At 44.6% G+C, this 72,089-nt stretch overlaps 3 protein-coding genes across 4 annotated transcripts; 1 reads left to right on the top strand and 2 right to left on the bottom strand.

The window, feature by feature from the left end:
• The first annotated feature begins 2,181 nt into the window (after positions 1 to 2,181).
• On the top strand, positions 2,182 to 21,690 carry SHE (Src homology 2 domain containing E). Its single transcript, XM_077260586.1, has 6 exons — positions 2,182 to 3,067; positions 3,406 to 3,532; positions 18,195 to 18,488; positions 19,893 to 20,043; positions 20,128 to 20,247; positions 21,280 to 21,690. The coding sequence occupies exons 1-6, from the start codon at positions 2,642 to 2,644 to the stop codon at positions 21,461 to 21,463; spliced, it is 1,302 nt and encodes a 433-aa protein (XP_077116701.1). The 5' UTR covers positions 2,182 to 2,641; the 3' UTR covers positions 21,464 to 21,690.
• A 296-nt stretch (positions 21,691 to 21,986) lies between these two features.
• On the bottom strand, positions 21,987 to 57,361 carry IL6R (interleukin 6 receptor). 2 transcript variants are annotated; one of them, XM_077260587.1, is made up of 10 exons: positions 57,164 to 57,322; positions 42,862 to 43,095; positions 41,299 to 41,422; positions 30,532 to 30,707; positions 29,413 to 29,573; positions 27,563 to 27,701; positions 24,575 to 24,594; positions 24,438 to 24,498; positions 24,182 to 24,287; positions 21,987 to 24,018 (listed from the first exon to the last, which is right to left on the bottom strand). In XM_077260587.1, exons 1-10 carry the CDS (start codon positions 57,255 to 57,257, stop codon positions 23,853 to 23,855), a joined length of 1,281 nt encoding a protein of 426 aa, XP_077116702.1. In that variant the 5' UTR covers positions 57,258 to 57,322; the 3' UTR covers positions 21,987 to 23,852. The 2 variants fall into 2 exon arrangements, with proteins under 2 accessions (XP_077116702.1, XP_077116703.1); XM_077260588.1 differs by having other exon boundaries at positions 22,932 to 24,018; positions 30,616 to 30,707; positions 57,164 to 57,361.
• Positions 57,362 to 59,081: 1,720 nt separating this feature from the next.
• Positions 59,082 to 66,982, bottom strand: AQP10 (aquaporin 10). The gene is made up of 6 exons (XM_077260589.1): positions 66,566 to 66,982; positions 62,688 to 62,814; positions 62,475 to 62,612; positions 60,677 to 60,795; positions 59,922 to 60,139; positions 59,082 to 59,831 (listed from the first exon to the last, which is right to left on the bottom strand). The coding sequence occupies exons 1-6, from the start codon at positions 66,674 to 66,676 to the stop codon at positions 59,621 to 59,623; spliced, it is 924 nt and encodes a 307-aa protein (XP_077116704.1). The 5' UTR covers positions 66,677 to 66,982; the 3' UTR covers positions 59,082 to 59,620.
• Between the last annotated feature and the right edge of the window lie 5,107 nt (positions 66,983 to 72,089).

The raw sequence follows: 72,089 nt of genomic DNA on the forward strand, positions 1-72,089 counted from the left end.
TTCTAGCTGCAAACGTCTGGTTTGTAATGCAATATCTTCATAGGTGTATAGAGGCCCATTTCCAACAACCATCACTCCAGTGTTCTTATGGTTCTTTGTGTTTGCTAACTGTGTAAGAAGGCTAATGGATGGTTAGAATACCCTTGAAAACCCATGTGCAAGTATGTTAGCACAGCTGAAAACAGTTTGGCTGATTAGAGAACCTATAAACCTGACCTTCCTTTGAGCTAGTTGAGATTCTGGAGCATTACATTTGGTGGTTCCATTAAACTCTCAAAATGCCCAGAAAAAAAGAACTTTCATGTGAAACTCAACAGTCTATTCTTGTTCTTAGAAATGAAGGCTATTCCATGTGAAAAATTGCCAAGAAACTAAAGATTTCCTACAATGGTGTGTACTACTCCCTTCAGAGGAGAGCACAAACAGGCTCTAACCAGAGTAGAAAGAGAAGTGGGAGTCCCCGCTGCACAACTGATCAACAAGACAAGTACATTAGAGTCTGTAGTTTGAGAAATCGATGCCTCACAGGTCCTCAACTGGCAGCTTTATTAAATAGCACACACAAAACGCCAGTGTCAATGTCTACAGTGAAGAGGCGACTCCGGGATGCTGGCCTTCAGGGCAGAGTGGCAAAGAAAAAGCCATATCTGAGACTGGCTAATAAAAGGAAAAGATTAATATGGGCTAACGAACACAGACATTGGACAGAGGAAGATTGGAAAAAAGTGTTATGGACAGACGAATCTGAGTTTGAGGTGTTTGGATCACACAGAAGAACATTTGTGAGACGCAGAACAACTGAAAAGATGCTGGAAGAGTGCCTGACACCATCTGTCAAGCATGGTGGAGGTAATGTGATGGTCTGGGGTTGCTTTGGTGCTAGTAAAGTGGGAGATTTGTACAAGGTAAAAGGGATTTTGAATAAGGAAGGCTATCACTCCATTTTGCAACGCCATGCCATACCCTGTGGACAGCATTTGATTGGAGCCAATTTCATCCTACAACAGGACAATGACCCAAAGCACAACTCCAAATTATGCAAGAACTATTTAGGGAAGAAGCAGGCAGCTGGTATTCTATCTGTAATGGAGTGGCCAGCACAGTCACCAGATCTCAACCCATTGAGCTGTTGTGGGAGCAACTTGACCATATGGTACGCAAAAAAAGTGCCCATCAAGCCAAACAAACTTGTGGGAGGGGCTTCTGGAAGCATGGGGTGAAATTTCTCCAGATTACCTCAGCAAATTAACTGCTAGAATGCCAAAGGTCTGCAATGCTGTAATTGCTGCAAAGGGAGCATTCTTTGACGAAAGCAAAGTTTGAAGGAGAAAATTAATATTTCAAATAAAAATATTTTTCTCGAACCTTGTCAATGTCTGGACTAGATTTTCAATTCATTTGGCAACTAATTTGATTAATAAAAGTATGAGTTTTCATGGAAAACACAAAATTGTCTGGGTGACCCTAAACCTTTGAACGGTAGTGTATATACGGAGACACTATGCAATATATGGGGGCAGCAATATATAATGGCACTATGACATATGGGGGCAGTGATATATATGAGGGCACTATGACATATATGAAGAGCAGAGATATACACAAGGACACTGACATATGGGGGCAATGATATACAGGGGGACTATTGAATATATGGGGGTAGTGATATATGAGGGCACTATGACATATGTGGGGAGCAGAGATATATACGATGACACTGAGACATTTGGGAACAATGATATATGGGGCAATGTCATATTTCGGAGGCAGCGATATATGGGGCACTATGACATATATGGGATGCAGAGATATGCAGAAGCACAATAACATATGGGGGTAGTGATATAAAGGGGCGCTATGATATATGGGGGACGTGATATACGAGGGCACTATGACATATGGTGGCAATGATATGGGGGCAATTATATATATGGTACTATGATGTACATGGGGCAGTCATATATAGGGCACTATAACGTGGGGGCAGCGATATACGGGAACAGTATGACATATTGGGGGCAGTGATATACAGAGGCTGCTGTATATCTGCTGTCCACCTCACAGGACCATTTCTGAGCTGTCTAGTCCCCGCCTTCCATTGAAACATGGAGGAAACGCACTTCCTTCCCTTGGGAGAGACTGTTTTCTGTGGGATGTCTGACGTGACTGTGACTTGTATTCAGTCACATATCAGCTTCCAGAGCCCCCAGACCTCTGCCCCCACCATTGTTCACGTCGCTACGAGTGATGGTCCCAGACTGCCAGGCTGCCCTCGTCCAGAGCTGCCAGTGAGTGCAGACCCTGAGAAGACCTCCAGAGCTTCTGTAGACCTGATCCACGAAACGCATCAGCCTGGACCACATACTTTTCCAAGAAAGACCCGGAAAACAATCACTATACCATCAGCGAACCACACCAGTGGTCAGCCAGCCAGTACGAGGACAGAGCTGGGTCAGGAGCGACCCCTGAGAGACCTTCAACCAAGCTTAAAAGCAACTTTGGAGACCCTGGCAGCGGTGGAGGCCGGCAAAGTGGGCATAAGTCACTGGATCCTGGGCACACCTGGATAGTGCAAGCCCTTTATTTGGGGCCCCTGTGGCCCTCGTGTCATAGGAATATTCCTTGCAGTGTGTACCCCATCATGGCCAAGTGGTTCAAGGATCTCCCCCTGTCATTGAAGACTGTCTCGGACCGAGCCAAGCCCGGCCTTCCAGGAGCCCGAACCCTCCCGAAAGTTGGAGCATCCCGCAAAAACTCCTGCCCAGATCCTGCCAGTTCCCAAAGTTCCTTTGTAAAGAACCGAAAGAACTCTTCATCTGATGGGCAGGGCAAAGGGGGCAAAGATGTTACCAGACTGTCCAGAGAAGGCATTCAGAGCTTTCTGCAGGGCAAGAGTCGCAAAAACTCAAGGGACGAGGCAGGAATCCTTCGGGCTCCTAAAGGACACAGTGCATACATCAATCGCCTGATTAAGGTGGACCCGAGCCTGCAAGAGAAGAATGGAAAGAATCTACCAGATGTGGAGGAACCTGGACAAGACCAAGAGAAAGGGGTCAAGGAGGACACGGTAAGTGGGCGACATGGTATTGTCCATGCATACTGTGAATATTTCCCGATACACCTCAGTGTATGGAGCATTGCCCCAAGTGGTCACAGTGTATAATGGCCTCACACCACCAACCCGGCTGGTCATTATAAGCCAATAAACTTGGGAGCAAAATGGCCCTAGGACATGTGGGTTTTTAGGGTGCCAATTACAATAGTATTACTTACGAGTTGTCAGCAAGATTTCATAAAAATGTGCCGTTCTTTTAGACTCTGCCCGGACTGATTACAGGCCGGTCGGCATCAGTCTCATGTTTTCAGCGACACTGATAGTTGTCTTTATATCCATTCACCATGCAGATCATTATATTAGAGGATTATGCCGATCCGTACGACGCCAAGCTGACTAAAGAGCAACGGGACGCAGAGAGGGTAGGCGAAAATGATGGGTACATGGAGCCATATGACGCCCAGCAGATGATAACCGGTGAGTGACGTCACCATAGCATCACCGAGGAGAATATATCTTCCATTACTTAGTGAGATATTACAGCACTGACATCAGCTCTCTACACATATAATGATATATTACAGCAGTGACATCACCGCTCCCCACATATAATGATATATTACAGCAGTGACATCACCGCTCCTCACATATAATGATATATTACAGCAGTGACATCACTGCTCCTCACATATAATGATATATTACAGCAGTGACATCACCGCTCCTCACATATAATGATATATTACAGCAGTGACATCACCGTTCCTCACATATAATGATATATTACAACAGTGACATCACCGCTCCCCACATATAATGATATATTACAGCAGTGACATCACCGCTCCTCACATAAATGATATATTACAGCAGTGACATCACCACTCCTCACATATGATATATTACAGCAGTGACATCACCGCTCCTCACATATAATGACATATTACAGCAGTGACATCACCGCTCCTCACATATAATGATATATTACAGCAGTGATATCACCGATCCTCACATATGATATATTACAGCAGTGACATCACCGCTCCTCACATATAATGATATATTACAGCAGTGACATCACCGCTCCTCATATATAATGATATATTACAGCAGTGACATCACAGCTCCTCACATATAATAATATATTACAGCAGTGACATCACCACTCCCCACATATAATGATATATTACAGCAGTGACATCACCGCTCCCCACATATAATGATATATTACAGCAGTGACATCACCGCTCCTCACATATAATGATATATTACAGCAGTGACATCACCGCTCCTCACATATAATGATATATTACAGCAGTGACATCACCGCTTCTCACATATGATGATATATTACAGCAGTGACATCACTGCTCCCCACATATAATGATATATTACAGCAGTGACATCACCGCTCCTCACATATAATGATATATTACAGCAGTGACATCACCGCTCCTCACATATAATGATATATTACAGCAGTGACATCACCGCTCCCCACATATAATGATATATTACAGCAGTGACATCACCGCTCCTCACATATAATGATATATTACAGCAGTGACATAACCGCTCCTCACATGTAATGATATATTACAGCAGTGACATCACCGCTCCTCACATATAATGATATATTACAGCAGTGACATCACCGCTCCTCACATAAATGATATATTACAGCAGTGATATCACCGCTCCGCACATATGATACAGATGCTTCTCACAAAATTAGTATATATCTTTAAAAAGTTAATTTATTTCAGTTCTTCAATACAAAAATTGAAACTCATATATTCATTACAAACAGAGTGATCTCTTTCATGTGTTTATTTCTGTTAATGTTGATGATTATGGCTTACAGCCAATGAAAGCTCAAAAGTCATTATCTCAGTAAATTAGAATACTTTATAACACCAGCTTGAAAAATGATTTTAAAATCCGAAATGTTGGTCTACTGAAATGTATGTTCAGTAAATGCACTCAATACTTGGTCGGGGCTCCTTTTGTATCAATTACTGCATCATTTCTTCGTGACATGGAGGTGATCAGCCTGTGGCACTGCTGAGGTGTTATGGAAGCCCAGGTTGCTTTGATAGCAGCCATCAGCTCGTCTGCATTGTTGGGTCTGGTGTCTCTCATCTTCCTCTTCACAATACCCCATAGATTTTCTATGGGGTTCAGGTTAGGCAAGTTTGCTGGCCAATCAAGCACAGTGATACTGTTGTTTATAAACCAGGTATTGGTACTTTTGGCAGTGTGGACAGGTGCCAAGTCCTGCTGGAGAATGACATTTCCATCTCCAAAAAGCTGTCAGCAGAGGGAAGCATGAAGTGCTCTAAACTTTCCCGGTAGACGGCTGCACTGACTTTGGTCTTGATAAAACACAGTGGACCTATACCAGCAGATGACATGGCTCCCCAAACCATCACTTATTGTGGAAACTTCGCATTAAACTTCAAGCAGCTTGGATTGTGGCCTCTCCACTCTTCCTCCAGACTCTGGGACCTTGATTTCCAAATGAAATGCAAAATTTACTTTTATCTGAAAACAACACCTTGGACCACTGAGCAACAGTCCAGTTCTTTTTCTCCTTGGCCAAGGTAAGAGGCTTCTGGCATTGTCTGTTGGTCATGAGTGGCTTGACACAAGGAATGCGACACTTGTAGCCCATGTCCTGGATACGTCTGTGTGTGGTGGCTCTGGAAGGAATGACTCCAGCAGGAGTCCACTACTTGTGAATATCCCCCAAATTTTGAAATGGCTTTTTCTTAACAATCCTTTCAAGGCTGCAGTTATCCCGGTTGCTTGTGCACCTTTTTCTACCACACTTTTTCCTTCCACTCAACTTTCCATTAATATGCTTGTATACATCACGGCTCCCCACATATGATATATTACAGAAGTGACATCACCACTCCTCCCATATAATGATATATTACAGCAGTGACATCACCGCTCCGCACATATAATGATATATTACAGCAGTGACATCACCACTCCCCACATATAATGATATATTACAGCAGTGACATCACCGCTCCTCACATATAATGATATATTACAGCAGTGACATCACCGCTCCTCACATATAATGCTATATTACAGTAGTGACATCACCGCTCCTCACATATAATGATATATTACAGCAGTGACATCACCGCTCCTCACATATAATGATATATTACAGCAGTGACATCACCGCTCCTCACATATAATGCTATATTACAGCAGTGACATCACCGCTCCTCACATATAATGATATATTACAGTAGTGACATCACCGCTCCTCACATGTAATGATATATTACAGCAGTGACATCACTGCTCCCCACATGATATATTACAGCAGTGACATCACCGCTCCTCACATATAATGATATATTACAGCAGTGACATCACCGCTCCTCACATGTAATGATATATTACAGCAGTGACATCACTGCTCCCCATATATAATGATATATTACAGCAGTGACATCACCGCTCCTCACATATAATGATATATTACAGCAGTGACATCACCGCTCCTCACATATAATGATATATTACAGCAGTGACATCACCGCTCCCCACATATAATGATATATTACAGCAGTGACATCACCGCTCCCCACATATAATGATATATTACAGCAGTGACATCACCGCTCCTCACATATAATGATATATTACAGCAGTGACATCACCGCTCCCCACATATAATGATGTATTACAGCAGTGACATCACTGCTCCCCACGTATAATGATATGATGTTCGTCCTTTGTTTTCGAAGATGACCATGACTTCAGGGTTAGAAAAAAATTAGTTTTTATGGGTCCGGAGGTGGCTGATGAGTCCAATCCGGGCCCTGAAGGTTCGCTCACATACTTGACATAAGGAAGCAGATGTGGTCAGTACACCAGATTCCACTTGTGCCTTGCGTACAGCGCGCTTTCTTTTTGCGTCAAAGATTTTCCTATCTTCAGCTGCACGTGCTCCTGAGGTGATCCTGCCCCGCCAACCTGGACGATCCAGGGCAAGCTCTTCCCATTCAGTGTGTTGACCTCCAGGTTTTTGAGAGACACCTTAAGGCAGTCTTTATAGCGCTTCTTCTGCCCCCCCAGCTGCTCGCTTTCCTTGGCACAGTTCTCCGTACAGCAGTTGTTTCGGTAGTCGGCTGTCAGGCATTCTAACCACGTGTCCAGCCCACCTGGCTTGGACTTATAGCAGGAGAGTGTAAACGCTGCAGAGCCCAGTTTGTTCCAGAATTGCCGTGTCCGGGACATTGTCTTGCCACCTGATGTGGAGGAGTCTGCGGAGGCAACTCATGTGGAAATGATTAAGCTGTTTAGCATGCCGGCTGTACACTGTCCAGGTCTCGCTAGCATAGAGAAGTGTGGTGAGGACCACCGCGCAGTAGACCTTCAGCTTGGTGGTAAGGCTGAGTCCCCTTCGTTCCCAGACGTTCTTACGCAGTCTCCCGAAGGCAGCACTGGCATTGGCGATTCTGTTATTAACCTCAGCGTCTATGGTTACTCCACGGGAAAGTGTGCTGCCTAAGTAGGTGAAGTTATCGACTGCTTTGAGGTTTTGCTCCTTCACCGTGATACGTGGCTCCTTGTACAGTTTTCCTGGAACCGATTGATACATGACTTCGGTTTTTCTAATGTTGATCTCGAGACCAAAACTGTCGCAAGCTTGCGAAAAACAGTCCATTTCATGCTGCATCTGCTGTTCCGTGCTAGCGTTAAGTGCACAGTCATCAGCAAATAATAATTCACGGATAACAGTCTCATGCACTTTCGTAACCGCCTTCAGGTGTTTCGGATTGAATAGCTTGCCATCAGTCCTGTACCTAACCTGGATTCCATCTTCACAGTTGTTAAAGGCATCACTTAACATTGCAGAGAACAGCATACTGAACAGGGTTGGAGCAAGCACACAGCCTTGTTTTACGCCGTTTGTTACTGGGAAAGCCTCAGATACGTCTCCATCATTCAGAACCTTCACCATCATGCCATCATGAACTGCCGGATGACTGAGATGAACTTGCTCAGGCAGCCGAATTTTGCCATGATCTTCCACAGGCCGTCTCTACTGACTGTGTCGAAAGCCTTGGTCAAATCAACAAAAGTTACATAAAGGTCACGGTGTTGCTCCTGGCACTTTTCCTGAAGTTGACATGCTGAAAAGACCATATCTACTGTTCCACGTTTAGCACGGAAACCACACTGGCTTTCGGGTAATAGTCCTTGCTCAAGGTGATGTAAAAGGCGGTTGAGCAAGAGATGAGCCAATATCTTGCCTGCAGTGGACAGAAGGGAGATGCCTCGATGGTTGTCACAAGATTGGCGATTACCTTTCCTCTTGTATGTGTGAATTATGCTGGCATCTTTCATCTGTTGTGGAACCTGTTCCTTTGTCCACATATATTGGAATAGTTTGGTCACCATTTGCATCAGAACAGGGCGCCAGCTTTATATACCTCAGCAGGTATAGCATCATTTCCGGGTGCTTTTCCACAAGAAAGTTGTTTTACTGTTTTCCTGACTTCATCTCCACTTGGAAGAACATCAAGCTCCTTGTTGATTTCTACCTGGGGCAGGCGAGCAATAGCCTCATCATTGATATTGGCAGGGCGATTAAGAATATTATTAAAGTGCTCAGCCCACCGTTCCAGAATTTGTTTCTTTTCTGTCAGCAGCTTAGTTCCATCTGCGTTAAGCAGAGATGAAGAGCTTGATGACTGGGGTCCATATACAGCTTTGAGCGCATCGTAGAAGCGTTTCTGCTCATGGATATCTGCATAGCCCTGAATTTCGTCGGCCTTCTTGCTAAACCAGATATCCTGCATCTCGCGCAGCTTGATCTGTACCTTTCTTTTTATGTTATTAAAGGCACCTTTCTTAGCTAACGATGTGGGGTCATTTTGATACACCTTGTACGCTGATGTTTCTCTTCTAGGAGTGTCTTTATTTCCTCGTCGTTTTCATCGAACCAGTCTTGATTATTTCTGGCTGCTGATCCTAGATGCTCCAGAGCAGTATTATAAACAGCATCTCTCAGAATTGTCCACTGTCCCTCAACGCCAATCTCCTCTGCCTGCAGTATATTTAACAGTCTGCCATGAAGGTCATTGGCAAATTCCCTTGCAGTTCTTTTATTTTGCAGCTTATAGATATTCAGCCTCTTTGTCGTTTTCTGCCCTTGGGGTCTCCTCGCAGGCAGGATGCGGAGCCTGCACTTAGACACAATGAGGCGATGGTCAGTCCAGCTGTCTGCACCGCACATGGCCCTCGTCACTCTAAAGTCCATCTCATCCCTTTTCCTGGCAATGATGTAATCAATGAGATGCCAATGCCTTGAGCGTGGGTGCATCCATGATGTCTTCTTGCATGTGGGTAAGCGGAATAAAGTGTTGGTGATGACAAGGTCATGTGTGGTACACATCTTGAGGAGCAGCAAGCCATTACTGTTACACTTGCCAGTGCCGTGTCTCCCAATGACCCCTTCCCAGTTTTGATGGTCTGTTCCCACTCTGGCACTAAAGTCTCCAAGTATAATGAGCTTGTCTGACTGTGGGATTGCTGAAATAAGTGTGTCAAGTTCATCGTAGAACTTATCTTTAATGTCATCCGGATTAGTCATCGTGGGAGCATAGGCACTGATCAGAGTCGCGTGTTTCTTGTTTGTAAGTGGGAGCTGAAATGTCATCAGACGGTCGTTGATGCCCTCCGGAAGCCTGGTAAGTTTACGAGCAAGATGAGTTTTGATAGCAAATCCCACGCCTGCTTCTCGTTTTTCAGTGCTGCCTCGACCACTCAAGAAGAATGTATATCCACCACTATGCTCTGTCAATTGACCCTTGTCTGCCAGGTGTGTTTCGCTGAGAGCTGCTAGATCAACCTTGTAACGAGCTAGCTCCCGAGCAACCAATGCCGTTCTTCTCCCTGGTCTGTCTACCTTGGTATTACCCAGCAGAGTTCTCACTTTCCATGTGCCAAGGTTGAGTACCATCATTTTCTTTTTCTTTATTGTGTGTCGACCGCTGTATGGGAAACCCGCCAGCTGTGGTAGGCTGGCCAGGTGAAATGAAGCAGACTATGTTTGAGGCACCTTTTCTAGCCCTGTACTCAATTGAGGTGAGCAGAGTGATCCTGAACAGGACTGCTCAGACACCCAGGAGGCTGCCGAACTCCACTGCTGCTTCGGTCCAGTGGAGAGCGACCATATGGCCTGGGCCGCCTGCGTGCAGGTTCGTGACTACAGCTTCCAGTGACTCCACACCTGCTGCTTTGCCACTCTCCCATCGTCACAGGACTTTTGATACGCAGTGGTTGAAGTCATGACTTGCGCTTGACTTGGATTAAAATGAGGAAGAGTTGCGCAGTCGTCAACCTCACTCTCTCGCCCGTACCTATCGAGCCCCAGTGGCAAGAACTAGGCGAGACAACTGGAGATAGGTCAGGGTGCAGTGGATGGCCAGCAGTGTCCTATATGTGCCTCGCTGTGCCCTCTCAGCGCTCCACAACGCTGTGCTGGGAATCGCTTGTCTGTCCGTTGAATCTTGGTTTCTTCCGCACAGTCTGCCATATCCAGTCTTCACATGCAAGGGTAGGCAAACCCTTGAAAATCACCGTAGGTCTCAAAGAAACCAACAGCTACCCTCAACTGGTTTGGCCCACCTGCCGAGGCGGTGTTCCGGGGTGTACTCGCTGCCGCATGCTAGCAGCTACTTGGAGGTACAGGTGGGAGTTGAGCATCAGACGAGGACCAAAGATGGAAGAGCTGTCCAAAAAGGACACGGCAAGCACTCCACCAGAGGTGCTATCTCTATCTAGATACCCCATATACCCTTATATAGCAGTGACATCACCGCACCTCACATATAATGATATATTACAGCAGTGACATCACCGCTCCCCACATATAATGATATATTACAGCAGTGACATCACCGCTCCTCACATATAATGATATATTACAGCAGTGACATCACCGCACCTCACATATAATGATATATTACAGCAGTGACATCACCGCTCCCCACATATAATGATATATTACAGCAGTGACATCACCGCTCCTCACATATAATGATATATTACAGCAGTGACATCACCGCACCTCACATATAATGATATATTACAGCAGTGACATCACCGCTCCCCACATATAATGATATATTACAGCAGTGACATCACCGCTCCCCACATATAATGATATATTACAGCAGTGACATCACCGCTCCTCACATATAATGATATATTACAGCAGTGACATCACCGCTCCTCACATATAATGATATATTACAGCAGTGACATCTCCGCTCCTCACATATAATGATATATTACAGCAGTGACATCACCGCTCCTCACATGTAATGATATATTACAGCAGTGACATCACCGCTCCCCACATATAATGATATATTACAGCAGTGACATCACCGCTCCCCACATATAATGATATATTACAGCAGTGACATCACCGCTCCTCAGGTATAATGATATATTACAGCAGTGACATCACCGCTCCCCACATATATTGATATATTACAGCAGTGACATCACCGCTCCCTACATATAATGATATATTACAGCAGTGACATCACCGCTCCTCACATGTAATGATATATTACAGCAGTGACATCACCGCTCCTCACATATTATGATATATTACAGCAGTGACATCACCGCTCCTCACATATAATGATATATTACAGCAGTGACATCACCGCTCCTCACATATGATATATTACAGCAGTGACATCACCGCTCCTCACATATAATATATTACAGCAGTGACATCACCGCTCCTCACATATAATGATATATTACAGCAGTGACATCTCCGCTCCTCACATATAATGATATATTACAGCAGTGACATCTCCGCTCCTCACATATGATATATTACAGCAGTGACATCACCGCTCCTCACATATGATATATTACAGCAGTGACATCACCGCTCCTCACATATAATGATATATTACAGCAGTGACATCACCGCTCCCCACATATAATGATATATTACAGCAGTGACATCACCGCTCACCACATATAATGACATATTACAGCAGTGACATCACCGCTCCTCACATATAATGATATATTACAGCAGTGACATCACCGCTCCTCACATATAATGATATATTACAGCAGTGACATCACCGCTCCCCACATATAATGATATATTACAGCAGTGACATCACCGCTCCTCACATATAATTATATATTACAGCAGTGACATCACCGCTCCCCACATATAATGATATATTACAGAAGCGATATCACCGCTCCTCACATATAATGATATATTACAGCAGTGACATCACCGCTCCTCACATATAATGATATATTACAGCAGTGACATCACCGCTCCCCACATATAATGATATATTACAGCAGTGACATCACCGCTCCTCACATATAATGATATATTACAGCAGTGACATCACAGCTCCTCACATATAATGATATATTACAGCAGTGACATCACCGCTCCTCACATATGATATATTACAGCAGTGACATCACCGCTCCTCACATATAATGATATATTACAGCAGTGACATCACCGCTCCTCACATATAATGATATATTACAGCAGTGACATCACCGCTCCTCACATATAATGATATATTACAGCAGTGACATCACCGCTCTTCACATATAATGATATATTACCGCAGTGACATCACCGCTCCTCACATATAATGATATATTACAGCAGTGACATCACCGCTCGTCACATATAATGATATATTACAGCAGTGACATCACTGCTCCTCACATATAATGATATATTACAGCAGTGACATCACCGCTCCCCACATATAATGATATATTACAGCAGTGACATCATTACTCCTCACATATAATGATATATTACATCAGTGACATCACCGCTCCTCACATATAATGATATATTACAGCAGTGACATCACCGCTCCCCACATATAATGATATATTACAGCAGTGACATCACCGCTCCTCACATATAATGATATATTACAGCAGTGACATCACCGCTCCCCACATATAATGATATATTACAGCAGTGACATCACCGCTCCTCACATATAATGATATATTACAGCAGTGACATCACCGCTCCCCACATATAATGCTATATTACAGCAGTGACATCACCACTCCTCACATATAATGATATATTACAGCAGTGACATCACCGCTCCTCACATATAATGATATATTACAGCAGTGACATCACCGCTCCCCACATATAATGATATATTACAGCAGTGACATCACCGCTCCCCACATATAATGATATACTACAGCAGTGACATCACCACTCCCTACATATAATGATATATTACAGCAGTGACATCACCGCTCCTCACATATAATGATATATTACAGCAGTGACATCACCGCTCCCCACATATAATGATATATTACAGCAGTGACATCACCGCTCCCCACATATAATGATATATTACAGCAGTGACATCACCGCTCCCCACATATGATATATTACAGCAGTGACATCACCACTCCTCACATATAATGCTACATTACAGCAGTGACATCACCGCTCCTCACATATAATGATATATTACAGCAGTGACATCACCGCTCCCCACATATAATGATATATTACAGCAGTGACATCACCGCTCCTCACATATAATGATATATTACAGTAGTGACATCACCGCTCCCCACATATAATGATATATTACAGCAGAGACATCACCGCTCCTCACATATAATAATATATTACAGCAGTGACATCACCGCTCCTCACATATAATGATATATTACGGCAGTGACATCACCGCTCCTCACATATAATGATATATTACAGCAGTGACATCACCGCTCCCCACATATAATGATATATTACAGCAGTGACATCACCACTCCCTACATATAATGATATATTACAGCAGTGACATCACCGCTCCCCACATATAATGATATATTACAGCAGTGACATCACCGCTCCTCATATAATGATATATTACAGCAGTGACATCACCGCTTTCCACATATAATGATATAATACAGCAGTGACATCACCGCTCTCCACATATAATGATATATTACAGCAGTGACATCACCGCTTCTCATATATAATGATATATTACAGCAGTGACATCACCACTCCCCACATATGATATATTACAGCAGTGACATCACCGCTCCTCACATATAATGATATATTACAGCAGTGACATCACCGCTCCCCACATATAATGATATATTACAGCAGTGACATCACCACTCCCTACATATAATGATATATTACAGCAGTGACATCACCGCTCCCCACATATAATGATATATTACAGCAGTGACATCACCGCTCCTCATATAATGATATATTACAGCAGTGACATCACCGCTTTCCACATATAATGATATAATACAGCAGTGACATCACCGTTCTCCACATATAATGATATATTACAGCAGTGACATCACCGTTCCCCACATATAATGACATATTACAGCAGTGACATCACCACTCCTCACATATAATGATATATTACAGCAGTGATATCACCGCTCCCCACATATAATGATATATTACAGCAGTGACATCACCACTCCTCACATATAATGATATATTACAGCAGTAACATCACCGCTCCCCACATATAATGATATATTACAGCAGTGACATCACCGCTCCTCACATATAATGATATATTACAGCAGTGACATCACCGCTCCTCACATATAATGATATATTACAGCAGTGACATCACCGCTCCCCACATATAATTATGATATATTACAGCAGTGACATCACCGCTCCTCACATATAATGATATATTACAGCAGTGACATCACCGCTCCTCACATATAATGATATATTACAGCAGTGACATCACCGCTCCTCACATATAATGATATATTACAGCAGTGACATCACCGCTCCTCACATATGATATATTACAGCAGTGACATCACCGCTCCTCACATATAATGATATATTACAGCAGTGACATCACCGCTCCCCACATATAATGATATATTACAGCAGTGACATCACCTCTCCCCACATATGATATATTACAGCAGTGACATCACTGCTCCTCACATATAATGATATATTACAGCAGTGACATCACCGCTCCCCACATATAATGATATATTACAGCAGTGACATCACCGCTCCCCACATATAATGATATATTACAGCAGTGACATCACCACTCCCCACATATAATGATATATTACAGCAGTGACATCACCGCTCCCCACATATAATGATATACTACAGCAGTGACATCACCGCTCCTCACATATGATATATTACAGCAGTGACATCACCGCTCCCCACATATAATGATATATTACAGTAGTGACATCACCGCTCCCCACATATAATGATATATTACAGCAGACATCACCGCTCCTCACATATAATGATATATTACAGCAGTGACATCACCTCTCCCCACATATAATGATATATTACAGCAGTGACATCACCGCTCCTCACATATAATTATATATTACAGCAGTGACATCACCGATCCTCACATATAATGATATATTACAGCAGTGACATCACCGCTCCTCACATATAATGATATATTACAGCAGTGACATCACCGCTCCCCACATATAATGATATATTACAGCAGTGACATCACCGCTCCTCACATATAATGATATATTACAGCAGTGACATCACCGCTCCCCACATATAATGATATATTACAGCAGTGACATCACCTCTCCCCACATATAATGATATATTACAGCAGTGACATCACCGCTCCTCACATATAATTATATATTACAGCAGTGACATCACCGATCCTCACATATAATGATATATTACAGCAGTGACATCACCGCTCCTCACATATAATGATATATTACAGCAGTGACATCACCGCTCCCCACATATAATGATATATTACAGCAGTGACATCACCGCTCCCCACATATAATGATATATTACAGCAGTGACATCACCGCTCCTCACATATAATGATATATTACAGCAGTGACATCACCGCTCCTCACATATAATGATATATTACAGCAGTGACATCACCGCTCCTCACATATAATGATATATTACAGCAGTGACATCACCGCTCCTCACATATAATGATATATTACAGCAGTGACATCACCGCTCCTCACATATAATGATATATTACAGCAGTGACATCACCGCTCCTCACATATAATGATATATTACAGCAGTGACATCACCGCACCTCACATATAATGATATATTACAGCAGTGACATCACCGCTCCTCACATATAATGATATATTACAGTAGTGACATCACCGCTCCTCACATATAATGATATATTACAGCAGTGACATCACCGCTCCCCACATATAATGATATATTACAGCAGTGACATCACCGCTCCTCACATATAATGATATATTACAGCAGTGACATCACCGCACCTCACATATAATGATATATTACAGCAGTGACATCACCGCTCCTCACATATAATGATATATTACAGCAGTGACATCACCGCTCCTCACATATAATGATATATTACAGCAGTGACATCACCGCTCCTCACATATAATGATATATTACAGCAGTGACATCACCGCTCCTCACATATAATGATATATTACAGCAGTGACATCACCGCTCCTCACATATAATGATATATTACAGCAGTGACATCTCCGCTCCTCACATATAATGATATATTACAGCAGTGACATCACCGCTCCTCACATATAATGATATATTACAGCAGTGACATCACCGCTCCCCACATATAATGATATATTACAGCAGTGACATCACCGCTCCCCACATATAATGATATATTACAGCAGTGACATCACTGCTCCCCATATATAATGATATATTACAGCAGTGACATCACCGCTCCTCACATATAATGATATATTACAGCAGTGACATCACCCCTCCTCACATATAATGATATATTACAGCAGTGACATCACCGCTCCCCACATATAATGATATATTACAGCAGTGACATCACCGCTCCTCACATATAATGATATATTACAGCAGTGACATCACCGCTCCTCACATATACTGATATATTACAGCAGTGACATCACCGCTCCCCACATATAATGATATACTACAGCAGTGACATCACCACTCCCTACATATAATGATATATTACAGCAGTGACATCACCGCTCCCCACATATAATGATATATTACAGCAGTGATATCACCACTCCTCACATATAATGATATATTACAGCAGTGACATCACCGCTCCTCACATATAATGATATATTACAGCAGTGACATCACCGCTCCTCACATATAATGATATATTACAGCAGTGACATCACCGCTCCTCACATATAATGATATATTACAGCAGTGACATCACCGCTCCTCACATATAATGATATATTACAGCAGTGACATCACCGCTCCTCACATATACTGATATATTACAGCAGTGACATCACCGCTCCTCACATATAATGATATATTACAACTGTGGTATTACTTTCTCGCCCTGTTTGTGCTGCTGTCAGACACTTTGTCCCATGTGCCTCTGTCCAAGTAGTAAACTGATTAAATAAACCAGCTGTCAGGATGGAAATAAACATTAACCCATTCATATCCATCCCTTCGGGGGCACTTGTATCCTCCAGTCTCTGCGCTCTATCGCTGTCTGCAGGAGGAAACTCCAGTTTTTAGTTACCGCTGTGTAATTTATGGGGTGCCTGACCATGTGTTTACATGAACCCCTGCTTCTTTCCATGATCCCAGACTGTTCTTTAAAGGTATTTTCCAAACTCTGCGTGGCTGGGTGTGACTTCCCCGGCCGTTTCCTGCCTCTCAGGACAGCTTCCGATGGCTAGCGGTTCTGCTCCAAAGGAAGGATGCAGTGGCGGCAAACAGGATGGGCTCTGTTGTCATGGCACCAAGACAATCCAGACTATGTAGCAGGGGGCAGGAGAATGGGCCGAGGCGGCCGGGGAGAACCCATCTGGCTTCTCACTCTACAGCATCTTCCTTCTTACAATAGCTTCTTATAATAGATCCCATAAGATCCGGGTGATTGAGGACATGAATAGAGCACACGGCTCTGCCTACTGGCTGCATAGGGTATTACACTCTCCCTTTTTACATTGTTTAGGTGCCCCCCTATAATTCTTCCCTTTTACATTTCAGAGATCCGGCGGCGGGGATCCAGGGATCAGCTGATCACTGAGCTCCTCCTGATGGAGTTTGGCTCCCAGAACGAAGGGAAGACTGATGAAAAGCGGCAAGGATCGCAGGAGCTCCTGGCGAAACCCCCCCAGCTGTACGATACGCCATATGAGCCCCCTGAGTCAGAGTTCAATGTGGAGGAGCAGAAGCAGCGACCTCCGGATGGACAGCGACCAGAGAACGACGAGCGTCCTGCGGAGGAGTATGAGCAGCCGTGGGAATGGAAGAAGGAGCACATCGTGAGAGCGCTCTCTGGTAAGCGCCACCCCCCCAGTCCTCACAAAGCTGATGGTTTGTCACAGTGTGTCAATAAATTAATAGCTGCCTGTGAGGGACAAAGTAAATGTCTCTCCACTCCTGAAATGTGCCCCCTCCCTTGGCATCCCCCAAGGCCATAAAATGGCATGCAATGTTTACCTTTAATTAACTCAAGCTTTTTGAAGCTCTTAACACAAGGGTGTGAACTCTTCAGCAGCTATAGCAACCTGAACCTCTTTGTATGACTAAGCACATAGTACAAGAAGTCACAGCAGACTGAGGTATGGAATCTGGAAAATTAGCTATAATAGCAGAATGCAATATCTCTAAGATAAACCGAGCACATATTCCGAATCGGTGTTCCTTTTCCCACTCGCCCAAATTAGTTAGCCACCTGTAGCACTCTGGATTATGGAGTTATAAAGCATAGCTAACAGTAATTACATACAGTAGTCATATTTAGTCTCTGTGCGCAGATAAAATCCAGTGGCGGTACAGCCTACCCATTCAGAGCTTTGGGCGCAAAGTTATGGGCCAGCCACAGTTCTAGGCAGAAAATCATATTCTCAGACATGGGAGGAGAGAGGCTGCACCGCCCAGGGGTGGGAGCAGATGTCTGAGGTAGCAGCCTAGGAGATATAAGGCAGCCCCTCATTTTGGACGGGGTTTTTCTGATGGCCTGAGGATACCTTTGCTGATGCAGCCCGGAAAGCCTGTAACTAAGATTTGGGCCTGTGATCCATCAGCGCCTCCCTGTGGTCACATGCTACATAACACGGTAATTGTAACCTATCTATACCCTGTCCTTGTACTACACTCCTGACTGTATATATTTGCTCTTGTATGTATAGCTGTATTTTCTAGTGTGCGTCCTCGGCTATTAAATATAAAATTAATCTTGGACTGCTCTTTTATCTCGATCCACGAATCCCCACGTTCTGTTGGTTATTATACACTACCCCAGGGTTGGTTCCTGACCCGGTATAAGCCTGCTGTCAGACAAGGCTTATTTTAAATGAGGAACTGGTGCCAGAATTCCGTACTGTTTAGTGAGGAACTCTGGCACTGACGGCCAGGAGGTTTAGATATATATCCCCAGGCTGGACTGGTGATATATATCCCCCCTCACTGGGAGCGCCTCACTAACTTGTACCTATAACGGAAGCCTTTCTGGTGACTATTTGCCCTCGGTGCAGTTTCCTCACTGACCTGAGGCAAGTGGTGGCACCAGAGAGCCGATCCCTGCTGGTTCCTTCCCTCCCCTCCTCCGAGGTGAGCGAAGTTGACGCCCCCCTTCCCCTGTGAGGCTCCTCACACTGCCATGTTCAGTTCAAGGTGAGGGGAGCATTGACCACATGGCTGCATCTCTCATCCCTCCCGTCTTGTGTTCTTCTCATGCAGTTCAGTTTGAAGGCAGCGAGCACAGCTATGTGAAGGAGGAGGCTGGACGGCTGCACCAGCGCCAGAAGAGCTGGACCGCAAAAGTACTGAAGCAATCGCAGCCGGATCCAAGTGAGAAGGTGGATCCTACATTGTCGTTGGAGAAGCAGAGGTGAGTGCTGGCGTTCCGCAGGGGCCGGTTCTCTGGATTCTTCCCGCAGTTTCTAACATATCGTGCTCCCTCTTGTGGACGCAGTTGGTATCACGGAGCAGTGACGAGAGCAGAGGCGGAGAGTCGGCTTCAGTCATGCCGCGAGGCGAGCTATCTACTGCGCAACAGCGAATCCGGCAACAGCAAATACTCCATTGCCCTAAAGTGAGTACATCCGGGGGCAAGACCCCCAACCCTAATTATTGCGTATGGGAGTTTTTCTGCGAACCAATCAATTCTACAATACTGCAGATAACGGCCCCCAACCCAAAGCTTCAGACTGTTATACTGTATATAGGGGTCGTCAAGACCCCAGTCCTTAAATTAAGACAATCCAATGATATAACCAAGGCACTTCTGCCATCTGGTGCCCAAGTAGGATCCAATCCAGTTAGAGATTGATTTTAAAAACAATTGGCACTCAGGTAAATTGAAGATGAATAATTTTAAATTATTATTATCAATCCCAAAGATGCAAACACGTTCCAAACTGTATTAAACCTTCATCAGTGTGCGAACTTCTTAGACTCCGAGGCATAAGATAAGAAATCAGTGCATAGTGACACTGCGGTATCTACCGCTAGGTGCAGGCTGGCAAGCGCTTACCGGCCTGTAACCAGCGATGGGTATCGTACACTGATAAAGGTCTATAATACAGACTACATCTTTAGGATTCATAATAAAAATTTTAAATTATTCATCTTCAATTTACCTTAGTGCCAAGTTGTTTTTTAAAATTATTCTCAAATTAAGACTAGGCTGCTGAAATGATTAGGCCCCAAACTAAACCCCAAAACATCATTTAGACCCCAAGATCAGGCCACTAAAATTATTATTTCTCAAGAACAGACCCCTAGAATTAATAAGTCCCCAGGCCAGTCCCCTAAAATTATTAAGATCCCAGACTAGGGCCCTAAAAGAATCAGTTTCCAGATGCTAAAATTATTCCGGTCCCATGCAAGTCACCTGAAATTTATTTAGACCCTATACCTTTAAAATTCACTCATCCCCAGGGAGATGAAGACTGGGGCTCTGGGCCCTGACTGTAGCAATCCATCATGGGTGCATGTATGCTGGCAGGTCTGGAGTCCTGGCAGCCTTTGCCCCACTGATGGACCCTTGTCCTGTGTAGAGCAGGAGGGGGGTGCAAGGGGGGATGTATGTCGGTACATTGACCCTTTCTCCGCTTCCTCCTAGGACCAGCCAGGGGTGTGTCCATATTATTGTCGCCCAAACCAAAGACAACAAATTCACCTTGAACCAGACAAGCGGCGTCTTCTGCAGCATCCCGGAGGTCATCCACTACTACTCCAGCCAGAAGCTGCCCTTCAAGGGGGCCGAACACATGAGCCTGTTATATCCAGTGCCGAGGGGCCCGTGACCGCAACCCTTCCTGCAATGGCTGCCCCCTTTTTTCAGCTTTTTGCTAAATATGATGAAAGTAAAGTAAGTGATGGAAGGACAGAGGAGGTGAGGAATGGAGTCCTGGCTAAGAGTCTGAGCTAGACGTGTGGCCCCCCGGAGTCTTTGTGCAGGGCAGCGAGCATCCACCATGTAACTGCTTGTATTATACCTGTATACTAATAAAGACATTGTACATTTTGTGGGAATGATGAGGATGGTTGTAGTGATGTGGGGAGGAGGAGGTGGTGAGGATAAGGTGCAGTACTCATCACAGCCACTATGCAGTGAGGGATCTGTGGTGTATTGTTGTCAGAGCTGATCTATGGAGGTGCTGGGTATCAGGCAGAAGACGTGGTACATACAAATACAGGTGGGGTGTGACTGAACCCCCTTCAATTGCCGACTGCTAGTTCTTACTTGGTCATGAGACTTTACTGTTCTTCCTACCCCGAAGGATTGGCCACTACTGGGCCGCGATGTTACAGACACTTGAGAACTGTCTCCTTCCATTTTTATTCCAGGAAAGCAATGAACATGACACTAGCAACAATTCCAGACAGAAATAACGACTTGATTGATCGGGTGTAATGGTAGTCCAACCCCACCGAAAGTCCCCAGAAATTCCCACTGCTAATATGTGACCACCCCCAAGACCTTGCTGACAGTCAAGTAATTGTATGTAAAGCAGGGTGGGACTAATAAGTTAAAATTTAACCTTTAATAGAGAATTCTTTAAAAAGTATGGATGAAAAATACCAAAACAAATGTACACTCAAGACACAACAAAAACAAGAAGTGCAGGCCTAAATCAACTAATAACAGAAGACACAACCACAAACAAGTGCCTATATACACATAAATACAATATACATAGAAAAAACTCCTCCAAGTTCAACAAAGTTTATATGGCCATAAATCTACGCCATACATCGATCAAGTAGTCCTTATTGTAACCACTGATGCAAAAAGGAACAATCTCACCTCATAGTCCTTTGTCAATCATGTCGAGGGAGAGTAATCCTTAAAAGCTTGGTGTCATATGCATGGCGGAGGCAATTAATACTAAATCCATACATTACCCCACGTAGATCACCATGAGATCATGTTACCCCAGGATTCACGCTTCCCAACGCGTTTCGTTTTAAAGACTCATCAGGGGAAGATATAGAAAAAGATAGGGTGTTACATTATCATCGTGTACGGACACCCATCATCCGCATCAGTGGTTACAATAAGGACTACTTGATCGATGTATGGCGTAGATTTATGGCCATATAAACTTTGTTGAACTTGGAGGAGTTTGTTCCTTGTATATTGTATTTATGTGTATATAGGCACTTGTTTGTGGTTGTGTCTTCCGTTATTAGTTGATTTAGGCCTGCACTTCTTGTTTTTGTTGAGTGTACATTTGTTTTGGTATTTTTCATCCGTACTTTTTAAAGAATTCTCTATTAAAGGTTAAATTTTAACTTATTAGTCCCACCCTGCTTTACATACAATTATCTTTGGACTGGTGGTCATAGCCTTATTTGTTTCTCTGACAGTCAAGTAACTTTGAGACCATACAAAATCCTGTGAACGAGACCCCACAAAAAGTCAAACCTCCCCAAGACATGCAGGTAATAAAGAGCCCCTGAGAACACAGAGACCTGCAGCAATCCTCAAGACCTTGAGACCTAGCAGAGACCCAACAGTGAGCATCAAGACCTTGAGACCCAAGAGAGAGCCCTGAGACCCCGCAGAGCATTGAAACCTTGAGACCCAGAAGACCCCACAGGAAGCACTAAGACCTTGAGACCTCGAGTGAGCATCGAGACCTTGAGACCTAACAGAGACCCCACAGTGAGCATTGAGACCCTCCCCCCAAGACCTCATAGCGAGCATCGAGACCTTGATACCAAGCACAGAGCCCTTATACCTGCAGTGAGCACTGAAACCTTGAGACCCCACAGAGAGCCCCTAGATCCGCAGAGAGCCCTGAGTCTCCAGCAGTGAGCTGTGAGACTCCGCTAAGGAGTGGCCCCAATAGGCATATCCTTTTCACTAGGATTGTCTCCCATACACTTCACATTCTTAAAAGGCCACTCCACCGAAATTGTAAAGTCCTGACTGCAAAAATCCCACTGATCAACTCCGATTCTCGACATCAGCATCCTGTACATAGTTTCAGCTGTTTGGAGGGAGTCATTTCCAGGTAACACTCACTTCCTGTTCACTATGTTGACTGTTACTGGTGACACTCAGGTCATTGTCACTGTGTACACTGGTGGCACAGTCACATGTGGCGGCGTCCGTCCGCAGTGTTCTCATGGGTCCACCATCCAGGCTGATCTCCAGTAATGACTTTGGACATCTCCTGGTTTTCTTCACTCTCCTTCCAGTAATGGAGGAATACGGACCACCACCAAAGACTGCACGGACACCAGAGATTCAGTCACCGTCGGTGGCTGCACCGTGTCCTCTACAGACGAGGACTGGACCAGAGAACGCAGGAATCTGCATTGCAACTTCACCATCCTCATCTCCTGGTACCTGCAAGAGAAGAGTGTCACTGCCGTGCGCTGGCCCTTTAAATATGTCCGGGTGACAACCAATGTGTCTGCCAACAGCGGCCCCAGAGATTGTCACACTGATATCAGAGCTTCTCCCATATACAGTATAATGATACAGGAACGGAGGAAGGTCAGGGGCTCACCTGATCCACAGTGCGAGGAGGAAAAGAATGACGAGTGCGAGACTGATACACGGGGCGATCCAAGATCTAGGGGTCCCTCCCATAACGTGGGCCTCCGGCACCCCAACTGTAAGGAAAGTGCAAACATCACCAAACACTGAGGAAGATCTGTACCCCAATTATCACCCACTACCCCAAATATTGGCATCATTAACCCACACCCCCAGAGTCATTATCGTGCCCCCCAGGGGGTCAATGACTGGCCATCTTTACTTACTCTCATTATTTCCAGGTTCCTCAGTCTGTTGGGGTATCGGGGTGTGCTCCTTGCTGGGTACCTGATCAGGAAAGCCATATAAGAATGACAGATCTTTGACGTCAGGAAGGTCCTGCTTCGCCGGATGTCACACTTACCTGAGTAGTTGTGGCTCCATCTGTGGAAGGAATAAAGGGGGGATTAATGTCCCCGATTATCAGGATGGGGGGGCTCTGCTTGTCTGACCGAAAAAGTTGCCACCATGGGGAGCTAAAGACATATAAATCTATACATACCCAGGACTGAACTAACAGTGAGCTCCCCCTAGTGGTGGCTGTATATACATCTGTATAAAGTGAAATACCCCTAGTGGTGTGTGCATATATACATTTGTATAGAGTGAGCTCTCCCTAGTGGAGACAGTGTATAGATATCAGTACTCAGTGAGCTCCTCCTAGTGTCGACTGTGCATATACATCTGTACACAGTGAGCTCCTCCTAGTGATGAATGTATATATGCATCTTTACACAGCTCCAACTAGTGGTGACTGTGTATACACATTTGTACACAGTGAGCTCCTCCTAGTGGTGACTATATATATATATTTATATACATCTGTACACAGTGAGCTCTCCCTAGTGGTGGTTAATATATATCTACATTTTTACACAGTGAGCTCCACCTACTGGTCACTGTATATATACATCGGTACACAGTGAGCTGCACCTAGTGGTGACTGTATATATACATCTGTACACTTTAAGCTCCTCCTATTGGTGACTGTATATACACATCTGTACACTGTGAGCTCTACCTAGTGGTAACTATATATATATATATACACACATCTGTACACTGTGAGCTCCTCTTAATGGTGACTATATATACACATCTGTACACAGTGAGATCCCTCTAGTGGTGGCTGTATGGATACATTTTTACACAGTGAGCTGCTCCTAGTGGTGGCTGTATATATACACATCTGTATACAGTGAGCTCCCCCCAGTGGTAGTTGTATATACACATCTGTATACAGTGAGCCCCCCAGTGGTGGCTGGATACACATCTGCATACAGTGAGCCTCCCCTTGTGGTGGTTGTATATTCATATCTGTATATAGTGAATTCCCCCTAGCGGTGGCTGTATATATACATCGGTACACAGTGAGCTCCCTTATTGGTGGCTGTATACATACACCTGTACACAGTGATTTCCCTTTATTGATTGCTGCATATATACATCTTTACAAAGGAGTTCCCCCTATTGCTGGCTGTATATACATCTGTATACAGTGAGCTCCCCCTAGTGGTGGTGTGTATATATATATATATATATATATATATATATATATATATATATATATATATATATACACAGTACAGACCAAAAGTTTGGACACACCTCATTTAAAGATTTTTCTGTATTTTCATGACTATGAAAATTGTACATTCACACTGAAGGCATCAAAACTATGGATTAATACATGTGGAATTGTATACTTAACAAAAAACTGTGAAACAGCTGAAATTATGTCTTATATTCTAGGTTCTTCAAAGTAGACACCTTTTTGCTTTGATGACTGCTTTGCACACTCTTGGCATTCTCTTGATGAGCTTCACGAGGCAGTCATCGGAAATGGTCTTCCAACAATCTTGAAGGAGTTCCCAGAGATGCTTAGCACTTGTTTGCACTTTTGCCTTCACTCTATGGTCCAGCTCACCCCACACCATCTCGATTGGGTTCAGGTCTGGTGACTGTGGAGGCCAGGTCATCTGGCGTAGCACCCATCACTCTACTTCTTGGTCAAATAGCCCTTACACAGCCTGGAGGTGTGTTTGGGGTTATTGTCCTGTTGAAAAATAAATGATGGTCCAACTAAACGCAAACCGGATGGAATAGCATGCCGCTGCAAGATGCTGTGGTAGCCATGCTGGTTCAGTATGCCTTCAATTTTGAATAAATTCCCAACAGTGTCACCAGCAAAGCACCCCCACACCATCACACATCCTTCTCCATGCTTCCCATGTGGGAACCAGGCATGTAGAGTCCATCCGTTCACCTTTTCTGCGTCGCACAAAGACACGGTGGTTGGAACCAAAGATCTCAAATTTGGACTCATCAGACCAAAGCACAGATTTCCACTGGTCTAATGTCCATTCCTTGTGTTCTTTAGCTCAAACAAGTCTCTTCTGCTAGTTGCCTGTCCTTAGCAGTGGTTTCCTAGAAGCTATTTTACCATGAAGGCCTGCTGCACAAAGTCTCCTCTTAACAGTTGTTGTAGAGATGTGTCTGCTGCTAGAACTCTGTGTGGCATTGACCTGGTCTCTAATCTGAGCTGCTGTTAACCTGCGATTTCTGAGGCTGGTGACTCGGATAAACTTATCCTCAGAAGCAGAGGTGACTCTTAGTCTTCCTTTCCTGGGGCGGTCCTCATGTGAGCCAGTTTCTTTGTAGCGCTTGATGGTTTTTGCCACTGCACTTGGGGACACTTTCAAAGTTTTCCCAATTTTTCGGACTGACTGACCTTCATTTCTTAAAGTAATGATGGCCACTCGTTTTTCTTTACTTAGCTGCTTTTTTCTTGCCATAATACAAATTCTAACAGTCTATTCAGTAGGACTATCAGCTGTGTATCCACCAGACTTCTGCACAACACAACTGATGGTCCCAACCCCATTTATAAGGCAAGAAATCCCACTTATTAAACATGAGAGGGCACACCTGTGAAGTGAAAATCATTCCCGGTGACTACCTCTTGAAGCTCATCAAGAGAATGCCAAGAGTGTGCAAAGCAGTCATCAAAGCAAAAGGTGGCTACTTTGAAGAACCTAAGATATAATTTCAGTTGTTTCACACTTTTTTGTTAAGTATATAATTCCACACGTGTTAATTCATAGTTTTGATGCCTTCAGTGTGAATTTACAATTTTCATAGTCATGAAAATACAGAAAAATCTTTAAATGAGAAGGTGTGTCCAAACTTTTGGTCTGTACTGTATATATATATATATATATATATATATATATATATATATATATATATATACATATACACACACATACATATACAGACACACACACAAAGTGAGCTCCCCCTGGTGGTAAGCTTACACTTAAATCAGCCTAGCGGTAGAAGGAGGACTTGCCTGACCATGGGACACCTTCGGCTTCCTTACTCCAAGATCCCCAATTTTCCTGGTATTCCTCAGTCGCTCGCACTCGGATGAGATGTTTTCTTCTCATCACAGCGTCATCAATAACAAAGCTTGTGTCTGCAGTAGTGCCCTGATGGAAATATAGAAGGTCAGATGCAGGGTGGATTGATTTAAATCACGCCGATTTAAATCATGATTTTAATCATGATTTAAATCACTGATTTAAATCAAAAGGTTTTTTTTTAATATAAATCACGATTAAAATGAGAAGTGAGAGCAGTGCGCATGTGTGCCCATAGTTACACGGACGAAACTAGGGGCAACGATCTAACGCCAGGGTGAGGGGGGGACCCCAAAGTAAGTAAAAATCTTTTTTGTTTTACTATATGGCAATAGGTAGGTGTTTAAAAGCAGCATGTCTTAATTGTATAAACTATTAATAGCCTCCACATTTTGTTCATACTGCCCCTTTAATTCCACACTTCTAGCTTGGTTTCACTTTTGGTTTAGTTTCTTTTTCCATTCAGTTGACATGCCCAAACTTGTTGGATAGTCAGCAGTACTTGGCTGTAGTAACAATCAAACTTCATAAGTGATCTGTGTGAGCCATGGCAGGTCGTAAGAGAGACCCTATTTGGGTTCATTTTGTTGAGATGCCAGCAGCAGATCTTGGAAAGAAAGGTGCAAGAGCAAAGTGCAAATACTGTCAAAAGGATATCCAAGGACTTGTTTGCCGTTTGAAATCACATTATGAAAACTGCAACCAGAAGGGAAATGAAGATGTTGATAGTGAAGTGTTTCTTTGGTCATCTTCATCACCGCACTTCTCATGATGTTGCCTCATTCACGCCGCCAGGCCTTGCATCTCTTTGTTGCATCGTTTGCATTTTGCACGCATGCCTGCCTTACCGATAGGCGAAGGAGCTTCATTAAAATATTCCCAAACTGGGTCTCTTTTACGGCCTGCTGCCATTATAAGGAAAGAATGTAATAAACCTCAGATCGTACACACAAACAGATCCAGACTTGTCTGTCTGTGGCTATGCTGCAGTATTGTGCTCAAAGTTTCACTTTCATTTTTTTGTCTGCTTGCCCTTCCTCCTCAAAACACTTAGATTCACATTCTTCTTGTGTTGTGCAGATCTATTCCACTCCAAACAATCAGAAACATATTGTCTAACTTCTTGGACTTGGCACTGAAGGGGTTGATTCTGTATTCATAGGTTTGTAGAACAATAGGATTAAGGTCTTTTTCTCAACTCTGTTCATGTTGTAACATTTTTGCCATGAAGAAGAGGCTGGGACCTCTGCGGAGTCAAATTCAGTTTTGAGAACTGCGTAAGTAAAGCGAGCGTCTGTGATAATATAGGAGAGAAACTGCCCACTAATCCTACAGAAACCTCTGGAAGAGCATGGCATTGTGAATGTTACACATATACAGCCTTTATTCTACTGAGTTAAACAACTCAGCTTTATCTCATGATGGAAGAACCTTTGGATGGTAAAATATTTTCCTCAAAAAGCAGTTTATTGAAAAAAATCCGATTTAAATCAAAAAAATCCGATTTAAATCAAAAAAATCCGATTTTTTTGATTTTTTTAAAAAAACATTGATTTTTATCCACCCTGGTCAGATGTCATGACATACGCTCTAGTCACCATAGGATGAATCCCTCTAAATTCTGGATGCAGCTTTGGATACAACCAGAAAACATCTACATGTGAGTGCAGCTTTGGCTGTTACTGGAGTCTAGCTGTTTCCTGCATTTTGTCAGCTTTCGCCTCCAGAAGTGGTCTCACTATAAACATTGGGGTGTGCGGCTTGTTTTGAGGCGACTCACATTGGACAGGTGAAGCGAGTTCTCCACTTGGTACAGAACCTGGTACTTGAGGCCATAGAAGGTTTCCTCCCAGAACTCAGGCCGGCTCCACAGCACGTGCAGCTTCCTTGGATGCTTCTCCACTGAAGTCACTTGTACATTGAGAGGGGGACCGATTTGCACTTGGGGCAGAAACAAGGATCAGAGATAAACCACAGCACAGGGGTGCCCCCCATGCCCACCAGGGTCACCATCAGTGGAATATGATCATCCCACTACTTAGCCCTGCATAGAAACCAGCAGTGGGATCACTGGTATGATGTAATGATATATGGTGGCATTATTTGGATGACAGCATTATATAGACACTGTATGGCGGTATTATGTGGCTGACAGTATTATATATACTCTGGGTAGCAGCAATATTTGGATGACAGTATTATATATACACTATGTGGTGGTATTATGTGGCTGACAGTGTAATATATACACTGTTTGGTGGAATGTGGATGCCTGTATTACAGTATATAGACACTGTATGGCAGTATTATGTGGATGATAAAGCATTATATATATATATATATACACTGTGTAGCAGCATTATGTGGATGACAGTATTATATTCCCACTGTATGTTGGTATTAATTGTATGACTATAATATATAGACACTTTATGGTGGTATTATGTGAATTACATTATTGTATAGACACAATATAGCAGCATTACGTGGATTATTGTATAGACACTGTATGGTATTATTATGTGGATGACACTATTATATAGACACTTTATAGCAGCATTATGTGGATGACAGTATTATATAGACACTATATAGCAGCATTATGTGGATGACAGTATTATATAGACACTGTATGGCAGTATTTTGTGGATTATAGTATTATACAGATACTGCATGGCGGTATTATATGAATGGCAGTATTAGAAATACACTGATTGGTGGAATTATTTGTCAGAAGGCGGTATTATAAAAACACCATATGGCACTATTATAAAGATGGCGGTGTTATTTACCATGAATATATGGCAGTACTATACACTGCCGCCCCCCCAGACACAGTCACATATAGCACTGGATATAATCAGCCCCCATCATACTGATACATAGTAATGGAGCGTACAGAGATCCCTGACATCAGCCTCCAGGCCCGCAACTCTGGTGCTGTCAGTGCGGCCGTGCACACACAGGAAGAAAACCTGTTTACTGGAGTCTCCTTCATTATACAGCGAAGAACAGAAGAAGGTCCGGTGGCCGTCATCATACGTGCAGGGGAAGAACAGGGGGCGCTGAAAGACCCTGCAAGAGTGGTAAAGACGTTACCACCAGATATCACATACCACAGTCGCCGAGTGTCATCCACAAACCACAACCGAGTATTACACTTCACAGCCACCGAATATCACACACCACAGCTGCCGAGTGTCATACACACACCACAACTGAGTATTACACATCACAACTGCTGAATATCACATCATAGTCGCCGAGTGTCAAACACTTTACAGACACAGAGAATCACACATCACAGCCACTGAATATCATACATCATACCCGCCGAGTGTCACACATCACAGCCGCCGAGTGTCACACATCACAGCCGCCAAGTATCACACATCAAAGCCACCGAGTATCACACATGAGAGCCGCCAAGTATCACACATCAAAGCCGCCGAGTATCACACATGACAGCCGCCAAGTATCACACATCACAGCAGCCGAGTATCACACATCACACCCACCGAGAATCACACACCACAGCTGCCGAGTGTCATACACACACCACAACTGAGTATTACACATCACAACTGCTGAGTATCACATCATAGTCGCCGAGTGTCAAACACTTTACAGACACAGAGAATCACACATCACAGCCACTGAATATCATACATCATACCCGCCGAGTGTCACACATCACAGCCGCCGAGTGTCACACATCACAGCCGCCAAGTATCACACATCAAAGCCGCCGAGTATCACACATGAGAGCCGCCAAGTATCACACATCAAAGCCGCCAAGTATCACACATCACAGCAGCCGAGTATCACACATCACACCCGCCGTGTATCACACATCACACCCACCGAGAATCACACATCACAGCCACCGATTGTCATTCACAAATCACTGCTGCGGAATATCACACATCACAGCCGCTGAGTTTCACATATTACAGCCGCCAAGTATCACACATCAAAGCCGCTGAGTATCAAACATCACAGAAGCAGAGTATCACACATTACAGCCGCTGAGTGTCATACACACACCACAACCAAGTATTATACATCACAGCCACCAAGAATCACAAACTTTACAGCCACAGAGTATCACACATCACAGCCACTGAATATCATACATCACAGTTGCCGAGAATCACACATCACAGCCACCGAGTATTATACATCACAATCCCCGAGTGTCTCACATCACAGCCACCGAGTATTATACATCATACTAGCTGAGTTTCTCACATCACAGCCGCCGAGTATCACACATCACAGCTGCCAAGTATCACACATCACAGTCGCCAAGTGTCACACATCACAGCCGCCGAGTGTCATATACAAGCCACAACCGAGTATCACACATCACAGCCGCCGAGTATCAAACATCACAGCCACTGAGTGTCACACATCACTGCTACCTAGTGTCATACACACACCACACCCAAGTATTACACATCACAGCGCCGAATATAACACATAGCAACGGCCGAGTATCACACATCACAGCCACCGAGTATTACAGATAACAGCAGCGGAATATCACTCATCACAGACGTCGAGTGTCACACATCACAGAAACAGAGTATGACACATCACAGCCGCCGAGTGTCATACACACACCACAACCGATTATTACACCTCACAGCCGCCAAGTGTCAAACATCACAGCCGCCGAGTATCACACATCACAGCCACCTAGTGTCATACACACACCACAACCGATTATTACACCTCACAGCCGCAGAGTATGTCAAACATCACAGCCGCCGAGTGTCATACACACACCACAACCAAGTATTACGCATCACAGCAGCCGAGTATCACACATCACAGCAGCCGAGTATCACACATCACAGCCGCCGAGTGTCATACACACACCACAACCAAGTATTACGCATCACAGCAGCCGAGTATCACACATCACAGCAGCCGAGTATCACACATCACAGCAGCCGAGTATCACACATCACAGCAGCCGAGTAGCACACATCACAGCAGCCGAGTATCACACATCACAGCAGCCGAGTATCACACATCACAGCCGCCGAGTGTCATACACACACCACAACCAAGTATTACGCATCACAGCAGCCGAGTATCACACATCACAGCAGCCGAGTATCACACATCACAGCAGCCGAGTATCACACATCACAGCAGCCGAGTATCACACATCACAGCAGCCGAGTAGCACACATCACAGCAGCCGAGTATCACACATCACAGCAGCCGAGTAGCACACATCACAGCAGCCGAGTAGCACACATCACAGCAGCCGAGTATCACACATCACAGCAGCCGAGTAGCACACATCACAGCAGCTGAGTATCACACATGACAGCAGCCGAGTATCACACCCACCGAGAATCACACATCACAGCCACCGATTGTTATACACAAATCACAACCGAGTATCACAAATCACAGCTGTGGAATATCACACATCACAGCCGTTGAGTGTCACATAGCACAGCCGAGTATTAGGGTATGTGCACACGTTGCGGATTCTGCTGCGGATTTTTCCGCAGCGGATTTGGAAAATCCGCAGTGCAAAACCACTGCGGTTTTCACTGCGGATTTCATCGCGGTTTCTTCTGCGGATTCCTCTGCGGGTTTTCAACTGCACTTTCCTATTGGTGCATGTTGAAAACCGCTGCGGAATCCGCAGAAAGAATTGACATGCTGCGGAAAATAATCCGCTGCGTTTCCGCGCGGATTTTTCCGCAGCATGTGCACAGCGGGTTTTTTTTCCCATAGTTTTACATGGTACTGTAAACTTTGGGAAAACTGCTGCGGATCCGCAGCGTCAAATCCGCTGCGAATCCACAGCAAAATCCGCAGCGTGTGCACCAGTAGCGTAGCTACCAGAGGGGCAGAGGGTGCGGTCGCCCCGGGCCCACCGCTCACAGGGGCCCACCCGGAGCTATGCTACACTTAATTATAGCAGCGTGCACAGCCCGCCGATATAGTTAAGCTCTGTGGTAGAGAAGAGGGAGACATGATCTCCCTGCACTACCGTGAAGGAGGAACATATTCCCCAAAGCAGCTCCAGACAAGAGTATTCCTTTAGGGTTACCTGGACACATTCAGGGAGCTATACACATATGATGGCCTCTATACACACTCACTGGCAGTTTCTTCTATTTAGGTCTTTGTCATATATTTCAGACAGTGACCAGAATCCAAGGAGTGGGAGCTACAGCGGGTTCCATTATACAGCGTGGAAGCTAATGCGGGGGTTATTATACAGTGTGGACACTAATGCGCGGGGTCATTATACAGTGTGGAAGCTAATGAAGGGGTCATTATAAAGTGTGGTAAATAATGTGGGGGCCGGTACACAGCGTGGGACCTAAGGCAGGAGTCATTATACAGTGTGGGAGCTAACGCAGGGGTCACTATACAGTTTGAAGGCTGCTGTCGGGCCATCATACAGTGTAGGGCCTATATACAGTGTGGGGACTACTTTGGGGGCCTGTAAAGAGTTTGGGGCTACTGTGAGAGCACAAAGGAGACATTGTACTATGTAAGGGCACAGTGGTGGCATTACTATGTGATGCAGTATGAGGAGCATTGCATTTGTATCACACAGCAGGAGCAGTAATAGGGACACATACGGCAGCAGCGGCTCAGTATTGGGGTATCAGGTGCAGTAATAGGGACACATACGGCAGCAGCGGCTCAGTATTGGGGTATCAGGGGCAGTAATAGGGACACATATGGCAGCAGCGGCTCAGTATTGGGGTATCAGGTGCAGTAATAGGAACACATACAGCAGCAGCGGCTCAGTATTGGGGTATCAGGTGCAGTAATAAGGACACATACGGCAGCAGCGGCTCAGTATTGGGGTATCAGGTGCAGTAATAGGGACACATACGGCAGCAGCGGCTCAGTATTGGGGTATCAGGGGCAGTAATAGGGACACATACGGCAGCAGCGGCTCAGTATTGGGGTATCAGGAACAGTAATAGGGACACATACGGCAGCAGCGGCTCAGTATTGGGGTATCAGGGGCAGTAATAGGGACACATATGGCAGCAGCGGCTCAGTATTGGGGTATCAGGTGCAGTAATAGGAACACATACAGCAGCAGCGGCTCAGTATTGGGGTATCAGGTGCAGTAATAAGGACACATACGGCAGCAGCGGCTCAGTATTGGGGTATGATATCAGCAGGATGAGGAGTTTGTGCAGGTTGGGAATAGATGGTGATGGCTGGAATATGAGACGTGAAACGTGTCTTTGTTGTAATTTCTGCAGCTGAGTCCAGGGTGGAAGAAGTCATCATGTCGGTCTGGGCCAGATGGAACAGACGGGAAAAGTGAACGATTCCATCAGAAAGAACGTCAGTGGTAAGACACCATCTGTAACTGTGCTGTGATCACTTGTATGCTTTGTAGGACTGGTATCTACCCCTATATGGTCACAATATGGTGGTAATATCAGTATTGGTCTTGTGGAGATGTTTTTTTTTTAGTTGAAGCAGGATCATCTGCTGAGGTTCTCCTACGTCCACTATTAGGCTATGTTCACACGGTGCGGTTTTTGCTGCGGATCCGCAGCGGAATTGCACTGCGGATCCGCAGCAGTTTTCCATGTAGGTTACAGTACAATGTAACCCAATGGAAAAAAGGACCCGCTGTGCCGACGATCCTTTTTTCCACAGGCAAATCCGCAGCGGTTTTGCCTGCAGAAAAAAGAAGTAGCATGTCACTTCTTTCTGCAGATTCCGCTGCGGGTTTCCAGCAGCACCAATAGGAAACTGCATTTGGAAACCCGCAGTGGAATCCGCAGAAGAAAAAGGATCAAAAACCGCAGCTAAAATCAGCGCTGAATTTAGCTGCGGTTTTTCAAAACAGGACCTGAAAAAAAAAGGATGAAAAAAAGGATCGTGTGAACGTAGCCTTAGTGTGCATCACCATAGTTGTAATCAGAGGTCAGGGGCCCACTCAGATGTCTCGCCCCCCCCTGGGCTGAACCCCTAGCTACGCCTCTGGTGTGCACATAGCCTTATACATCACAGCCATCGAGTATCACACATCACAAAAGCCAAGTATCACACATCAAAGCCGCCTAGTGTCATACACACACCACAACCGAAATTGATCCATAATTATCCAGCACATTTTCTTGATTATAAAAAGCTTTTTCTTTATTCAAACCCTCTTAAAAACATTGTTGGAGATCAAGACAGAAAGGGATAGCTAATCCCACATGAGAATAAAACTTTATGCTTTTTGACCCATGTGTGGGTGTTAATCATAATGAGTAAAAAACAAAGCTCCTGACTTGATATCCTGCTCAAGAGAGGAAATGACATTTGTGAAACAGCTGACAAGTAATCAATGTTAGAACACATACCAATCAACAAGGCACACTACACACATAAGAAACCACACATCACATGAAAATCAAAAACCATGGAGAAACATCCCAAAGATTATCCCTGCATATATAAAAAAAATTAATAAAAATAACTTAAAACTGTTTTTTTATTCAAACCTAAGGGAGCTCTACAGTAGTGTTTAAACGCAGAATCCAACGTGCTTCTTTCCCCTGTCCCCTCCTCGGTGTCTTATATTTATTTTTCCAATTGGAGTGATTTTTAAATAAGACACATCGCCAGAGTGAACATGCAGAAAATGCTTTGAAACAAAGCTGATGAAAAAAGCAGAGAGGAATATGTTTTACAAAGCAATAGATCTAGAGTAGAGTCCTCTAGTTCCCAGATTGTTTTCTCTAGCGCTTATAACAATCAATACGGTCAAATTATTTCTATTGTAAAAAAGAACTTACTGATTTTAAATACTGACCCTGTAGTGTCAAAGTATTGGAAAATGGGGTAAAATCTGTTTCAAAAAGGGGTCTGACTATCGGGAATGTACTGTCTCCAAGTGACCACATGAATAGTGTTAATTTCAGAACAGCAGATCAAACAAATTGGTTGGCAACAAAAGGCTCCTATCGGTGTAGCCACAAAACATGTGGAACTTGCAGGTATATGGACAATACCAAACAGTTTGTTTCTTATCAGACAGGAGAAACTTTCAATATAAAATCGATGATGAATTGTGGGAGCACGTATTTAGTGTATCTTATCTCATGTGAGAAGTGCAGAGTGCAATATGTTGCGCAAACGATTATCAGAACATATTTATGATGCACAAAACCATACAACGCACAGTTCGTCTGGTGTTTCAAAGCATTTTCTGCATGTTCACTCCGGCGATGTGTCTGATTTAGGCCGGCGTCACACTAGCGTGTTTTACGGACGTATGAGAGGTGCAGAAAATACAGATTGCACATGGTACAATGATTCTCTATGGCCCTGCTCCTATCTGCCGTATTTTACTGATCCGTATTATACGGTCTTGTACGGCCGTAGAAAATCGCAGCATGCTGCGTTTGTCACCGTATTGCGCAAAAAAAATCGCCAATGAAAGTCTATGGGGGCGAAAAAATTATGGATTACACACGGACCATGCGTGTGACTTGCGAGAAATACGCAGCGGTGTTCTCTAGAAAAGCCGGCAATTCAGTGCGGTGTACAGTAAAATCACACTGACAGAATAGAATAGGTAGAATAAATGTCTACACATAGAATATATATATATTTTCCCACGCTCGAGTTCATATGAGGACATCCAGCAGAGGGCGCCTCACCGCAACTCAAGGTAACTACAGGACATTCCCCTGCTTTCCTTCATTCCCCGGGGGTTTTACAGACAGGAGCACAGCTGCATTAGCAGAGCTCCTGGGTGTAAAATGATTTTACCCCTTCAGATGGATTTACATCGTGTGACGTGACCTGAACAACGGAAGGTATGGGATTATTGTTGTTTTGTTATTTTTCCTTTTTTACAGAACGAGGGTCTTCAGGTGGATTAAGAGTCTAATAAAATATTACAACACCCTGTGTCTTTATTTAATTAAAGTACTTTGTAATAATGTGTGTGTTTTTATTAACCATTTCTTACTATTGGATTAATAATGGATAGGTGTCATAATTGACGCCTCTCCATTATTAACCTGGCTTAATGTCACCTTACAATAGCAAGGTGACATTAACCCTTCATTACCCCATATCCCACCGCTACACGGGAGTGGGAAGAGAGTTGCCAAGTGCCAGAATAGGCGCATCTTCCAGATGTGCCTTTTCTGGGGTGGCTGGGGGCAGATGTTTTTAGCCAGGGGGGGGGCAATAACCATGGACCCTCTCTAGGCTATTAATATCTGTCCTCAGTCACTGGCTTTACCACTCTGGCGGAGAAAATTGCGCTGGAGCCCATGACAATTTTTTCCGCGATTTAACCCTTTAATTTAATAGCTAGAGGGCCCATATTTTGTACATACACACTACTAACATTAGTAGTGTGGAATATGCAAAAAAAAAGGGATATGAGATGGTTTACTGTATGTAAGCCATGTCTCATACCATGTCGGGTTTCTGAAGGAGATAGCAAAAGCCGGCAATTGAATTACCGGCTTTTATGCTATCTAGCGCTGAATTAAATATAAATATATATGTCTCAATGACATATATATATATATATATATATATATATACTGTATATATGTTTTAACAAACATTTGAGCACATAAATCCATTAGATGTTGGTTTTGCAAGCCTGCGAGAAAATATCGCAGTACGGATGCCATACGGATTACATACGGAGGATGACATGCGCAAAATACGCTGCCACACCCTGCCTACGGAGGACATACGGATCACTATTTTGGGAACATTTCTGCGTATTACGGCCGTAAAAATCGGACCGTATTTTCATACGCTGAGTGTGACGCCGGCCTTAAAAATTACTGCAACTGAAAAAATAAATATAAGACACCGAGGATGGGACATAGTGCATGAAATGCATAAAAGGGAAGCACGCTGGATTCTAGAGCTCCCTTAGGTTTGAATCAGAAAACAGATTTAAGTTATTTTTATTAATCATTTTTTTATATATGCAGGGACAATCTTTGGGATGTTTCTCCATGGATTTTGGTTTTCATGTGATATGTGGTTTCTTATGTGTGTAGTGTACCATATTGATTGGTATGTGTTCTAACATTGATTACCCGTCAGCTGTTTCACAAATGTCATTTCCTCTCTTGAGCAGGATATCAAGTCAGGAGCTTTGTTTTTTACTCATTATGATTAAGACCCACACATCGGTCAAAACGCGTATGAGCAGAGAGTCCTGCAAAAGGAAATCAGAGCCCTGGTGCAGAGACAACAGGTAGAACTGTCTGTTTTATTCTCATGTGGGATTAGCTATCCCTTTCTGTCTTGATCTCCAACAATCTTTTTAAGAGGATTGAATAAAGAAAAAGTTTTTTTATAATCAAGAAGATGTGCTGGATAATTATGGATTAATTCTGCATGTGGGCTTGAACATTATTCCATGCACCTTCGTGGATAATTGCACCTGCTGTGGACAATTCAAGGGTGAGCTGATGAACTTTTCCTTATATTTTACACACCACAACCGAGTGTCAAACATCACAGACTCCGAGTGTCATACACACACCACAACCGAGTATTACACATCACAGCCACTGAATATTATACATCACAGTCATCAAGTATCACACATCACAGCTGTCGAGTGTCATACACAAAACACAACTGAGTATTATATGTAACAAGGTGGACCGGGGTGGTAGTCCTGACCGAGTTCACCCACAAAACACAGTCCGCAGACACCCCGGTCCCTTGTACATGAAAACACAGGACGGACACAGCTTCCCTCACAGATTAGCTTTTCTTCCCAGTCAGTGTAGTCCAGGCAATGAAAATCCAAGGTCACGGCTGCGATCCAACAGGGATAAACTTTAATAAAACAGTGATTGGAAAAAAAAAGGAATACAACACTGGCTTCCTGCTCTCTCCCTGACACTGTCCACGGCCATACCCACCACAGCCACAGTAGCCAAAATCAAGCAGTAGTCCACTAGCTGGGTCTGGACGCTTTTAGTCGCTTCAGCGGGGGGCCCTTCCAAAGTCCTGGGGCAGTGTTGCGGTTTTTAAGTCTTTAGTCCGGGGCAGCAGATTCTGGGGTCTGACAATGCCCGTGTTGCAGTCCTTAGATCCGGTGCAACAGATTCTTTCCCCCTCCTAGGGTCTGGCAATGCCCCGGCTGCAGCTGCACATCTGCCCAGGGCAAATGTGGTGGGCTACTGACAGGAAGCAGGAGCTTCCTGCTCTCTTGAGGCTGCTGACACAGCCCACAAAGTTAACTCTTCTCTGTCCCTAACTCTAGCATACATTGGATAGGAACAGTTGTGTCATACACAAAACACAACTGAGTATTATACATCACAGTCGCTGAATATCACACATCATAGCCGCCGAGTGTCACACACCACAACTGACGAACATCACACATCACACCCATTGAATATCACACATCACCACAGCCACCGAGTACCACACATCACAGCCACCGAGTACCCCACATCACAGCCTCCAAGTATCACATATCACAGCCTCCAAGTATCACACATCACAGCATCCAATTATCACACATCACAGCCGCCGAGTACGACACATCACAGCCACAGAGTATCACACATCATAGCCACTGAATATCACAGCAGCTGAGTATCACAGAACACACAGTAGCTGAGTACCACATATCACAGCCACCTAGTACCACGCATCACAGCCACAGAGTACTACACATCACAGCCACCGAGTATCACATATCACAGCCACCGAATATCACACATCACAGCCACTGAATATCATACATCACAGCCGCCAAGTATCACACATCACAGCAGCTGAGTATCACACAACACACAGTAGCCGAGTACCACACATCACAGCCACCGAGTTCCACACATCACAGCCACCAAGTATTACACATCACAGCCACCGAGTATCACACATCACAGCCGCCGAGTATCACACATCAAAGCCACTGAGTAGCACACATCACAGCCACTGAGTACCACACATCACAGCCTGCAAGTATCACACATCACAGCCTCAGATTATCATACATCACAGGCACCGAATTTCACATATCACAGCCGTCGAGTATCATATATCTCAGCCAGCGAGTACTACACATCACAGCCGCCAAGTATCACACAACACAGCTGCCAAATGTATCACATCACAGACGTCGACTGTCATACACACACCACAACTGAGTATTACACATTACAGGCACCAAGTATCACACATCACAGCCACTGAATATCATACATCAAAGCTACCATACATCAGCTACCGAGTGTCACACATCACAGCCACTGAGTATCACACACCACAGCAGCCGAGTATCACATATCACAGCCACCGAGTACCACACATCACAGACTCCAAGTATCACATATCACAGCCTCCAAGTATCACACATCACAGCATCCGATTATCACACATCCCAGCCACCGAGTATCGCACATCACAGCTACAGAGTACCACACATCACAGCCTCCAAGTATCACACATCGCAGCCTCCAATTATCACACATCACAGCCTCCGATTATCACACATCACAACTACGGGATATCACACATCACAGCCACTGAGTATCACACATCACAGCCGCTGAGTATCACAAACATCACTACTGAGCTGCTGTGTATCTAATCCTATCATGTGTGATACCTTCTGTTGAGCTTTATATCTAAGCCCCTGGGCACTCACCTGACTCTTACGAGGGTAGCGGTAGAGAATGGGTGTAGTAGTACTGTGGGGCTCCACTCACAGGTGATATTATGGGTGGGGTGTTGGTGGTAGCAGGAGAGACTTGTGCCTTCTTGAGGTTCATCTGTGGATGAGTGGAGAAAATCACATGACCTCAGGAATAATTCATAAGAAAGTGCCCCCCCCCCATGTAAACTCCTCCCCATCCTGTGAATAATTGCTATATTAGTCTTAACTTCTTAGGGCCTTTGTGGTTCCCAAATATCAGAAGGGTCAATTTCAGAAATTGTCTTGGGAGGTTGAGGTTTGTCATCAGGACTCAGTTGCAACTGCATATAATGGTGTGAGGGAATGGACTGTCGGGGGCCGGGGACATCATACTGTCTGTGGAGGTTATGTACTGTGAGGGTATCACATTATGTGTGGAGGGAATGCACTGTGAGGACATCATCCTGTGTGTGGGGGAATGTACTGTGGGGACATCAGACTGTGAGGGGATGTACTGTGGGGATATCATACTGTGTGTGGGGAAATGTGCTGTCGGTACATCATAGTGTATTACGGGAATGTACTGTGGGGACATCATAGTGTTTGTGGGGGGGATGTACTGTGGTGACATCATACTGTGTGTGGGGGAACGTACTGTGGGGACATCATACTGTGTGTGGGGGAATGTACTGTGGGGACATCATACTGTGTGTGGGGGAACGTACTGTGGGGACATCATACTGTGTGTGGGGGAATGTACTGTGGGGACATCATACTGTATGTGGGGGAATGTACTGTGGGGACATCATGCTGTGTGGGGGAATGTACTGTGGGGACATCATGCTGTGTGGGGGAATGTACTGTGGGGACATCATGCTGTGTGGGGGAATGTACTGTGGGGACATCATGCTGTGTGGGGGAATGTACTGTGGGGACATCATATTGTGTGTGGAGGAATGTACTGTGGGGACATCATACTGTGTGTGGAGGAATGTACTGTGGGGACATCATATTGTGTGTGGAGGAATGTACTGTGGGGACATCATATTGTGTGTGGAGGAATGTACTGTGGGGACATCAGACTGTGGGGACACCATACAGTGAGTGCAGGAAATGTACAGTTGGTACATGTGTATGAGGGGAATGTACTGTGGGGACATCATACTGTGTTGGGGGCAGAGAGGGGGCCATGTGTGGGTACAGTAGTGGACCTCAGTAGAATATTCTTGTGTGGACACACATACAAGGTTGAGTGAGGTTCGGTTAATAGCTTAGTGTATCACGTGAAGTGTATGAAGAGGCAATTTGCATATAGCTTAGTGTAGAATGTTAATATCTGCAGTGCCTGCCGTCATGTGTCTCCTCTCACTAACTTCCTGACTTCCAGATGCCTCCAAGTCCAATGTCATGTGACTTATGGGTTTTGTTGATTGGCTTTTGGGTCATATATTTGCCGCCTCTCAATATCTCCAGCACTGTGATGGCGCCTCCCTCAGAGTCTCCAACAATGTGTTGCCAGTCTCCCTCCCCCTAAATCTCCAGCACTGTGATGACGTGCCCCCGATGTCTACTCACCTCTCACCAGCAGCTCCACAGAGCACACAGGAGCATCGTCCCTATAACACGTGTAGCTTCCCTCGTCCTCATACGCCACAGAGCTCAGGACAAGATGGCTGCCCTCTGTCTTGTGTAGTGGTCTTTGGCTTCTATGTAGGCTTCCACTGCTCCAGGACACTCGACCTTCACAACCTGCACACGTCAAGTTCACATTAGAGAAGAGTGTAGCCAAGATGGCGTCCTCAGGAACCGCTGGAAGAGAAGAGACGGATATTGTATTCAGCAGTATAACAAGCTGGGTTATTATGGGATTCTACATTCTAATAAGCAGCTGGGCTATTATGCTATTATCTATATATATATATATATATATATATATATATATAATCGCCAGTTGGGACTTCCGGCCACTGTCCCCGTATCCCATAAGGCATCGCGGCAGTGTCACTTGCGCAGGCGCAGTGACATATACGTTTCCACTATTGCCACGCAGGCGCATTAACAGCCACATCGTTACTACGCATGCGTGGCAATAGCGGTGACGTGTATGTCACTTGCACCTGCGCAAAAATACAAAAACGCAGAGGGATGATATAGAACAGATATGTTGGAAAGCGCAACCGGTGTGAGACATGTCCGATGCACCTGTCAGCACCACTAAGCATACACAGATATTAATTTCACCGCACTCCCAATGCGATAGCATCAGACCTATTTCAAGTATATTATAATCAGCAGCATAACAAGCCATGCTATTAGGTTTATTATACATTTTAATCAGCGGTATATCAAGCCGGACTATTACGCTATTATACATTATAATCAGCGGTATAACAAGCCAGGCTATTACGGTATTATACATTATAATCAGCAGTATAACAAGCCGGGCTATTGGGTTTAATATACATCATAATCAGCAGTATAACAAGCTGGGCTATTACGGTATTATACATTATAATCAGCGGTATAACGAGCCACGTTATTACCGTATTATACATTATTATCAGCGGTATAACAAGCTGGGCTATTATATTATACATTATAATCCGCGGTATAACAAGCCAGGCTATTACGGTATTATACAGGTCCTTCTCAAAAAATTAGCATATAGTGTTAAATTTCATTATTTACCATAATGTAATGATTACAATTAAACTTTCATATATTATAGATTCATTATCCACCAACTGAAATTTGTCAGGTCTTTTATTGTTTTAATACTGATGATTTTGGCATACAACTCCTGATAACCCAAAAAACCTGTCTCAATAAATTAGCATATCAAGAAAAGGTTCTCTAAACTACCTATTACCCTAATCTTCTGAATCAACTAATTAACTCTAAACACATGCAAAAGATACCTGAGGCTTTTAAAAACTCCCTGCCTGGTTCATTACTCAAAACCCCCATCATGGGTAAAGGCCCCGTCTCACTAAGCGATTTACCAACGATCACGACCAGCGATATGACCTGGCCGTGATCGTTGGTAAGTCGCTGTGTGGTCGCTGGGGGGCTGTCACACAGACCGCTCTCCCCAGCGACCAACGATCAGGGGAACGACTTCGGCATCGTTGAAACTGTCTTCAACGATGCCGAAGTCCCCCTGCAGCACCCGGGTAACCAGGGTAAACATCGGGTTACTAAGCGCAGGGCCGCGCTTAGTAACCCGATGTTTACCCTGGTTACCAAAAAAAACAAACACTACATACTCGCCTTTCGGTGTCCAGGTCCCTTGCCGTCTGCTTCCTGCTCTGACTGAGTGCCGTACTGTGAGAGCAGAGCGCAGCGGTGACGTCACTGCTGTGCTCTCACTTCTCACTGTACGGCCGGGAGTCAGTGAGAGCAGGAAGCAGACGGCAAGGGACACCGAAAGGCGAGTATGTACTGTTTGTTTTTTTTGGTAACCAGGGTAAACATCGGGTTACTAAGCGCGGCCCTGATGTTTACCCTGGTTACCAGTGAAGACATCGCTGGATCGGTGTCACACACACCGATTCAGCGATGTCAGCGGGGCCTCAACGACCAAAAAAAGGTCCAGGCCATTCTGACACGACCAGCGATCTCGCAGCAGGGGCCTGATCGCTGGTACGTGTCACACATAGCGAGATCGCTATGGAGGTCGCTGTTGCGTCACAAAACTTGTGATCTCGCTATGTGAGACGGGGCCTTAAGACTAGCGACCTGACAGATGTCAAGAAGGCCATCATTGACACCCTCAAGCAAGAGGGTAAGACCCAGAAAGAAATTTCTCAACAAATAGGCTGTTCCCAGAGTGCTGTATCAAGGCACCTCAATGGTAAGTCTGTTGGAAGGAAACAATGTGGCAGAAAACGCTGTACAACGAGAAGAGGTGACCGGACCCTGAGGAAGATTGTGGAGAAGGACCGATTCCAGACCTTGGGGAACCTGAGGAAGCAGTGGACTGAGTCTGGTGTGGAAACATCCAGAGCCACCGTGCACAGGCGTGTGCAGGAAATGGGCTACAGGTGCCGCATTCCCCAGGTAAAGCCACTTTTGAACCATAAACAGCGGCAGAAGCGCCTGACCTGGGCTACAGAGAAGCAGCACTGGACTGTTGCTAAGTGGTCCCAAGTACTTTTTTCTGATGAAAGCAAATTTTGCATGTCATTCGGAAATCAAGGTGCCAGAGTCTGGAGGAAGACTGGGGAGAAGGAAATGCCAAAATGCCTGAAGTCCAGTGTCAAGTACCCACAGTCAGTGATGGTGTGGGGTGCCATGTCAGCTGCTGGTGTTGGTCCACTGTGTTTCATCAAGGGCAGGGTCAATGCAGCTAGCTATCAGGAGATTTTGGAGCACTTCATGCTTCCATCGGCTGAAATGCTTTATGGAGATGAAGATTTCATTTTTCAGCACGACCTGGCACCTGCTCACAGTGCCAAAACCACTGGTAAATGGTTTACTGACCATGGTACTACTGAGCTCAATTGGCCTGCCAACTCTCCTGACCTGAACCCCATAGAGAATCTGTGGGATATTGTGAAGAGAAAGTTGAGAGACGCAAGACCCAACACTCTGGATGAGCTTAAGGCCGCTATTGAAGCATCCTGGGCCTCCATAACATCTCAGCAGTGTCACAGGCTGATTGCCTCCATGCCACGCCGCATTGAAGCAGTCATTTCTGCCAAAGGATTCCCGACCAAGTATTGAGTGCAGAACTGAACATTATTATTTGATGGTTTTTTTGTTTGTTATTAAAAAACACTTTTATTTGATTGGACGGGTGAAATATGCTAATTTATTGAGACAGGTTTTTTGGGTTATCAGGAGGTGTATGCCAAAATCATCAGTATTAAAACAATAAAAGACCTGACAAATTTCAGTTGGTGGATAATGAATCTATAATATATAAAAGTTTAATTGTAATCATTATGCAGCGCCCCAGAGTCCTGGTCGTTGCAGTACTGTGGCTCCGCCACTATGGGGAGCTATGGTGCGTCCGATGGCACTGAAGGAGTTCATCTGATCAGGTATCACAGACACCAATACATTTCACAGCCGGGCCTCCGGGGGGAGCTAAGGGTGCTATTCATTAGGCCACTCCCCACCATAGTGGGTAAACTGGGGGTCAGGCAGGAAGTTAGATCAGAAAGCTGACTGGATTGGACGAAGCAACACCTAGTGGCAGAGGGTGTTGTGGAGGAAGAGACAGTAGGGTCTCTGTCAGGGGTGGGATCCTGACAGAGGCTTGGCATTGAAAGAACGTAACGGGTCCGCGCCAGCTCCGGGAAGCGGCGGGACCCAAGAAAGGACTAGAAGCGAGATAGATTGTGCTGAGTGAGAAACGAGATCAAGCAATAGGAGAATACCAGTAGGGGTCGTGCTGTAAGACCGGAGCAACACCCTACTGAGGCGCACTACCGGTGGCCGGAACGCCGAGGGAGTATTACAATAACCAGCTTCAAGCAATACTCTAAACAGCGGAAGGACAGTCAGTCTCAGGCGGGCTGTCTAACACATATCACCTATGAAGTCTTGGGAGGCAATTGCGGGAGAGGGGCGTCTCTAGGGTCCCGGAAGAACTCCAGGCCTATCCGACAAACGGGTGCCGTTCTAACTGTAACATCAGGAAGGGACGGAAGATTAGAAGAACATCATTTAATCGAGTTGTGAGGGAACTTAAGAAACAGACACAACGGTTGTGGGGTACTTTCCGTAAGCATAGCAGGGAAGGACTACAACACATAGCGCTAAGAAGGAAGGCACCGATTTCCACCTGTGAAGTGAACTCTGTAGGTGCCATTGGACCGGCCGGACTTGCGCAGCCTGGTGAACCGTATTCTGGACTGAGGACTCAGAGATCTCCAGTAAAGAGGTAAAGAGACTGCAACCTGGTGTCCTCGTTATTTACCGCGACCTGCACCCCACAACTGCACCGCCAACATCCACACTTATTATTCACTGTGCGCCCCACGGCAGGGTCACGGACCGGGGCCTAGCCGCCGTGACAACCCCCAGAAGCAGAGACTCGTAGGCCCGGTACCGGGTACCCCTCGGCCCTGCGGGTGTGGGGGCGCTACAACTTGGCGTCACGAACAGGATTTACTTAAGCCTGAAGAATCAGGTCATGTGTGCCTTGGAACTGTGATTTACTGTGCTTGGACTGTACTTTATTGCAAAGACTGTGGATTGTCAATTGCCGCTAAAATTTCGCGCCAAAACTGCCGCCATTACAGCGCTAAGGAGAGCGCAGGAGAAGAAGAAGGGCGTGGAAGTGGGCGTGAACAAGCTGAAGAGCGCGAAAGACAATGGCCGCCCAGTCTAAATATCTCGGCCCCTTGAGGACATGTCCGTCAGCAGCCGAGATCCGCCTCCTGATCCTCAATGGTGGGCAGAGACAGAGAAAATGAAACCGCCCACGAAGGAGAGAGCGGGAAAAGGACCAGGAAGAAGGAGCGAGCGACATGGAGGACGCCATGGCCAGCCACCCGGAGCCAGAGCGTGGGGTCGGAGCAGAGGACTCCCCCAGCCACCCGGAGGGGCACCGCAACCAGGCCTCCACCGCTGATGCTGAATTCCTGCAGGCCGGAGTGGACGAGCTCAGCGACCGACCTCGACGGCCGCAGCTGAGCACTGAGGCCGGGTGGAAGAAGGCCATTATCAGGAGCCTCACCAGACATCTGTCGGCAGCCTCATCTGGTCCGGAGCAGGAAAGAAGTCCCAGCGCTCCGAAGCTGGAAAGCAAGGCCCTGCCGGAAAGCGAGATGCTGCAAACGGAGATAACAACGCCGCAGCGCAAGGCCCTGCAGCTAGCGTTCCAGACCCCAGCGGAGATGGAGCAGATCGGCACCGGAGGAACCGCATCTGAAGCAGGTATGAAGGACGACCCTGCCCTGACGACCGACACCACTCCAGTGACTGCTAGTGCCACAACTGCTGACTCCGTTCCAGTGACTGATCTTGCAGCAGCCGCTACCTCTGCTGCAGCAAATGCCCATACTCAAGCTGCGCAGACCTCCATAGCTGCGCATGATTTAACCGTACATGAAAGACGGATTAACGGCGTGTGTCCAGCACTGGGTGTAGCCCTGGACCTCACTTTTCCCAGGCCAGGAAGGGTTAAGTGCCAGGTGCAGCCCTGGAAGCCGTCCAACTAAACCTCGGAAACCTGAAACTGTAAATAGTTAACTGTTTATTTCCTTGCTATTTTGCTGCTAAAACCCATCCTGGGTTAACTCTTAAAGGGATCCCTTTGTTTACCCGGGATCCCTATTGCTTTTTATTTTTGCTTTCACTTTCATTTTTGCTTTTTTGTTCCACAATGTTATAAAAACTGCTGAATCATGAACAATGCATGATACAAACTTCTTGTAAATAGTTTGCACCTTCTTAAAGGTGCTATCTACTGGTTCTATATGAAGAAAGGACACTTTGCGAAGATATTGTTTTTTGAAAACATCACTGGAGTCCTTATTGCAAACAGACTTGCAGCTTGAGGAGTTGCACTACCTCATAGAGACTTGGTCCCCTCTTAAAGGGGATGTTCACTGATGGTACTTAGAGAATGATGTTGCTCTAAAAAGAAAGTTAATGATGCTGCTGATATGTACAAGTTGTATGTAACTAAATTGTTGAAAGAAAGAAGTGTTTAATAATGTGTTCTGAGATAAAGTAATTATTGGAAAGATGCAGTAGACCCGTAGGGGTAGACATAGTGTCCTGCATAGTTGTTAGCAAGAAAGTAAAGATAGAAGTTAATGCTCTAAGGAAATGTTGATAATGTTGATAGAAACTGGGGATAGAAGGTAAACCCTGAGTCCTCCATAGTAAGTCAGTTATTGTAAAGAAAGAGTTAATAATGTGTTACAGAGGACAGAAAGTGAACCCCTAGGGGTTAGGTAGTGAGTCCTCCTAGGAGCCATACGTAGATGGCTCAGTGTTTCTAAAACTGAAAGTAATGTTATGATCTATACTGGGTATAGAAGTTGAAAAGGCAGTAGGCTCTGGCTGAACGGGGCGGTCCTGTAACAGAAAGGAGAGGCAGTAGGTCTGGTGCCGATAGGACAGGCGGTCCTGCAGATTCAAAGAAGGAGAATGAAAAGTTAACTTACCTTATAATGTGATTATAGGAAGGTCTTTGGTGGATACAGAGTGTATGTCCTTAAAGGCAATGTTAAAGTACTGTTCAGCAATTTTTGCACTTAGTAGAATACCCGGTTGGGTAACAGGAGTTATTTATAGCCTGTAATTTATAATGTATAATGTTAACCATGTTTTGTAACGTTCAAGTGTCCTCACCTCCCATAAAGGGAAGCTTGTTCAAGTATACGTATTGTTAATTGCACTCAACAAAAATTGTATGTCTTTTTGCTAAACTTGTATTGTTGTTTTCTTCCCAGTCCCGGAGTACTGTGTTTAACCAGGGGGGAGTGCAGCGCCCCAGAGTCCTGGTCGTTGCAGTACTGTGGCTCCGCCACTATGGGGAGCTATGGTGCGTCCGATGGCACTGAAGGAGTTCATCTGATCAGGTATCACAGACACCAATACATTTCACAGCCGGGCCTCCGGGGGGAGCTAAGGGTGCTATTCATTAGGCCACTCCCCACCATAGTGGGTAAACTGGGGGTCAGGCAGGAAGTTAGATCAGAAAGCTGACTGGATTGGACGAAGCAACACCTAGTGGCAGAGGGTGTTGTGGAGGAAGAGACAGTAGGGTCTCTGTCAGGGGTGGGATCCTGACAGAGGCTTGGCATTGAAAGAACGTAACGGGTCCGTGCCAGCTCCGGGAAGCGGCGGGACCCAAGAAAGGACTAGAAGCGAGATAGATTGTGCTGAGTGAGAAACGAGATCAAGCAATAGGAGAATACCAGTAGGGGTCGTGCTGTAAGACCGGAGCAACACCCTACTGAGGCGCACTACCGGTGGCCGGAACGCCGAGGGAGTATTACAATAACCAGCTTCAAGCAATACTCTAAACAGCGGCAGGACAGTCAGTCTCAGGCGGGCTGTCTAACACATATCACCTATGAAGTCTTGGGAGGCAATTGCGGGAGAGGGGCGTCTCTAGGGTCCCGGAAGAACTCCAGGCCTATCCGACAAACGGGTGCCGTTCTAACTGTAACATCAGGGAGGGACGGAGGATTAGAAGAACATCATTTAATCGAGTTGTGAGGGAACTTAAGAAACAGACACAACGGTTGTGGGGTACTTTCCGTAAGCATAGCAGGGAAGGACTACAACACATAGCGCTAAGAAGGAAGGCACCGATTTCCACCTGTGAAGTGAACTCTGTAGGTGCCATTGGACCGGCCGGACTTGCGCAGCCTGGTGAACCGTATTCTGGACTGAGGACTCAGAGATCTCCAGTAAAGAGGTAAAGAGACTGCAACCTGGTGTCCTCGTTATTTACCGCGACCTGCACCCCACAACTGCACCGCCAACATCCACACCTATTATTCACTGTGCGCCCCACGGCAGGGTCACGGACCGGGGCCTAGCCGCCGTGACAACCCCCAGAAGCAGAGACTCGTAGGCCCGGTACCGGGTACCCCTCGGCCCTGCGGGTGTGGGGGCGCTACAACTACATTATGGTAAATAATGAAATTTAACACTATATGCTAATTTTTTGAGAAGGACCTGTACATTATATTGAGCAGTGTAACAAGCCGAGCTAATATGGTATTGTACATTATAATCAGTGGTATAACAAGCCAGGTTATTACGGTATTATGCATTATAATCAGCAGTATAACAAGCCGGCCTATTTTATTTTTATTATACATTAAAATCAGTGGTATAACATGCCGGGCTATTACGGTATTATACATTATAATCAGCAGTATAATGGGCTGGGTTTATTATAGCATTATACACTATAATCAGCAGTAAAACGAGCCGGCTTATTGCAGTATTATACATTCTAATCAGCTGTATTATGAGCCGGCTTACTGTAGTACCATACATAGACAGTGAATATGATACTAGAACAGCAGTGAACACAAAAATACGGAGAAAAAACGTCCACTTAAACATATTTAGATAAAAATATTCAAAATGTTTATTAAGTTATAACAATCACATACATGCATAAATGCATAAAATACAAAATGGATGTGTTGTCAACACAGCCATATAACAGGAGACACGAAAAGGAGAAACGTGGCAATGACCAAGTTAGAGGGGGAATACTCAAATATACCCTTCGGGTAGCAGCATCGATCAAATATACCCTTCGGGTAGCAGCATCGATCCAAATCTAGAGTATAATGTGTGACTATGCACAATCATTGTATCCAATACACATGTTTCAAGATCACCCTGTATACACAGTCACATGCTCATGTATGTTTGCGGCTTACCCATTTGTAATCAGGGCTGGTATCCCCTCCTCGCTTGGTCCCCCCGGACGCGCGTTTCGCGTGGCTTTTTCAGTTGAAAAAGCCACGCGAAACGCGCGTCCGGGGGGACCAAGCGAGGAGGGGATACCAGCCCTGATTACTAATGGGTAAGCAGCAAACATACATGAGCATGTGACTGTGTATACAGGGTGATCTTGAAACATGTGTATTGGATACAATGATTGTACATAGTCACACATTATACTCTAGATTTGGATCGATGCTGCTACCCGAAGGGTATATTTGAGTATTCCCCCTCTAACTTGGTCATTGCCACGTTTCTCCCTTTTTGTGTCTCCTGTTATATGGCTGTGTTGACAACACATCCATTTTGTATTTTATGCATTTATGCATGTATGTGATTGTTATAACTTAATAAACATTTTGAATATTTTTATCTAAATATGTTTAAGTGGACGTTTTTTCTCCGTATTTTTGTGGTTATAGTATTTTGGAGTAGTCCTGGAGGGGTACCTGTGGGGTGCCTAGAGAGAGCTGGTACTATCCGCTCATCTGTACAAAGTATATTGGTGCTTCATGATTGTAGTATTAAGTATAGAACAGCAGTGAAGACTGACACTGACAGGCAGAGCAGCAGAGGGGAAGGCTGTTGTTTTATATATTTGGACTTTGGGTTGGTGACAGGTGTATAGTCTCCGTAATATTCCATCCATACCCTGTAGTGTAATCACAGCGTTCAGAGCTGGGATATGTCCTGGTGAGAGGAAGTTCTGAGCTCGATGCGCCCCACAACATCTGCCGCTGAGCTGGGGGCGACATATCCGGGCCACGCTGTGTATGCAAATCAGCCCATTTACATACTGGATATGGAAATACACTAGGGTGGGGGGGTACAGACAGGATCTATCCAGATCAGCTCCCCACAGAGATGTGACTGAGGTGTGGGTGCAGTCAGGATCTGTCCAGATTAGCTCCCCGCAGAGATGTGACCGGGGTGTGGGTGCAGACAGTCAGGATCTGTCCAGATCAGCTCCCCGCAGAGATGTGTCCAGGATGAGGGTGCAGACAGTCAATGTTTATCCAGATCAGCCCCCGGCATAAATATGACTGGGCTGCAGTCAAGATCTGTCCAGATCAGCACTCTGCATAGATGTGACAGGTATGGGGTGTCCAAACAGTCAGGATCTATCCAGATCAACACCCAGCAGATATGTGACCAGGAAGGGGGTACAGTCAGTCAGGATCTGTCCAGGTCAGCCTCCTACAGAGATATGACCGGGTTGGAGGGTGCAGACAGTCAGGATCTATCCAGAATAGCCCAACTGCAGAAATGTGACCGGGATGGCTAGGGGTACAGATAGTCAGGGTCTATCCAGCTCAGCCCCGTGCAGAGATGTGATAGGGCTTTAGACAGTCAGGATCTGTCCAGATCACTCCCCTACAGAGATATGACCAGAATGGGGTCAGTCAGGATCTAGCCAGATTAGTCCCCCTGTATAAATGTGTCCGGGATGGGGGTACAGACAGCAGGGCCGGACTGGCCATTTGGCAATTCTGGCAAATGTCAGAAGGGCCTGTCTGGTCATGGGCCGCCTTGTCTGCTACGTTGTTAAAAGAATCGCTGTTCTCAAGACACCCATACTGTTAAGAGTTGTGAAGGAGCACAAAGTCACTGACTCCGTCACTTACCCCAGCAGGCCACAGGTATCATTAGAAATACTGATCTTGTAGAAAATCTTCCTTTCCTCCATCCAGGGTAATATTAGTAATATATCGCATCTGGTGCTCGGGGGCAGGGACACCATCGGCCTGTGTGATTTCAAATCCCAGGGCTGAATTTCAGCCCCAGTCTATACCTGACAGACAGTCAGGGTCTATCCAGCTCAGCCCAGTGCAGAGATGTGACTGGGGTGCAGAGAGTCAGGATCTGTCCAGATCAATCCCCCATAGTGATGTGACTGGTGTGATCTGTCCAGATCAGCTCCCCCCCACACACACAGAAATGTGGCTGAGATAAGGGGTACAGACAGTCAGGATCTGTCCAGATTAGCCCCAGCATAGATGTGATTTGTCTGCAGACAGTCAGGATCTGTCCAGATCAGCCCCATGCAGAGCTGTAACCAGGATGAGGGAGCAGACAGTCAAGATCTATCCAGATCAGCACCCAGCATAAATGACTGGGCTGCAGTCAGGATCTGTCCAGATCAGCACTCTGCATAGATGTGACTGGGATGCAGAGAGTTAGGATTTTTATTATTATACATTTTTATAGCGCCATTTATTCCATGGCGCTTTACATGTGAGTACGGGGCAAATAACGACAAATACATTAAACATGAGCAAAAGAGAAGGCACACAGGTACATAAGCAGGGAGGACCCTGCCCGCGAGGGCTCACAGTCTGCAGGGGATGGGTGAGTGGGTGAGGATACACTAGGATTGGTGCAGATCAGCGAACTCTCACCCCCCCCCCCCACACACACACACACACAGAGATGTGACAGGGTTATAGGGTGCAGATAGTCAGGATCTGTCCAGATCAGTCCCCCATAGTGATGTGACTGGAGTGGGGGTGCAGACAGTCAGGATCTGTCCAGATCAGCATCCTTGAATAAGTGTGACTGGGATGGGGAACAGAAGTCAGGGTCTATCCAGATCAGTTCCTCATAGTGATGTGACTGAGGCAGTGGTGCAGAATTCAGGGTCTATCCAGATCAGCCCCCTGCAGAGATGTGATGGAGGTAGGGGTGCAGGCAGTCAGGATCTGTCCTGATCAGCCCTTCCGCCCCTCATAGAGATGTGACTGCGGTGCAAAGAGTCAGGATCGGTCCAGATCAGCCCTCCGCAGAGATGTGACAAGGTTGCAGGATGTAGTCAGACAGGAGCTGTCCAGGTCAGTCCCACGTACTGATGTGACTGGGGTGGGGGTGCAGACTTATGCTTTGAACCAAGTATTACAGTATGGCTTCTAGTATCTATATACCGGTATATAGATGGGTGACCACAGAAAGCACAACTTGCAATCCAAAATGGTTTACTAAGATTGCAACTCTGAATCACAAGTACAGCGCCGTTGTAGGACCGAAGCAATATACACATGATAATAGCTGGAGAGGAGATGATCATTAGTGATGAGGATAATTCTGCTGACTCCAGAGCAGCGTGCGCCTCACACACTAATCACTACATTCAGTATACTTCATTACCGTCTCCGCTTACACGGACACTTGCACCAGACTGGACTTTGTATCGTTACACAACTCTAGGAACGTCACAACCCCGTAATCATCACATGTGTCATCTGTGGTGTTACATGGGACTGCAGGTTAGATCTACTACATTATCTGTACTCAGAGTGATCACTGTGTTATCTGTGGTTTTACATAGGACTGCAGGTACAAACACCTACATTATCTGTACTCAGAGTCACTGAGTTAGTTATCTGTGGTCTTACATGGGACTGTTTGTGACTTCTGCTACATTATCTGTACTCAAGAGAGTTATCACTGTGTTATCTGTGGTGTTACATAGGGTGGCAGGTGACAGCTACTACACTATCTGTTCTCAGAGAGTTATCTGTCAAAACACAGCTGTCGGGTGACCCGGGACCAGGGGCTCCTTCCCTGTCACTAAACCTAGGAGGCGCCGTATCTCGCCCTACTCCCCTGGATACGTCTGAAGGTGAAGATGCTGGGGCCTTATCTCCTGAGTTAGCCCTGCGTCTGTTCTCTTCCCGCACTCAGGGAAAAGGGGCGCTACTGTGTATTGCAGTACACCAACCCGACAAACAAGGCAACACAAACAAGGGTTAACAGAAATACAAACTATTCACTCACATATGACAAAGTAATGTACCGGGGAGTGGAGGTAGGGGAATAAACCAAAATAGAGAAGGATAAGGAATTACCACGCATACAAACCAAGCAACAGTCACAGATAACTCCTCTAACTCTCCTTCTTATATGAACTCCTCTCCCTCCGTTAGCCATGCAGCAAATGCTAGCTCTGACAAGGATTAGTGCCAGAGCCCAGATTATAAAGGGGAAAGGCGTGACTAACCGAGCTCAGCTGCGAGCACAGGGATTTCCAAAATGGCTGATTAACCCCTGTTCTGCCAGAAGGTATAATCACCATTAAAATGAAGGAGAAGTGCTTCTTCTCCGCGCAGGAGTAGGAACAATCAGATGCTGCGGTCTTCTGGCTCCATACTGTAACCCTGTGACATTATCCCTGTGTTATCTGTGGTGTTACATAGGACTGCAGGTGGAATCTACTGCATTTTCTGTACTCAGAGCTTTATCACTGTGTTACCTGTGGTGTTACATAGGACTGCAGGTTGTACAATAATCAAATGTGTATAGATTGTTACGTCCTACTCTGCTACATCTCTCTATGCTTCGGACATACAGTATAATGACTTTGCAGTGTATCAGTTCCTGTAAAATCCCAATTTCCAGCCTCGTACACACAGACACCCCCTGTATATAAAGCAGTGACCCCTTATGTATGGAAGAATCACCTGTATAGTTGGCAGTGCCCTATATATATATATATATATATATATATATATATATATATATCTCAGGATCCTCTGTATATGTGGAACTTTCCCTGCATAGATGGCAGTGCCCCCTTTATGTATCACAGCGCCCCCCCCCCGATATAGATGGCAGTATCCCCTTTATATATAGCGGTATTCACTATATAGATAGCAGTGACCCCTGTACAGATGGCAGCGCCCCTTTTATTTATAGTAGTGCCCCTTTTATATATATACATGTCCCCTGTGTAGATGGTAGTGCCCCCTTTAAATATAGCAGTGCCCCTTGTATAATTGGCAGTTCCCCCTTTATATTTAGCAGTGCCCCAGTATATATATCACAGTGCCCACTGTATATATGGCAGTGCCCCCTTTACATATAGCAGTGTCCCCTTTATATATAGCAGTGCTCCCTGTATAGATGGCAGTCCCCCTTTATAAATGGCAGTGCCCCCAAATTGATGGCAGTGTCTCCCTGTAAATGTGGCAGTGCCCCCCTGTGTATATGGCAATGCCCACTGTATATATGGCAGTGCCCTCTGTATATATGGCAGTGCCCCATGTATATATGGCAGTGCCCCATGTATATATAGAAGCACCATCTTTATAAATGGAAGTGCCTCCTGTATAGAAGATAGTGCCCCTGAATATATACAGTATATATATATATATATATATATATATATATATATATACAGTATATATATATATATATATATATATATATATATACATCAGTGCCCCCTGTATTGATGGCAGTGCCTCCTGTATATATGGCAGTGTCCCACGAATACATATATTAGCGCCCCCTGTATAGATTGCAGTGCTTCCTATATACAGTGGTCTTCTACTTTTTCAGACTCCGTAGACCCACTGACATAACGTGAATCAGCTGAGCAGAAGGATCGTCAGATAAGACTAGAACTCCTGGGATGACCCTAGTCCTGGGTGAGGGCACAGCTTACCTGGCTTCGGGCAGAGGTTGTCCTGTGTATTGATGAGCTGCCCGCAGCACAGCACAATTATCAGGGCTGTGTAACGTCCACTGGTGCCCGCCATGGTGGCAGTCTCTTCTCTCAGGCTCCCATAGATCGCTGCCTCTTGGCTCCTCTCCTCTTTTAGTGACTGTCTCGTCCTGACTGTGACAATCTACCCTTTGCGCTCTCACGACCGCCCTCTTCTGAATAAATAACAACTGAACAGGAAAATATTTGAGGAACCATCCAGATTGCACAATGTGCTGACGGTGACACACAGGGGCTAGTAATAACCCACCGCTATCAGGCCACTAAACAGCCTGCCTGAATGCAGTGACATACGGTGGGGCTAGTAATAACCCATGACTATCAGGTCACTGAACAGTCTGCCTGAACGCAGCGACATACGGGGGCTAGTACTAACCCACCACCATCAGGCCACCAAACAGCCCGCTTGAACGCGACAACACATGGGGGCTAGTAATAACCCACTGCTATCAGGCAATCGAACAGCCCACCTGAACGCAGCGACATACAAGGGCTAGTAATAACCCACAGCTATCAGGCCACTGAACAGCCCGCCTGAACGAAGGTGACACACAGAGGCTAGTAATAACCCACAGCTATCAGGCCACGGAACAGCTGGCATGAACGCAGCGAGAACACGGGGGCTAGTAACAACCAACTACTATCAGGCCACCGAACAGTCCACCGGAACGCAGCAACACATGACAGCTAGTAATAACCCACCGCTAACAGGCCATCGAGCAGCTTGTCTGAGCACAGCGACACATAGAGGATAGCAATAACCCATCACTATCAGGCTACTGAATAGCCCATCTGGCCACGGCGACACACGGGGTCTAGTAATAACCCACTGCTATATGGCCACCAAACAGTCCGCCTGAACGCAGCGACACACGGGTGCTATTAATAATCCACCACTATTGGGCCACAGAACAGCCCGCCCGAGTAAAGAGATACATGGTGGCTAGTAATAACCTACCCTATCAGGCCACTGAACAGCCCGCTTGGCTGCAGCAACACACAGGGTCTAGTAAAAACCCACTGCTATCAGGCCACCGAACAACCCACCTGGCTGCAGAGACACATGAAGGCTAGTAAAAACCCACCGCTTTCAGGCCACAGAACAGCCCACCTGGCTGCAGAGACACATGAAGGCTAGTAAAAACCCACCGCTCTCAGGCCACCGAGCAGCCTACCTGGCTGCACAGACACATGAAGGCTAGTAAAAACCCACCGCTCTCAGGCCACCGAACAGCCTACCTGGCTGCAGAGACACATGAAGGCTAGTAAAAACCCACCGATATCAGGCCACCATACAGCCCGCCTGGCCATGGTGACTCACGGGGGCAAGTAATAACCCACTGCTATCGGACCACCAATCAGCCCGCCTGAGTTCAGTAAAAGGAAAAGTTCAGCTCACCGACATGCAAGATTCTTTGTGATTCAGAGCATCTTTGCCTTGATGCAGAGCAGTCCAATGGAAGTAGAGGGAGTCCAGCTTCACAATCACGGTAAATGCTTTATTTTTAGTGTGAAGGAGTACACAGACATCAGTGCAGTTGAAATACCATGACAGATAAATTAAAATTCCATTACCGTGATTGTGAAGCTGGACTACCTCTACTTCTTTGGGCTAATAATAACCACTGCTATCTGGCCACCGAACAGCCCAACTGGCCACAGCGACACGCGGGAACTAGTAACAACCCACCGCTATTGGGCCACCAAACAGCCTGCCTGGTTGTGACGATACACAGATGCTAGTAATATCACACCGATATAAGGCCCTGGTGCTCTACCCCAGCCCTCCAGGATATGGGGGGCTGGAGAAGTCACTGTTGTGGTGAGCAGTGATAAGAATAAGCCGATGCTTCCACTTGAGATGAAGAATATTTAATGACAGAGTAAAGCGAGCGGCAGGAATGTAGTAAAGGAGGACAGCTGCGGATACTGCGGATATTGAACCTTCCCTCCTCTCCTGGGGTGTTCATATCTTTGCCACACGTGCACATCGCCCCTACAAGTCTTAGTGAAAAATCCCCCGTTTTCTGACTGTAGTGCCTGTTCATATGTACAGTATGTGTTTCCATGGTAACAGACAACAACCTTGGTGTAGTTGGACCCTCCAGGCCCCTCTTCCAGCGAATCTTCGGCACAAACTCCTTTTCTCACAAGTCCTACAGTAAATTGTCTGTAGGGGTCACAGACTGGATAATTGTACAGGGTCCTTATCTCCTTAGGGTAATTCACACACTGTTCTCTCAAGAGAAACCTAAACTTTGCACTCATGATCCTACACCTCCAGGGGATATACAATGCAACTTTTTACTACCCTAGACCACTAGGGAACATATTACCAGTCTTTAACTACCCCAGACCACCAGAGAATTTACAATGAACTCTTTTTCTGCCCAGGATTTATAACCGGTGTGATAGAGAATTATCCACATTAATGGTGAAAATAGGAATTTCTCTCCATTTCTCCGTCGAGACTTCCTTTACAACATCCTCATTTTTTGTCTCTTCCACGGGATGATGGATCTCCACTAATAGCAGGTAGATTAAAGAGCCAAGAACTGCCCCGACACATGGCGCCACCACAGGAACCCACCACCAGTTGTTACCAGCTCTGTATGAAAAAGCAATAAGGGCACAATCATCAGATTATCTACCCCAAGGTACCCAAATATTACAGCCCGACACTCTCAGACAGACGCACCTGAACACATCCGTTCCCCATCCAGCCACAAACGTGAAGATCCGTGGCCCCAGGTCTCGGCTTGGGTTAATGGGGAATCCACAGTTGGCTCCCATTGACAAACCAATGGAGAACACTAACATGCCAATGACAATTGGCTCCAGTCCTTTAGGGACTGGTTTGTTTTTAGGGTCACAGACAGCCAGGATCCCGATCATTAACATGGCCGTCCCCATCACCTATGAGGAAGAAGATGGAAGTCACATCCCAGCAAATGACAGAGTATAAAAAAGTATTTCACGAGTATAGCATGTGTGATTGATGGAAAGGTGGAAAGGTCCTAGGTGCCAGGACCTAAGGACTTCACCGTTAGTGACCAGAACCTACAGAATTGAAGCAGTTGACCAAGTCTCCACCTTGAATTTCCAGTCTCCCCTAAATCCCTTATGGAGGAACCCAACCTACCCTAAAAGCACTGAGGAATCAATGGGCATCATCATGGGCCAAAACCAGGGACTAACAAGTAGTCATTTTTACAAAGGGTCAATCTCACGGGACGAAGATTAGGAAATGGCCGAAGAGTCTTATCTAGCTGGTTTGGGATAGGCTTCATCTTTGTACTCCCCTCTTCTTTGATGTGATTTATCGCCTGGGTGAGAAGTCATAATCTCTGGAGTTATCCCGACTTTGATGCTGTCGGGGGCTTAGCAGGCACATTTTTTTCTCATCACTCAGGGCAGACTACAACACACATATACTCTACAGCTGAAAGATACCTGATCCAGAAAGCCATTCCTTATACTCAGGTATGGGGCCGGGTACGTAGAAAATATGGAGGCCGTCTCTCGAGGTCCATACACGGTCAGATTACCATCAGAGTAGTGTTGGATGGCATCTATGTAAGAAATGGAAAGTTTACAAGACATGGCTATCACTGAACCAACAATCCTGGGGAAGCCATTACATATAACTAGAGATTTCAGAGGTGACCTGTCCGAGAAGTTTTACAATATCTGAGTAACATAAATTAGGTCTCCTCCGATGGCAGAAAGTCAGAAATCTACAGAGGAAGTATTCCAGAGAATGGAAAGAAATTTTCATATTCTACTAAAGATTGAAACCACTTCCTGTTTTTAAGTAAAATCTTTATATTCGTCTCATTGTACAAAAAATACAATCACCAAGTGCAAAATGAGTGGGGGGGGGGGAGAAGTCGTGAAAGATGCTCCACAGCCTCTGTATTCAGGGCAGAAATCATATACCATAAGTTCATAATAATATAACTACTATAATACTGCTCCCTATGTACAAGAATATAACTGTTATAATACTGCCCCTATGTACAATAATATAACTACTATAATACTGCCCCTATGTACAAGAATATAACTACTATAATACTGCCCCCTATGTACAAGAATATAACTACTATAATACTGCTCCTATGTACAAGAATATAACTACAATACTGCCCCATATACAGTAATATAACTACTATAATACTGCCCTCTATATATACAAGAATATAACTACTATTATACTGCCCCCTATGTATAAGAATATAACTACTATAATACTGCTCCCTATGTACAAGAATATAACTACTATAATACTGCTCCTTATGTACAAGAATATAATTACTATAATACTGCTTCTATGTGCAAGAATAAACTACTATAATACTGCCCCATATACAGTAATATAACTACTATAATACTGCCTTCTATATACAAGAATATAACTACTATAATACTGCCCCCTATGTACAAGAATATAACTACTATAATACTGCTCCCTATGTACAAGAATATAACTACTATAATACTGCTCCATATGTACAAGAATATAACTACTATAATACTGCTCCTATGTACAAGAATCTAACTACTATAATACTGCCCCATATACAGTAATATAACTACTATAATACTGCCCACTATGTACAAGAATATAACTACTATAATACTGCCCCCTATGTACAAGAATATAACTACTATTATACTACTCCCTATGTACAAGAATATAACTACTATAATACTGCCCACTATGTACAAGAATATAATTACTATAATACTGCCCCTATATACAAGAATGTAACTACTATAATACTGCTCCCTATGTACAAGAATATAACTACTATAATACTGCCCCTATATACAGTAATATAACTACTATAATACTGCCTCTATATACAGGAATATAACTACTATAATACTGCTCCTGTTGTACAAGAATATAACTACTATAATACTGCTCCCGTTGTACAAGAATATAAGTACTATAATACTGCACCTATATACAAGAATATAAGTACTATAATACTGCCCCTATATGCAGTAATATAACTACTATAATACTGCCCCTATATGCAGTAATATAACTACTATAATACTGCCCTCTATATACAGGAATATAACTACTATAATACTGCCCCTATGTACAAGAATATAACTACTATAATACTGCCCCTATGTACAAGAATATAACTACTATAATACTGCCCCCTTATATATAGATAGATATATGGAAAATTATAAAACTAACACTGTAGGACATTAGGGAAATGCTTCTTACCATAATAAAGAGCAAAGGTCGCTGCGGCCCCCGCAAATGACCCCAGTAACTGAATTACAAAATAAAGGGGCAATTTCCACCAAGGGAACCGGCCAAGCACACACAAACTGAGTGAGTACGCTGGGTTCAGGTGCCCACCTGAAATATAAAAATGATGGCACTATGAATGGTCAGGTGATGACTTCACCGTAGACATACTGTAGGGACACCCACCTGACACTCCACCGGACACGTATATAGCGATGACCACAGCGATGGCCCCAGCCAGGTACATGCAGAAAAAGTTGCCTTTGGTCTCGGAGCTGGTGACACCTTGGGCCACAGCCGCAGTGGTAATGAACTAGGAGACAGGACATGAAGGACGTGGTCATGGAGAAGAGCAGAAGATTCCCATACTGTATAAATGCGCTATAATTATTATGTTGGGGTGTTGTTATTCTCTGTATGTGTTTTTGAGGCATTAGATTCCATTTCTGATGAGTGTGTTGCTTTAAGACTCTTCCCTCGGTCTCTGTAGGGTTTGCGGTCACGACGTTGGGCAATCTCTCCAGGGATCTCTCACTTAGGACTTTTTTAGGAATCGAAACTTGCACAAGCATTGAAAAAAACAGGATCTGAAAGTCAAATGTTGGGACCCCAAAAACAGAACCTGTGGGCAGGAGGGTTTCTGTAATCAAAACATAGCATAGAAGAACTTGCAGCACAAGGAGTGTAATAACATTATAATACTCCAGGAAAGCACAGCCTCTTGTGTGGAGACAATGGCCACCATTGACCAGCGTCAGGCTCCTCATTCAACTGATCCTACCCCACCTGTCACAAAGGAGATGGAGCTCTGCTCCTGGAGCATTGATGCACATGAACTAGTAGATCATCAGGGACAAGATTCAGACCTCTGGACCACCAGGACAGGACACAGACCACTTAATTATTGGGGACAGGAAAATGACCAATGGTGACAGAACACAAACCACTGGTCTAGCTGGGACAAAGGTTTGACCACTGGACCATCAGAGATCATTTCAGAAACAATTGGACCATCAGGAACAGAAGACTGACCACCAGGACAGGACACAGACCACTTATCTATTGGGGACAGCAAAATGACACTGGTGACAGGACACAAACCACTGGAACACAGGAACAGAAGACTGACCACTAGACCACCAGGACAGAATACAGACCACTCAACCACTGAGGATAACCAAGGATGATAGAGTACAGTGCCCAAATGAACCAATAAAGGAGTATACTATTTATCTAACACCCCAAAAGACTGAAGAAAGCTCCAGTAGGGCATCAGAAAATATCAGGATGATTAGCTCATTAGGCAAATGAGACAGGACCACTAGGGATTTAGACAGCTAAATCACCAGAGAATACATCTGAAGCGTACCTTCATTTATACATGGTTACTCTGCTAAAATACAAGACCATTATATGTCCCAAGAGTGTCTCTGAGATTGGGCTGCAGATCCTGTATCATTGGATCACTAGTGAGACAAGGCAGAAACACTAGACCACCAGGGAAAAAAAGAAAAACAAAGATTACAGCAGTGAACCCTCAAGGGAAGTCAAGAAAGTTATACAACTGGGAAAATCAGAGGAAGGTTACATCACTGAACTACCAGGAAAAAACATAGAGATTTGAGCACTAGACCATCAAGAAAAATATTAGGATCTCGCACCACTGGACCACCAGGGACAACAGGTTGAGTTCTCTATTGGACCACCAGGAAAAGCATAACTGGACCAACATGGGAATTTATGGAAACTACAATCATTGAACAAACAGGGAAAAGGAAGGCGATTATTCCACTTGACCACTTGGAAAAAGTAGATTTCTCCAGTGAACTGTCTGGGAAAAGAAGATAAATTATTATATATGTTAACACAGTTATACCAGATGTATGACTCTAGATTTGTGGGTAATTCATCATATAGGACTATCCGCTATGCAGAGTTCATGTGTGCTGGACTAGGACTGAATTCTGTGTGAGATATCTCAGTAGCCATAAACTGATAAGAGAGGACTGATTACAATAATCATTCATCCACAGAGTGATTTATAACAGTTATTATTTAGCTCCAGGCTAGTCCTATATCTCTCCGCTACTCATGTACTTATAGCACATCTCTCCTGTGTACTGTCTCTACTATTATTGCATGGTTCCCATACATATTCAGCTCTGCTATTCACAGTCATCCTGTAATATATATATATATATATATATATATATATATATATATATATATATATATATATATATACACAGTTCCTTGCAAAAGTATTCGGCCCCCTGGAACTTTTCAACCTCCCACATATCATGCCTCAAACATAAAGATACCAAATGTAAATTTTTAGTGAAGAATCAACAGAAAGTGGAACACAATTGTGAAGTTGAATGAAATTTATTGGTTATTTTAAATTTTTGTGGAAATTCAAATACTGAAAAGTGGGGCGTGCAATATTATTCGGCCCCTTTACTTTCAGTGCAGCAAACTCACTCCAGAAGTTCATTGTGGATCTCTGAATGATCCAATGTTGTCCTAAATGCCTAATGATGATAAATATAATCCACCTGTGTGTAATCAAGTCTCCGTATAAATGCACCTGCTCTGTGATAGTCTCAGGGTTCTGTTTGAAGCACAGAGAGCATCATGAAGACCAAGGAACACAACAGGCAGGTCCGTGATACTGTTGTGGAGAAGTTTAAAGCTGAATTTGGATACAAAATGATTTCCAAAACTTTAAACATCTCAAGGAGCACTGTGTAAGCGATCATATTGAAATGGAAGGAGTATCATACCACTGCAAGTCTACCAAGACCCGGCCGTCCCTCTAAACTTTCATACAAGGAGAAGACTGATCAGAGATGCAGCCAAGAGGCCTATGATCACTCTGGATGAACTGCAGAGATCTACAGCTGAGGTGGGACAGTCTGTCCATAGGACAACAATCAGTCGTACAATGCACAAATCTGGCCTTTATGGAACAGTGGCAAGGAGAAAGCCATTTCTCAAAGATCCATAAAAAGTGTCATTTAAAGTTTGCAACAAGCCACCTGGGAGACACACCAAACATGTGGAAGGTGCTCTGGTCAGATAAAACCAAAATCGAACTTTTTTGCAACAATGCCAAATGATATGTTTGGCGTAAAGGCAACACAGCTCATGACCCTGAACACACGATTCCCACTGTCAAACATGGTGGTGGCAGCATCATGGTTTGGGCTGCTTTTCTTCAGAAGGGACAGGAAAGATGGTTAAACTTGATGGGAAGATGGATGGAGCCAAATACAGGACCATTCATGAAGAAAACCTGTTGGAGTCTGCAAAAGACCCGAGACTGGGACGGAGGTTTGTCTTTCAACAAGACAATGATCCCAAACATAAAGCAAAATCTACAATGGAATGGTTCACAAATAAATGTATCCAGGTGTTAGAATGGCCAAGTCAGAATCCAGACCTCAATCCAATCGAGAATCTGTGGAAAGAGCTGAAAACTGCTGTTCACAAACGATCTCCATCAGACCTCACTGAGCTCGAGCTGTTTGCCAAGGAAGAATGGGCAAGAATTTCAGTCTCTCGATGTACAAAACTGATAGAGACATACCCGAAGCGACTTGCAGCTGTAATCGCAGCAAAAGGTGGCGCAACAAAGTATTAAGTTAAAGGGGCCGAATAATATTGCACACCCCACTTTTCAGTTTTTGAATTTCCACAAAAATGTAAAATAACCAATAAATTTTGTTCAACTTCACAATTGTGTTCCACTTGTTGTTGATTCTTCACCAAAAATTTATATTTGGTATTTTTATGTTTGAAGCATGATATGTGGGAAAAGGTTGAAAAGTTCCAGGGGGCCGAATAATTTCGCAAGGCACTGTATATACCATTTGTGTACTGACTGAACACATTGCCATCTGTCATATACATTTACGATCAAAGCTCTGACTGCACACACAGCTCTGCTATACACTGCCATCCTGTAATATATATTTACTATTAGAATATTTTACCATATACCTACTATTTGTGTACTGACCACACATACAGCTGTGCTCCATTTTGCCGTTTTTGGGACTTACAAGTAGCACAAAGACCCCCAGAAATTCGGCCAGACATTCCCGGAGAATGATGTTCCTCAATCTCAGATATTTCTGCAACAATTCCCAAAAATACTCAGACGTCATGTTCATGCGGAATAGATGAGAAGAGAAAAGGGCAGCAGGGGGAACATATCCTTATAAAGTTTCCTATCACAGGGAGAGATAAGAAGGTCACCCAACAGCAAGTTGTGCCATTATCTGCTCCCCACCTCCCCATCATGAGTCCCTCCCTAAGAATCTGTAATAAACTCCATAAATCTGAAGAAAACAACATGAGCACAGGTTAACTTGGCTGATCTCATACTGAAACTGCGGGATCAGTGAGAAAGCTGATCACTGGAGATTAACCCCTTAGACCCCACAGTCAGTAGTGGTTGCAGCATCTAAGTTGTAAGAAAGGAGAACTGCTTCTTCCTCCAAGGTTTGATAATCCCTTAGCTTAGACACTAGTCAGTAGTGGCTACAGCATCTAAGTGGTTAGAAAGGAAAACTCCTCCCAAGGTTCAATGGTCCCTTACACTCCAGTCAGTAGTGGCCTCAGCTTCTAAGTGATTAGAAAGAACTCCTTCTTCCCCCAAGGTCTAATAACCCCTTAGACTCCAGTCAGCTCAGTAGTAGACGCAGCATCTAAGTCAGACCTGGGCAAGATGCGGCCCACGGGCCATATCCGGCCCACCTGATGATTTTAAACGGCCCGCCAGCTAGCTGTCACCTCTGACAGCCGCCCCCGGCACCGCTCGGCCAGCCGCCAGACGCTTCTGAGGAGGACCGCTGGCGGCTGGAGTGAAGGCCCTGAGCTCATAAGCATCGGCCCTGTACGTCACGTGCCACGGGAGGCCACACGTGCGCAGATGGAGATCGCGGCGGCCATTTTCCTGAAGCCGAGTTTGCAGATTTAGATCTCCATCTGCGCACGCGCGGCCTCCCGCGGCCATTTTCCTGAAGCCCCGTGAAGCAGAGCACTCCATCTGCGCACGCGCGGCCTCGGGAAGATGGCCGCCGCCGCCGATATTCAACCCAGCTCTGCTGCTCACATTGCATTCTGGGTCGCTGCGTCACCTCACCGGTGGGAGGGACCCTGCGCACGTCATGCCGCACCTCTGCCGTCGCCACACCACTGCTGCAACCCCCCCCATGGACACCAGGCCGTGGCGTCGCCCACCTAAGCAGGAAGGGACCCTGCTCAGGTGCACGCCACACCGCATCACCCCACCTCTGCCGACACCATGCCTCCTGTGACCCTGCTCTGCCACCGCCAGCCTTCAGGTAAGAAACTGTAAATTCAAACAATAAGACGGCCCCCCATCTTATAAAAAATCTTTTTTTCTGCAATTTTCACCCCAAATTTGGGGTGCGCCTTATAGTCCGAAAAATACGGTAATTATATTAGTCCGGCCCTCTAAAACCATCCCAATTTCTCATGCGGCCCCATGGCAAAATTAACTGCCCACCCCTGATCTAAGTGGTTAGGAAGCAGAACCCCTTCTACCAAGGTTCAATGGCCCCTTAGATGCCAGTTAGCAGTGGCCGTGGCTTCTAAGTGGTTTGAAAGGAAAACTCCTTGTTCCCCCAAGGTCTAATAACACCTTAAATGCCAGTCAATAGTGGCCGCAGCATCTAAGTGGTTAAAAAGAAGAACTCCTTATTCCTCCAAGGTCCAGTAGTGAAAGTGGACAATGAGCCCCATGGCTTACTCCTTAAACCTTGGATAGTATTTATTTTCTTAATAATTATTCATTTAGTTGTTACAGGCTGAAATTTGGTCAAATATCTTGAAATTTTCAGTTTGATATCTAAAATTTGAAGCAAAAAATTTACAAAATGACTTGTAGATTTGTTTTTATTTATTTCTGTAACTTTGTAACTTACATTTTATATATTCTTTTATTATTATTTATTATTTCATTTTGCATTTTTTTATTCATTTTTTTAAGCTTTATCAATTTTTAAATCTTTTTGGTGATCTTACATTTTGGTGAAATCAATAAATATTTAAAAAATTTTTTCTAGATAATTAGTTGTATACCATTTATTACGCACTTGATTGTGGATTAATGGGACACACGATGACCCAATAATAGTCAGTTACCGGAGAAGATTCAGAAATTATTCTGGAAAATGTAATAATTGATGCAGACTGTCGAATCCGATCATATTGGCACGATAGACAAAGTGGATATTGTTTCCAATTCTCGTATAGAATAATCGATAATGAACTAAGAGCCCGCGCTACGTCTATGAAGTCCTGGTATAATTTATAAGTTCCAGGTCCAAGCTCATAATATGCGGCTGATCAAAAGAGAAATCATTGGAATATTCGGCAGAGATAAGCAGCAATCAGCGGTGTCACTCTGATCTATGGAGCGCTTATCTCCCTCCCCATAATTAATAACGACCTCCAGCATCTAATGAACTTACCGAAAACTGATATGGGCAAAACAACACAAAATATCAAAATCATTAGCCACAGCAGCGGACTGATAAGAGAACTACAAACCTCAGCATTGTCTCCCATCACTCTTCACAACGTATCTGCACCACCCTCACCCTCTGTCCTTTCCTGACCTGGTTAATTTTCACATCCGCCTGCACCTTGTCACCCTCCCAAATCAATCATTCACCCCAAACACCCCAACTTCTGGGCACAACTTGAAGCATTGGGTTATATTTTCATCTGCAGTACACTGCACAGTATCTCTTCTCCTGTCCTGTATACTGGGTGTAATCCTCAGTATCTGTATTATTCTGTATATATACACTGCACAGTACCACTTCTCCTGTCCTGTATACTGGGTGTAATTCTCAGTATCTGTATTATTTTGTATATATACACTGCACAGTACCACTTCTCCTGTCCTGTATACAGGGTGTAATTCTCAGTATATGTATTATTCTGTATATATACACTGCACAGTTCCACTTCTCCTGTCCTGTATACTGGGTGTAATTCTCAGTATCTGTATTATTCTGTATATATACACTGCACAGTACCACTTCTCCTGTCCTGTATACTGGGTGTTATTCTCAGTATCTGTATTATTCTGTATATATACACTGCACAGTACCACTTCTCCTGTCCTGTATACTGGGTGTAATTCTCAGTATCTGTATTATTCTGTATATATACACTGCACAGTACCACTTCTCCTGTCCTGTATACTGGGTGTAATTCTCAGTATATGTATTATCCTGTATATATACACTGCACAGTACCACTTCTCCTGTCCTGTATATTGGTGTAATTCTCAGTATCTGTATTATTCTGTATATATACACTGCACAGCACCACTTCTCCTGTCCTGTATATTGGTGTAATTCTCAGTATCTGTATTATTCTGTATATATACACTGCACAGTACCACTTCTCCTGTCCTGTATACTGGGTGTAATTCTCAGTATCTGTATTATTCTGTATATATACACTGCACAGTACCACTTCTCCTGTCCTGTATATTGGTGTAATTCTCAGTATCTGTATTATTCTGTATATACACACTGCACAGTTCCACTTCTCCTGCCCTGTATTCTGGGTGTAATTCTCAGTATCTGTATTATTCTGTATATATACACTGCACAGTACCACTTCTCCTGCCCTGTATACTGGGTGTAATTCTCAGTATCTGTATTATTCTGTATGTATACACTGCACAGTACCACTTCTCCTGCCCTGTATACTGGGTGTAATTCTCAGTATCTGTATTATTCTGTATATATACACTGCACAGTACCACTTCTCCTGCCCTGTATACTGGGTGTAATTCTCAGTATCTGTATTATTCTGTATGTATACACTGCACAGTACCACTTCTCCTGTCCTGTATACTGGGTGTAATTCTCAGTATCTGTATTATTCTGTATATACACTGCACAGTACCACTTCTCCTGTCCTGTATACTGGGTGTAATTCTCAGTATCTGTATTATTCTGTATATATACACTGCACAGTATCACTCCTCCTGTCTTGTATACTGGGTGTAATTCTCAGTATCTGTATTATTCTGTATATATACACTGCATAGTACCACTTCTCCTGTCCTGTATACTGGGTGTAATTCTCAGTATCTGTATTATTCTGTATATATACACTGCACAGTACCACTTCTCCTGTCCTGTATACTGAGTGTAATTCTCAGTATCTGTATTATTCTGTATGTATACACTGCACACTACCACTTCTCCTGTCCTGTATACTGGGTGTAGTTCTCAGTATCTGTATTATTCTGTATATACACACTGCACAGTATTTCTCCTGTCCTGTATACTGGGTGTAATTCTCAGTATCTGTATTATTCTGTATATATACACTGCATAGTACCACTTCTCCTGTCCCGTATACTGGGTGTAATTCTCAGTATCTGTATTATTCTGTATATATACCCTGCACAGTACCACTTCTCCTGTCCTGTATACTGGGTGTAATTCTCAGTATCTGTATTATTCTGTATATACACACTGCACAGTACCACTTCTCCTGTCCTGTATACTGGGTGTAATTCTCAGTATCTGTATTATTCTGTATATACACACTGCACAGTATTTCTCCTGTCCTGTATACTGGGTGTAATTCTCAGTATCTGTATTATTCTGTATATACACACTGCACAGTACCACGTCTCCTGTCCTGTATACTGGGTGTAGTTCTCAGTATCTGTATTATTCTGTATATACACACTGCACAGTACCACTTCTCCTGTCCTGTATACTGGGTGTAGTTCTCAGTATCTGTATTATTCTGTATATACACACTGCACAGTATTTCTCCTGTCCTGTATACTGGGTGTAATTCTCAGTATCTGTATTATTCTGTATATATACACTGCACAGTACCACTTCTCCTGTCCTGTATACTGGGTGTAATTCTCAGTATCTGTATTATTCTGTATATACACACTGCACAGTACCACTTCTCCTGTCCTGTATACTGGGTGTAGTTCTCAGTATCTGTATTATTCTGTATATACACACTGCACAGTATTTCTCCTGTCCTGTATACTGGGTGTAATTCTCAGTATCTGTATTATTCTGTATATATACACTGCATAGTACCACTTCTCCTGTCCCGTATACTGGGTGTAATTCTCAGTATCTGTATTATTCTGTATATACACACTGCACAGTACCACTTCTCATGTCCTGTATACTGGGTGTAATTCTCAGTATCTGTATTATTCTGTATATACACACTGCACAGTACCACTTCTCCTGTCCTGTATACTGGGTGTAATTCTCAGTATCTGTATTATACTGTATATATACACTGCACAGTACCACTTCTCCTGTCCTGTATACTGGGTGTAATTCTCAGTATCTGAATTATTCTGTATATATACACTGCACAGTACCACTTCTCCTGTCCTGTATACTGGGTGTAATTCTCAGTATCTGTATTATTCTGTATATATACACTGCACAGTATTTCTCCTGTCCTGCATATTGGGTGTAATTCTCAGCATCTGTATTATTCTGTATATATACACTGCACAGTACCACTTCTCCTGTCCTG

The sequence above is a fragment of the Ranitomeya variabilis genome, chromosome 1, assembly GCF_051348905.1.
Source record: "Ranitomeya variabilis isolate aRanVar5 chromosome 1, aRanVar5.hap1, whole genome shotgun sequence".
Lineage (NCBI taxonomy): Eukaryota > Metazoa > Chordata > Amphibia > Anura > Dendrobatidae > Ranitomeya > Ranitomeya variabilis.

What these genes read in the sequence shown, in the direction of transcription:
- SHE (XM_077260586.1), top strand. Translation starts at nt 2,642, where the DNA reads ATGGCCAAGTGGTTCAAGGATCTCCCCCTGTCATTGAAGACTGTCTCG. An exon ending in CATCGTGAGAGCGCTCTCTG is followed by an intron (nt 18,489 to 19,892) that starts GTAAGCGCCACC and finishes CTTCTCATGCAG; the next exon opens with TTCAGTTTGAAGGCAGCGAG. An exon ending in AAATACTCCATTGCCCTAAA is followed by an intron (nt 20,248 to 21,279) that starts GTGAGTACATCC and finishes GCTTCCTCCTAG; the next exon opens with GACCAGCCAGGGGTGTGTCC.
- IL6R (XM_077260587.1), bottom strand. Translation starts at nt 57,257, where the DNA reads ATGGCGGGCACCAGTGGACGTTACACAGCCCTGATAATTGTGCTGTGC. An exon ending in GGAACCTGGAAATAATGAGA is followed by an intron (nt 24,288 to 24,437) that starts GTAAGTAAAGAT and finishes CTTTCCTTACAG; the next exon opens with TTGGGGTGCCGGAGGCCCAC. An exon ending in CTCCTCGCACTGTGGATCAG is followed by an intron (nt 24,019 to 24,181) that starts GTGAGCCCCTGA and finishes CTTCTCTTGCAG; the next exon opens with GTACCAGGAGATGAGGATGG.
- AQP10 (XM_077260589.1), bottom strand. Translation starts at nt 66,676, where the DNA reads ATGAACATGACGTCTGAGTATTTTTGGGAATTGTTGCAGAAATATCTG. An exon ending in TGGGGGTCTTTGTGCTACTT is followed by an intron (nt 62,815 to 66,565) that starts GTAAGTCCCAAA and finishes CCTGTCTCCTAG; the next exon opens with TTCATTACCACTGCGGCTGT. An exon ending in TGGGGAACGGATGTGTTCAG is followed by an intron (nt 59,832 to 59,921) that starts GTGCGTCTGTCT and finishes TTTTTCATACAG; the next exon opens with AGCTGGTAACAACTGGTGGT.